The sequence below is a fragment of the Coloeus monedula genome (assembly GCF_965178545.1).
Source record: "Coloeus monedula genome assembly, chromosome: 2".
In the NCBI taxonomy this organism is placed as follows: domain Eukaryota; kingdom Metazoa; phylum Chordata; class Aves; order Passeriformes; family Corvidae; genus Coloeus; species Coloeus monedula.
This window is the reverse complement of record NC_138782.1, coordinates 30435816-30507904: the sequence shown is the minus strand read 5'-3', so window position 1 is coordinate 30507904 and position 72089 is coordinate 30435816. Positions and strand designations below refer to the sequence as shown.

The following is a 72089-nucleotide window of genomic DNA, read 5'->3' as shown; positions in this document are numbered from 1 at the left end:
TTGGGCATCAAAACAAGCAGAAATATTTTGGAAAGACCTTGCCTCCAAACTAGCTATGCTTACCACAGTGCAGAGGTGAGAACAACTGGGTGGGGACCAGGCTCTGCTTAAAATTCAGGGGTTTGGTTAGTTGATAAAAGAGGAATGGAACAGATGCAAAACCAGGATCTTTAGTGAGTGTTGGCAGTATAGTCTGCAGTGTCTGCAGCGACGACTGGGGTTTGTCCACTTTTATCTAGGGCAATAAGAAGTCATTCTATGCCCTACTGCTTGCGAAACATGAAAAAAGGTGTGGATTTAGCCACCAGAAACAAACTGCTGCTGCAGCATTTCATTGCAAGCACTTTTCTTTCTTTTTAATCAGCCATTTGGATAATAAAAGGATTAAAAATGAAAGCATTACTGTCCAGCACATTGTAAGATACCAGAAACATTACCAATCAGTCTCACCCAGCCTGCCATATGCTTTGTCTCATCAGCTGGAGCTGTGGGCTACAGCAGGAAGAGGAGATGCTTGTGCTATGAACAACAAAGGTCTTTGCAGCCTGTGCACTGCCTGCAGGGACTACAGCTTGTCTGCTTCAACTTTGGCACAGAGCTGCCTTTAATGTCAAGGCAAAACACAGATAGTTGGCATGGTATCGTCTTCCCCATTCTCCTCACTGAACAGTTAGGATTTGGGACCTCCTGCAGTCAAAAACCCAGAGTCTAAGAGCCATTTGGCCTTGCATTGTATTGATAGTAAGGCAAAGAGAGGAAGCACCATCCTCTGCACTCATGCAGAGTGTCTGTCCTTTGAAGGACTTCTCAGCATGCTTTCATAACCATTAGAGTAGTAATAAAATACTGAAGCAAAACGCAATCTGAACCAATCACCACCAAACAGGATTTCCATATACTTCCACAAGGACTTCCATAAACTTCCTACTTCTCCACTCTTCTACTTTTTTATGTTTTAAAGGGAGAAGAAAAAAAAGCTAAGTTAAGGGTTATTGTCTTGGATATGCCAGTGGACAAACTGCCTAGTAAGGCTGAAATTCAATGACCTGTTCATTCACCACACAACCACCCAGGGACTGCTCCAGATCCACCCACCACAACTCTTCAGGGTGCCCCTCTCTAAGCGCTGTACAGGGAGCGCTGCAGAGAGACCACTGCAGGTAACCACCTGTCAGAAAATGCAGGAGCATTAAAAAAACAAACAACTCCCAAGAAACCAACCTTATACTTTCTGCTCTCATCACAAGCCACCACAGATGCTTAACAAATCCCTGGGGAAAACGCCTTTATGACCCTCAGAACCTTGTGCTCCTCCAGGGTGCTGAGGACACAAAAAACCCACCTGCTACCCTGAGGTAAGAAGTAAATTCCATCCTGATCCAACTAGCAATGTCACTGGGAGGACGGCAATCTGACAGGCTGTCAAAACACCTCCCTTGCCTTCCCCGTGCAGTCTCATCCCCAGGCTTGCCCTGGAGGAGAGAGCAGTATTGCCCCTTGCCTCACCTGATGTAGCACAAGCTTCGGCCCTGGACTCCCCTGGGGCTGTTCAGCAGGGCCCTGGCTCTGGCCTCTTGGAGGGCTGCAATGCAAACCTGCACTTCAGCTGCTGATTTAATATTCCACTCCTCTGCTCCCTCTCCTTTTTCTGCACATCAGCTCCACTCCTCCCATGCATTTCTCACTTTCCAGCTCTGTCCTTCCTTTATCTCCTTCCCATACCTCATCTTGCTATTCACCCTTTTTACCAAGGCAGATCACAGTTACGTAGTCATGGGAGTCACCTTCACTGCCAGATCCTCTCTATGGAAGTGCAACACGGAGTGTCACCCACATTTCAGCGACACGTTTTACTGCAGCTGCAAACTGCAGTCTCAAGATCAAGGGCTGGGGTCCTAACTGCTTCCTCCAACACCCATCCAACCTGAAGTTGTTTTAAAAATGTATTTCACTGGCAAGAGCTATAATACAAGGTAGCAAAATACCACTTCCTCCATTAATGCCTGTGGAGCTGTAACATTCTTGCCATAATCTGCCAGCAGATGTACCATAGGTATTGAGAAAGAGCTCAGAGACTCAAAAGCATCAGGAAACGACCACTTTCTGGGGTACAGAGTCAGCTTGTTTTGTACAAACCGTCTGGCTTACTAAGACAGTCTTGTCTTAGACTTGCCAGCCAAGCGATATGAGCTACTGATGTACGTCTGGAAAATATTTATGATAAAAATTATGGTAGCAAAAAGAATAGCAAGTAAGTAGCTGATCCAGCTGGCATGCAAATTGCACATAATGTTTATCAGCACAAATATGTTCATCAGCACTACCACCTAGTCCTTCTGGAGAACAGTAGGTACTCAGAGATTTTCGTGACCATTAAGCAGTTGGGTTTCCTGTAGCCCTGATAATAAATTTATTCCTGCCTTCAGTAAAACAGGAGAGGGTGTTTAACCATCTATCATACTGTCTGTCAGAGCAGCATCAGAATTTTTTCCATCTCAGAGTGCATCAGGGCAAGTGAGGCACTTGAGGCCTTGGACTTCAACTGGTATTTCATCAAGATAGTGCAACATCTTGGGAGTTCATCAAGCCCCTGGCACTGGGTAGAAGAGTGCTCAGTAAAGTCAACACTGTCAGAAAACAGAGCAACTGGGCATCACTTTAAAGTACGTCCCTCCCCTGACATCCCTCCTCTGCCTAAGCAAGCTCTACACACTGCAGCAGCCAAGTTGCACTGCAGAAGGGACTTTCCCAGAGCAAAGGCAATGCCAGCCTGTGTCAAGTGAGCACTGTGCAGGTGCAAAAGGCTGGAGGGAATTGGAAGGCAGACTGATGCAGCACCATCAGGTAAACTTATGTTTCTGTAGGAAACCAGGCTAGTAACAGCCCCAGTCTTCCACGTCTTTTGAACAAAATAATTAATCTAGGAACTGCTATATTAGGGCATACCTTAATGTTGCTGAGGGAGGAGAAGCCAGCTCCCAGTCACCTTCCACAGTACTGTGGAAAGGTTTGAAGGCAACATTTAGTGAGATCTAAATCAATCAGGATCTGCTTTAGCATCTGCCCCTTCTGAAATATCCTGACACCCACTCTGTCAGCAAAGACCAGCAGAGCATTCGTTCTCCCTCACCAGCACAGCAGACCCCAGCCACACTGGTTTTTCACTGTAGGCCTTTCCAATCCTCTGACAGTCCTAGTGTCTCAAAAGACTGTTTTAAAAGGGCCAGATAAGTATGAGTCATGTCACCAAAAAGTATGATTTGGTTTTAAGTCCATGAATTCTGTGCTCAGTTCCTTGACGGACAAGGTCTGCTAGTGTGACCCAGTTCCTTGTATTCCCCTCTCTTCCCATAATAAAACAGGAATAAAACCTCCCTTTCCACCTCATTTCATATAAATGTTACATCTTTGTCTCAGAACAACTTGGTCAGCTTTAGGATCCAAGACCAGTTTTGTGCCCACCCTGCTCAGGCTTTCTAGAAATGACTTTGTTCCAGTGTGGGTCACCCAGACTGTGGGATAACTGGAAACTTCAGTGTTTATTAGTTTTCATTTTCAGTGCTGAGTGATTTTTAAAGGAATAATTGTTTCCAGATGTCATGCATATTTTGCTCTGAAGGAATACTACAATCTCTGTTAAGGTAGCAAAGCTGAAAAGGTTGTTTTTCCCCATCCAAGTGGCTCTCTCAAGAGGATTTGGGAACACCGTGTCTCCCATGTGGACCCTGCAAATGCAGGTAAGAATGAGACACAAGATCTCTGAAAAACACTCTTGGTCATATGACACACTTCATAAAGCTGAAATGTTGAGTTTGCATCTGTGATACCATTTTTGGGTTGCTCTGTAGGGAGATCATTGTACTGGGGTGTTACAGCAAAGTCCAGTCAAAACCAGCCAACCTTAGAAGACTTAGATCTCCACTTTTACAGGAGCATCCTCACACTCGAAAACACACTTCTGATGATGCCAAGTCCTGTCTGACTTCAGAGTGCAAATGCTGGAAAAGGTAGAAGCACTTGAAGAAGAGGCACAAGTTAAAAATAAAACTGCCATTCATTCTCAGTCTTGACTGGTTTAAAATGCATTTCTTTAGTCAGATGATTCTGTGCTTTTACTCTTAAAAGATGTGCATGTCTATGAGTAAGTATAGAATTTATGTAGTATCAGTCAAAGATAAGGTCAGAGCCCAGAAGAAATACAATGTTATACCTTACAGGAATGAGCAGTTACATTATCCAAACTTTGAGAGGATGCTCTGAATTACTCCTGAGCAGTTGCAAAGTTACATCTGTTTGGGTGCTCTACTTTCAAGCAATCACACTAGGTATTACCTAACGAGGGCTCCTGACTCTGTTAACCTAAATTTCCAGTTCCAGACAATATTATTTCCATAAACATAATTGCTTGTTGAAAGGCAGATGTGTTCTACACATCTGACACAGCAGCAGCGTGAGCAAGATTTCACGTGAGGCCCATGGAAAGAAGGATGGGAAGAGAGCACTTTCTCCAGGATACAACAAAGGAACATATTTTGGACACAGGTAGACCAGCTAAAACACTCATACCAATATGGAAATGACTGATGAAGACAGAATAATTCCATTTAATTGTCTATGAAGTGCTGCAGGTTTGCTTATGGGCAAGGAAACCTTGTATGACACCCAACTAGACTCGTAAATTTCTGAAAAATGCTGGGCAGCTGAGAGTGAAATGTGGCAGCTTTGGGAAAAAAATCAGTATATAAGTTGGTAACAGAAAGCTTTAGTAAGACTTAAATGCACCATTTGAACCTTTCTGCAATCGACTGATTCATTTTCTATTTTTCAAAACATTTTTTCAATCCTGTGGAATGCAATAAATGCATCATTTGATTAGCAAAATCTATGATTTTTTCTCAGTTTCTTTTACATCTTGTATCAAGAAAAAATTCAAAATTGCAAATGAAGTCCCCACAAAATGAAAAATTAAGTTATCTCTCTGCTTTACAACTGAGAGTAGGCGGTGTTGAAAACTATCCTAATAACACAGGACAAGACTGACAGCACTAAAAAAGGGGCTAGAAAAAAAATAGAGCTAGAAATAAACTGGCCTCTGCATCACAGCATTCCATAAGAGGTATGAAAATATGTTCCTTTTTCTACAGAAATAGATTATACAGAACACCATAATTTTGAGTACAACACCTACTTCAAAACAGCCCAAAAAGCTGTAATACCTAAAATAAGAAAATGACCAAACTTATGTCCACGTTCAGCAAAACTCCAAATTTTATTCCAGTGCTATAACACATGAATAGTTAGTAAGTACAAGCTAAAATATATTGATGATGGTAAAGAAACATGGGTCTAACTTAAAGGCTTGCCTGGGTAAGTCAGAAGGACATCCAGGAAAGTTTAAGTCTGTATTTAAGAGATTCTACGAATAGGAATAATTGACTTTAGTTGAGGGCATGCAAATCTGAAGCATCACAAAATTTGTAGTACTGCTGGGAACAGGCTGTAGCCTCCAAATCTGCACCCCTAAATGCACTCTAAACAGTAAACAACTAAAATATTAATAGAGTTTGAGAGATGATATGCTAAGTGTTCAACCAACTGATTGTATCAAAGAATTATTGCAGATGGTGGTAGGGCCACCTGTTAGCACAAGCTGTCCCTTCACATTCTCCTCTTTTCAGCTGTTTATAACTTTGTAAAGATAAAGATATAGACTATTTTTTGCTAAATGTCTGATGAAATTAGATGTTTCTTTGCAATCAAAGAAGACCTCTCTATATTACCAAGACAAGCTTCTGAAATGTACTGTTTTGCCCAGGTTGAAGTTGTGCACAATTCCACCAATTTTGTTGAAAAGTCCTATTGATTCCAAAATATTAAAGCCTGGGAGCGGGATTTGGCACAGACTACCATAGCAAAGCATGCCCTTTTTGCCATCTCCACACACACTGTCCCAAACCTGACCATGCCGTGGTGAAAGTGATCACAGTTCGTGCAGGGCCAAGAGACCCTTGTCTCAAGGTGCAGGGATAATCTTCTGATATCCAGCTGCACCAGAATGATGCACAGCTCTTCTCCATGTAAAGGGATTGAATTTACTTTTATTAATTTAATCTGATTATTTTCATTCTGATATTCCAAAGTGCTCATGTGCTTCAAGCTCTTTAAATTATGTTATGACATGATATAAAGGTCATCGAACCACCCACAAAACCTTCACACACAAGCACTTAATAATAAATACATAAAAAATCACTGTGCCACCTAAATATTCCTCTAAATACTTCCATTTTAACTAAAAGCAATGTAAGTGTAAGAAATAGCCTGCAAAGAGAAAAAAAAAAGAATTTTCTTTTCCTTAGAGCCAAAAGGTCCCACATTAGGACAGTCCATGGTGACCACAACTCACGCTTGTGTAACAGGCACTTGCTCTGCATTAGATTTGCTTCCACAGGTCCCATAAGCACAAGCAGTGCCAGGAGAAACTATGCTGTGGCTCAGTACCAGGGATACACATTGCTTTTGCACATTTTAAACAATACTCAGCACTTTTTTATCTGTAGCTGCACTAACAGGTGTTATTGCAGCATCTGGAAAATGTACTATGTAAAGATCCGATTCAAATTCATGGTTAGGCTAATTTTAAAAGTAAGTCTCCACTTTAAAACAGAACTAAGTCTTGTCAGTGCCCAAATCCTGCAACATGGCTAATTTTAAGAGGCAGAAATCCTATGAGATCTGATATTTTGCAAGATTTCCCATCCACATGCCTTTCAGCTTGAGAAGCGATTCACTACCACAGCTATGGGCACAAATCCAAGCTTCAAAGATACAACGTGGACTAATCTCTATTTTAATCCCTGCTCCTCTTCTGCTGGGTATTACAAAACACAAGTTTCTGGTTTTGAAGCTTCTGACATTATCACTCTAAGTTTGGAGTTGATACCAGCTCAGCTGGGAATGAAATACTGAACAACCTTACCTGGCAATTAGCTTTCCTTGCTTTTCTGATTTCCATGAAGAAGGCAGCATTGCTCTGCCCAGCCCACATGGATCAGCAATGCTGGCAGCTGGTGAAAAGAAGAGATCACTGTCCTTCAGGGGTGATGTCCCTCTGGGATCTCCCTCTCTCCAGCTGTGACTTCCAGGGTTCTCTTATCACTGCAGTAGAACATCTCAGAAATGCTCTAAACCTGCATTTGCTAAGGCAGAAGCAGTGACTTGAGCACTGCAAGACTGCCAGGTAAAATGGCTGACATCATCAATATCCAGACACCTGTTAAAACAAACAGTGATGAGTTCTGTATGCTGGCACTCCATAGGCCAGATGGAGACTGATAGAACATCTCTAAGTATCCTTTGATACAGTATAATAGCAGCTTGTTCAGATTGAGTTCCTTTGCAATGGACATGAGACCTTTTTTTATAAGATGCGGGGCACAATGGGACCTCAAAAATCTCTTGTAGCTTCTAAGTTTTTCTGCAACACAGTAGATGAAGTTGTGGAGGAGCAGAATAGTTCCAAGAATTCGTCAGTGATTCAGTGCCCCATGCTCTGAGCAAACAGGCCCCTGGAGATGAGGCATGCTAGTGGTCTGACAACATCTCCAGCCACACAGGAGTGACACAATGCTCATTTCCCTGAGGACCTGGCAAATGACATTTCCTGCAAGGCTCTTTGGATTCCCCTCTGGGCAGGGACAGGTTCTCCTAGCACAGAGGTTTCTGAGCCCAAAAAGGAGCCCTGCTTTGGCTTCCCTGACTTATTCAGCAGCCCTCTGGAAATATGTGGCAGGGAGGGAAGCTGCTTTTCCTGACACCATTCAGCTGCCAAAAGCAGTAACCCCTCCACAGTGCTCCTGCAGCCTTGCCTGGCCCTGGGGCCATAGAGCAGGAGCCTTGTGGGCATGAACATGGCCCTGATTCATCCCCTGAGCAAAACCCGCTAGTGAAAGGTGGTGAGAGCAACCAGGGCAGGGGTGGTAAGCAAATCTATGACCCCTTAGGAGAGGCCTGTGCCATCAAAAATGTAGAATGGTGTCTTTCAGTTAAAAGGGACATACAGTGTTCATCTAATCCAGTTGCTTCACCAAACACACTATCTGACATACAAAATAATAAGCAGAAACCTTATTTCTGATATTTCCTCACTTCTAAGTCTCAGAACTTGCAACTAAACCTACTCAATCTGTAAATTTGCGTATGTCATTTATTAGATTATTTGTAATCTTTCTCGCTGCTGAAGGGTTAACATGGTGTCCTTATATCCTGATGCTTATAAATAATTAAGGACACAGCAGAATTCTTCACTAAAATCTACTGTAGTCTTTTCCAGAACTGATTTCTAATCTTTTCCAAGACAGCTGCACAATTTAGTATTTTTTTAAAAAGTGCTGAACCATATTTCACAACTTGCCAGCTGCCTGCCAAGGCAGAGGGGTGCACGGTTCTGGCAGGGAGGGCACAGCCTCAGCACCAGCCTGCTTGGAGAACCTAGCTCTGCTCAGTGCCAGTGCCTCAAGCAGCAGTGCCTCAGGAAGGACCATTTCCCAGCCCATCCAAAAGGACATAGGGATTTACTGGTCTGGCCACAGGGAGGGGGTGAGTGCTGCAATGGGGAGGCTCCTGCACAAGTTTGGAGTGGGCAAAGAAGGCACAACTGAGAAGGAATGGCCACCTCAGCCCCTCTCCTTCATTACAGCTCTGCACCTTCCCCTACCTGTAGGTCATAGGGAGAGGTGACAATGGGCACTGAGGGAATTAGTTGGCTGAGCAAGCTGGCGGGCAGAAGGTCCAAAAAGTTGACTTGTAAAAAAAAAAACCAACCTAGAAAGGTTAATCATGAGACCCACATATCAGAAATGCCTTCCTCTCGAATGGTAAAGCCACTGACACACTTTTTCTTCTCCTGCTTTTCATTTACCTCGCAAATCAATCCATCTGCTTTCAAACCAAATGTGCCAAGTAAATATGAAGATTATTAGGAAGCCTTTTTATTTCCCTAGAGCAAATTAAACAGCTGGAGGTTACATTTTTTTTAATATTGCCAAGCCATTACCAGGCGTAACAAAAGGCAGTTGGCTGCACACACAGCCCCGCAATGTTTCACTGGGCTGATGCAGCAAAATCAAGGAACTTGTGCCTTGCACCCAGCTGCAAATGCCGGAGACGCACTGCTGATTTTATGGCAACTGTCACACCAGAAGAGCTGATCCTCCCAGACAGTGGAAGTACACAATTAGGTCACATTAAACATCGAGAAAATGCCACAGCAGTTCCACATGCCAACTACAAGTGAGTAACACTGGAAAACAATTCCTAGCTGGCAAGCGCCATCCCAGCATCAGCGCATAATTTCTGCTAAAAGTTTATAGATGAAGTCTGAGGGTGCAGAAACGTGAGCAATCACCCAAACTGAGGGATTCATAACATTTTCCCACAAGGCAGAGAAGTGAGACAGGCAAGCACCAAAGACAGGTTTATTCCCCCTGGGAAGCCACTACGACCTCCTGTTCACAGAAACAGAGGGGCTGGATACCACATTCCTTCAGGAGGGTTTTCTTTAGGGCCAGAATAACAAGATGAAGCAGTGATGCTCACAGCAGAAGCTTCAGACTTGTGTAGGCTTTTTTTCCATGTACAACACCAAGCTCCTTGCCCTACCACAGGAGCAAAAGTGTTTGCAGTGTCCTTACCATTGCACCCACACACTACAAAGTACGTCCTTGGCCAGAGGTGGACTAGAGAGAAAAGCACAGCCCACTCTGCTAATAGAAAGCCTTTTGCATCCTGTCAGCACCACCTATGTTCAGCTTAGTCCAGTCTTGCAAACCTGAAATCAAAGGTAGTTATCAGTTGAAAGGTAGCTGTTATCACAGATAACAGATATTCTGTTGCACAATATTTGGTGCTCGCCACAAATTGCACTGAAAAGACTTCTATGCCATTGCCACAACAGTGGTAATTACTTAAAACATGAATAAAAGGGCTCTGTACAGGAGGACAATGCTGCATGGGGAGAGAATACACCACATCATGTAAACTTCAACACTGTGAGAAGTGTCAGTCTATGTCTTTTTACTCCCATATACTCCCATGTATCTTGAAACTACTTGTGGAGTCTACTGATTACAAAAGCATGCTTAATTTTGCCTGTGATCAAAGACATAGCCATGATGCAGCAGCAAGCAGTGCACCTCAGGGAAATGTCACACAGTTTTTGGGATGGTAAGTGGGCAGCACAGCTTTCTCAGCACCTGAATTAACACCTCAATTCTTTAAAAGTTTCCATTTTACCAGTTTCTTCACCAGGCTTTTTCAGTAGAAACACTAGTTGTCATGATCAGCAGTCCTGTTGCAATATCTCCTCTGCATGCATCCTCACAGAGCATCCCCATGGTTCTCTCCCAAACACAAGAGCAAGGCTATTCTTTACACTTTTAGGTCAGCCCTTTAGCACAGGCCAAGAGCAGCAGCTCATCCCAAAAGCAGCTGTCAGAAAGGCACAGGCAGATATGGATGCAGGAAGTAACCTCCTGAGGTACTGCTGCTGCACTGCCCATGACCAGGTCTGAGAGCAAAGCCATGCACCAGCACATGCTAAGAACAAAGCTGAGGGCTTAGAGGAAACAACCAACCTCCAAGATATTTTGAATTGTGAAATTTAATTTGAGTTACAGCCCAGAACAAAGACGTAAAAGTTATGACACCCTCATAAATCAGATTTAGTCTGGTCTGTCATGGCACAAGATTACAATGTCACACTTTCACAGAATGGTTAAAGATTGGAAAGGGACCACTGGAGGTCACCTAGTTCCCAGACACGCAAGGGTTATTGAGGATTGTGTCCAGATACCTTCTGAATACCTCCAAAGAGGGAGACTCCACAACTTCTCTAGGCAATCTGTTCCAGTGCTTGGTCATCCACACAGTAAAGTTCTTGCTCACGTACATCAGTTTCTGTCCGCTGCCTTTTGTACTGTTGTTGGGCAAAACCCAACCAGAGCCTGGCTCCATCCTCTTGGCACTCTCCCTTGAGATTCTGATAGACTTCGATGAGGTTCCCTCTCTGTCGTCTCTTCTCGAGGCTGACCAGGGCCAGCACCCTCAGCCTTTCCTCACACATGAGATTCTCCTTAATCATCTTTGTCACTCTAAGCCGGACCCTCTCCAGAGGCTCCATGTCTCTCCTGTCCTGAGGAGCCCAGAACTGCACACAGCACTCCAGATGCGGCCTCAGCAGGGCCGAGCGAAGGCGCGGGGTCCGTCCCTCCCGGGGAGGCTCCGGCGGCCTGTGTGAGGGCCGGGCAGGAGCGGGGCGCGCCGGCCGCTCCCTCTCGCGGCCGCGGGGCCGCGCTGGGCTCGCAGCGCTGCGGCTGCCGGGCCCTCGCTGCCGGCAGGGCCCGGCCTGGGCCCCACCGCCCGTGCGGGAGCACCGGCCGCCGGACCCGCCTCCCGGGACACAGCCCCGCTCCCGGGACACAGCCCCGCTCCCGCCCGACCCCGGCCCCGCTTACAGCACCTCGAGCCCTAAGTGACAGCTGGGCTTCGCAGGACCGAGCGCGATGGAAAAAGGGAATCCAGCCGAAATACACGTGCCTCAGACTCCCAAGCTGTAGGGTGGTCTGATGAGAGCATGAGCTCATCAAGACAGGCCCAGCCTAACCTGGGGGAGACCTGGGACAGAGGAGCTTGAATGTCCCATACCTGGGAAAGCAACAAAAAGCCTTAACCAAAAAATATTTAATTAGTTTATATTCAGCATAAGTTTTCCTCCCTAACTCCCCATGCCCTCCCCACGACCCCAGCCAGCCTGGGTTTTGTAGAGTAATTTTAGGGCTCCGTGTTTCTGACCAGATCTCATCTACTGTGACATGTGACAGAGCCCAGTGAGTGGAAGGCTCCAGCCCACAGATACCCAAGAAAATCTAAGATTTCCTTGCTGCTCATGCAGTTTTCTCAGACTGTTTGTCAAAAGTTATTGGTGGCTATTTTTTAAATCAAAGGAGTAGAGAGAAAATAGCTTTGCGGCATATTGGGCTAGCAGATTGTTCAGACTCTGTACAGGGACAATAAAGCTTTTAGGATCCTTTGATTGACATATATAATGAATGTAGCTGTCAAACTTTTGTGCAGCAATTTTATTTTGTATTGACAAGCTATTTCACTGGCCAGGGTTTTGCATGAAAGGAATAATTCACATTGTTGTGGTGCTGCTATTTACAGAGCCTAGAGGACAGTGGCATCACTACAATATAAATATTAATATTCAAATTTCTTTTGAAATACATAATTCTGTATGCAACCTATCCTACGTGCACATCTTCATACAGAAGGGAGAAGGTATTGTTCTGCAGAGAGAAGGGGGCCTGGAGCTGCTGGGGGTTGTTGTTCATTCACTGATTCATTATGTAGCCTTTGAAAAGCCACTTAGTCACTCTGCAGTTTAATGTTTCTCTCTGTGGAGCAGAGAACAAAGCCTCAACACAAACTGCCATCACTGTTATCAGTCAGAGTGGCAGAGGTCACAGAGCCAGCATGGGGTCAAGGGGCTGCTCTGAGCAGCCCTTGTGTGCACAAAGCCCAGGACAGCTGTGCTCTTCTCAAACAGCTTCTTTCTCCTGCCAAAGCAGTGGCAGGGTCAGCTTGGGCTACCTAAGACAGCAGTTGCTGCTTGCCCACTACCTTTCTTTGATTATGAACAATAACTTGCCAAGAAATCACTAGCCTCAGAGAAAACAGGCAGAAAGCAAATGAGAGGGCAAAGCAAACCATAAAGGAGAGGGGGAAAAAGAAACCCACATAAGCAAGGATGACTCTCACACTGTATTTGCTATGCAGTCAAGCCCACAAGTGGGTTGTGTATCTGACGGTGGAAATACAAAGACATGTCCTGTTCCCTGGGGAAAGGTAAGCAACTTCTCAAATTATCTTTAGAGGCTATTATTAGCCTCGCACTAGCACTGACATACCCTGTGCCCAAAGTAACAGCATGCACACACTGTATCCATAAAAAGAGATATTCACAGCCCTGCAGCTCATAGAAGTGCTGTGCCCGTGCTCTGGTACCAGTATCATTTAAAACAAAACAAAACAAAAAAAAGTTTGAGTAGCAAGTGAGGGCATGGAAAGGACTTGCACGGCAAGAATTTGGAAGGAGCGTGGTAATCCAGCTTGGGGTGCTGAGGTCAATGGGAACACAATTTTTTAAGAGTGTACCAGGTTTGTTTGTTCAGTCATTCCTATATTCATTTTCAATTCCAGAGGCAGGAGCTTCATGTCTAGCCCCAAAATAACAGCATTGTCTGAGACAAAGCCAGCTTGGTAAGGGGTACCAGAGCTTTCCCCAGCCCATTTATGTAATAAAGCGTTATATACAACTGTTGGAAAACATACCAGTTTAAAAATTTTTTATATATGACTTTAGCCAGGTTTGCTCATCTTTGCCCCAGGGGAAGGGAACTGAAGCTTCTTTCCAGGGCATTGTTTCTCTAGGTGAGGCCTGATGGGTTTAGCATTTCAACAGTCTGGGAGTAGCCCCAACAAGATAATGCCATGATGGAACATCAACAGAACGTCAGCGGCCATCTACGAACATCTACCCCAGACTCTGCCTCCGGCAGAGTTGGGTACATCTCCTCCGGAAAAGACTGATAAGAAAATCAAGCAATGAATGAAGATCTAATTAACGTCAGAAGCGAAGAAATCCGGATCTAATAGGAGACCAGATACTAGGAACTACACAACTTGAGACCAATGAACACTGACCCAATTCGTTTCTATGAGTTTTGACTGTAAAAAAGATCTGAAAATTCTAGTAAAGGTCATGTGTCATGGAATGATTCTCTCTGCACACCCGGGCTATGTGTGAATGAGATGATTTCTGTGGTACATCCTGGCCAGAACAACATCCTGGCCAGAGAATAAAGTAGTGCCTTGACTCTCTAACATTAAAAATGTTGTTGGAGGGTTTTTTGGTTTTCCTGCAGTTTCGGTGACACAACCAGGAAGCAGAACAGGAGCTTTATGTCCCTGTTACTTGGGTCCTAAAATACAGAGAAAGAAGACAGGGCAGAGAGCAAAGAAGAAGAACAGAGCCTTGTCCTCATTCACATCATAGCCCTGTAAGGCTTTAACCCAAAAGATATAACTGTATAGTGAAACATCTATGGGGGACTCTCTTGCCTGGCACAGAGGAGTTCTGCAGGTGGACTTCCAGGGTGGGGAAAGAGTACCAAGTCGGCAACACAAACTACTTCAGGCCAAACTCCAATACATAACTATAGATTCCATAGATACATCCAGCCTTAAGCCCAGGAGCAATGCAGGTGGGGAGAAAGGAGCCTGGGTGATTTAAACTACATATTTAAGCAGTTCAAGGTAGCTGGAAGTAGCACTGGTGCCTCTGGGTTTCTCTGTTCATTATTTAAGGTGAACATAAAAGCACAGAGTGCAGGAGCCCAAGGATGTTCCTCACTGGCTTCAAGCTGGCAGTTTGCTAAAAGCAGCGCTGGTTGGTTTCCTTGGTTTGCCGACCAGCAGTGCCACCTCCCCTCCCTGCTGCCATGGTGCTCAGCCTTCCCCAGTGTTAACAAAATGGCACGTTACTCTACTTCACCAGATTTTAGCTCTGAGAATTTCATTCTGAACAGTTCAGCATCTGCTTTAGCCAAAACAGTTCAGCTATTTCCAGGAATATTATTAAAGGAAAAATATACTGCTTGGCACATGTTACATAAATTCAGGCAACCTTTTATATGAGGATCTCTAGCTTCAGAAGGGAAATTTTGAAATCTGGCAGAGAGGTGACTTTTGTGGTAGAAATGTGTCTATACCTATTAAAAGCTACCTAACTTTGGCCAGATTACAGAGCAGGGAAATACTGCAGTTAAGGGCGCAGTAACGAGTTCTGAGAATTGCAGTTACTTGCTGTTTCTGCTGTGGGCAAGAGGTCCCTTATCTCCTGCAGAGCTGCAGCTTGTGCTCACCCATTACCTTGGCCAGTTATGGCTGCACAGGTCCTCCATGGCTGGATGACGAAATTACAGAGCCAAGGGTGAGCGGAGAGACCAGAATTCCATCTGACGCCTACATACATTCCCGTAACTTTCGGATACGGGACAGCCCCATCTGCCACACAGCCCAGGGTCAACGTCAGCATCACGGGTGCTGCGCAGGCACGAGGGCACTGCAGAAAACAAACTGTGACCAAAAAAAATCAGGGAAATTACAATACATAGATGCACAGCTGGAAGAATTAATGTCAAGCAGACAATGGCATTGCAGACGTCCCCTAATAATGAGGGCTTGAATCTGCTGTCTCAGTAAAACTCTCTAAATGAGGTTTGTGTGCAGCATATGGAGAGTTTCTGAAAGAAATATAAATATAGGCCATCATTCTGCAAAGCTTCACAAACCCAAACCCTTGCATTCAGGTGCCATCTCACTGACTTTGCTGCAAAATCAAGGCCATTCACGTTAAAAGCACAGACAAGAACATCTGCTCAAACTGATGTGTTTTAACTGTATTAGTTAATTATCCAGACAACTCTTCTTATGTCATGGAAATGCAGTTTGAACACTGGCAGATAAATGCTCTTGCATTAAAAAGGGAGACATCAGTATTTGCTGTTGTATCTCTGGCATGAATGGGAGTGACATGAGAAGGTGGGCTGCAGGCTCCCATTCATCTCTTACAAATAGGGGTTAAGAGGATTTACAGATTTACAATGAAAGCATTCACCCGATTGATAGCTGCAGCATTTCAGTAATTCTTCAGTCTTGGCTCATGGAGAAGGGACAAAGCCAACCAACCTCCACCTAGACCATGCTATTCCTTCAGGGATTTACAGCCCAGGACACCAAGAAAACAGTTTCTAGACAAGGAAAGAGATCTATGGAGGAAATACTCGAAGCAGCCATTAGAAGAAACAGTCCCACCTTTCACCCAAGCATACCTTCTCCCCGATCTTCAGCACATTATGCAGTCCTTTTGTGTATCCATGTGTGGGATCTCAGGACTCATACCCATATACCGAGAACTGGCATGTCATCATCATCCTAGAGAATGATTTTAGTTCATGAAGTGCTGCTAGGAAAAAGATTATAATTCCTCTCACCAAAAGCCTCAACAGGCTACAAAGGAAGAGTACAAGGAAAAGTTAACTTCTTTCTTCATGATATGTATGCCATCCCCTTTCCTCATCCATAAAGCAGGAGCAACACAGAACTTCTATACATATAAAGAAGTTCTATAGATAGATAGATAGATAGATTATATACTTCAGTACATATATATATGTAGATAGATATAGATCTATGTATTATTATATACGTACTTCAGGTCTGGTTAAAAGCACAGTGGCGAGCAGAGGGGGTCTGTGGTGCTTTCATTCTGTGAGAGAAGGAAACCATACCTCCTGCAGAAGGCAAACTGTCCATGCAGAATGCAGAAGGCACTCAACAAACAATTTTGGTTTGTCACTCAAGTGCTTGGTTAATGATTCACCCTGAACAACCAGGCAAGGAAGAAGTGAGCTTGTCCTCCTTCAGTGCACTGGCTGCATTAAGAAGAAAGAGCTCAATGTGGAGCCAGTGCAAGAGAGAAACTTCCCACCTGCACTGCTGCAGGAAACTCTTCCCAGGAGTATGAACTGGGATTATGTATCACAACAGCAGGTATGGCTGGAACTATGGAACCAACCCAGCCACACATGGACCTTGTGATATATTTTTCATTAGCAGAACCCAGATCCTTTACACAGTAGTTGCCTCCCAAATGAGGAAACTGCAAGATAAAAAGCACATTTGGGTGACTTCTTGATGGGTGACTGCAGAGCCACAGGCTCATCTCAGCTCTTCCACAGACCCAGCCTTGGAGTGCCTGCAAAATCCTTTTTTCCTCTTATGCTTCTGAATAGTTAAGGCAGCATGGCTAGCCATTTTACAGGGGATTTCAAGAAAATGACACGTTTGATGTTTACATGTTTTTGCCCATGAGACAACTTTGATATGCCTTGTGAAACACATGCTTTCACAGAAATCTGAGGAGGAAAACCACATAACCAAGAACAGTAAAATATTGTTCTGTTTGGAACAGACAATTTTAACAAGACTGTTTTAACGGGAATAGGATTTGGTAGATATTTTTAAATGTTGGCAGCAGTTTTTGCTAGACAAAATTTTATGATATCATTCATTGGATAGATTGCTAATCTGCAAAAACCCATAATTTGAGACCCATTCTAATATTACAGAAGTCCCTTGATTTCCATGTACAGCTTTGGAAACCATGACACAAGGTCAGGCCATTTATGAGTGTAAAGTGTCCCCAGTACTTAATTTTTCCAGGTGACACTCGGTGCCACTTGGCTGTTTGAGCTAAGCTATTACACTTCCACAAAGGACTGCACAGAATGGCCATGTTCTTCTTCCCTTCTAAGAGTTGCATAAGCAGATATAAATGTTTCTGTGTTCAATAACTAAAATTTAGATTCCCTTTGCTTGTAGCCTCCTTCAAGAATGTCGCTATTCTGTTTGAGAAACCACATCCTGCTCTGCATCCTATGTGGATTCATTCTGTCAGTCCAGGGAGATCAAGTTCAGCAGCCTTCCAGGACTGCTGATAATCTCTTGAAAGTCCACAGTAAACATTTCTTTACAGACTGGATCAGATCTGATGAACTATACAACTTCACACCAGCCAGGAAAGTGTGTGGGACTGACTTTTTAACCAATGCAGACGTGGGGGTACACTTACAGGCCAACTATAATTTTTCCTAGAGAATGCTGAGTATATATTTTTTCCACTCAGAGCTATTGTTCCATGTTTTCCCAGGACTTCAGAGTGTGTCCAGCAGTGACTGGAACCCGCATGCAGTAAACCCACTCAGGCTTACCAGGAAACTGGGAATCCAGAGTACATATATGCTACAGTATATGTACCCTGTTACTGCTAAGGGTATTACAAACATTTTGGAAAGTCTTACTCCACATATTGCTCAGGGCTGCACAGTGGATTTGCCCAAGTCGGATCCTGCCGGAAAACTATTAATTTTCTTCTTTTTTGTATTCTGAGTTATTTTACTCAGAGTTTGAATTAAAATGCAGGAGATGGAGAATTCTTGTTTGGACTTAGTTGTTTATTTTATCTTATGAGTAATACAGCTGCACGGTATGTGCCTCTTAGTTGGCAGGGTGGGAAATGGCCGTGAGCTCTCATTTCCAAGGTTTTTTAAAGTCTAAACTAACCAATTATGAAATGCTAAGTAATATGTTTTTACTTACAACCCAGTTACTGACTTTTCACGTCCTGCAGTGCGGAACTTTTAACCCAGTGACAGGGTACTCAGATTTGTGAAGGGGAAAGAAGAAGACATAAATCCACACCCCAAATCCTGCATATTGTAACCTATTATTACCTATACCTCCTAAACCTAATTTTCTACATTTCTACATATTTCACCCAGTGACATAACTTTTAATTACACAGTGATAACCTCAGTGTTATCACACAGTTTAGGAAGCTTTCCCCAGGGTTTTGGATCGAATAGAGTGCACTTCTGAGGATCACTGCCTCTCAGCACTGACAAGCTGAAATTCTCAGAACCAGGGTTCCAACAGAAAACCATCCTACTCAGTTGGTACAATTCACACACATACTGTCAAGGACCTCCCAAAGCATCAGATAACCCGCACAGCACCTCGGCCATGCTCCCAGCTTAGGCAAGGGAGATTTGACATTTCTTGGACAAAGTCCTGTATTTGCAAGCTCAAATACATGCTACAGGCAGTAGTAGCACTATGGAGTGTATTTGCAGACCCAGCTCCTTAAGATAGCTTCAAACAGCTCTCTCCCCACCTCCTGCATGCCCAGCACATAAGGAAATCAAACCCAAGTGCCCGATTTCTCAGTATGGCCACTTGGTTTGCACACATCTAGTGCTTTGACACCAAGCACCTCCCAGAGCAGAGCACGAGCAGTTGGCCTCCAGCAAAGCTGACACAGACAGATCCCCTGGCCCTCACCACGCTTTGCTTAGAGGATGTCTCACAGCTGCTTTTACTTGAAGGCAATCTTCACCCCACCTGATGAGACCAGCAATAGGCTGAGGGCCAGGCTGAGGGCCAAAGCCTGTGCAAACATCTGCTGGGAATCAGTCAAATGGCCTTTTGCTATGGAGAAGAAGTCTGATTTTGAAGTCTACCTTACAGATCAGTAGCAGAGGGTGCCTTCGATGCACAGGCTGAGGCATCATGTCACGAGCAGTCTCAGCTGAACATGCCTATTTATGGTGGCAAGCTAAAGGTGCTATGAGTCAGGTGCCTGAACAGGGATCTCTAATTATACCTTCCAGCTACGTGTAATATGTAAATATGCTATGTGGGCAGGAAACATATGAAATAGGAAGCCACTTATTATAATTATTTTAAAGGAATTTTAAAAATATTTAAATATTTGAACTTTATTTACAGCATGTCAAAAGCTGCAGGGACAAGAGCTGGAAGTGAACAAACTCATTACCCACAGCTTTCGTACTGGCCACTTGGCAAGATGAAGTGAATGTCACTTTTCTGCCTCAGTTTCTTTACTTTTTACAGCCACAACAGGCAATACTGGGCTATTTAATAAACTGATCTGAGTTTTGCAGATGGAAAGGAATTTATAGAGCCTGGTATGATTTATAACAATGTAATACAAGAACATTTACACTGTGGCTTCTTCTGACAAACTGGACAAATTTCTGGATTTCTTGGTTTATGTTTATAGCAAATTAACATACTAGGAAAAATGCTGAAGTGACAGCAACAGGAAGCAGAACAAAGAGTCACAAGGGGGCGAGCAGATGCCCTCAGGAGAGGATCCAGGATGACACTGGTGACTCACTCAGTGGCCCACACATTTTATCTGCTATGCTCTGGGATGAGATCACCACATGTGCCCATCCCTGGCCAGGCTACTGCTCCTTGGGGACAGCCTGCTCCTCTGCTCCCAGCTCTGACTTGGGAGCCTACAGTGTAGGATATGCCTATGCAAACTCCAGGAAAACCATCTAAAATGGACACAACATAGCTGCTTGTCCAGAAGGGGCCTTCCCAATAACGGAGCGGAAGATACTCAGTATTTCAGAATCATCACTGTAACAGCGGTTTGAACCTAAGGGATGGGTTTGGATGTGACTCATGGTGCCCGGTGCACAGCTGGTGCAGGACTGCATATACAATTACAGTTATTAAAGTCAGCCAGCTACAAAAACCCGCTGCTTCAAAGTGGGGTCTGAGAAACCACAATTATTTCCCGTTCAAACTGTAGAAGAAAAATGTGGTATTTTTTGGTACCAGCATGCAGCAGTGTTTGCAACAGCTGTACACGTTCAACTGAAAGGGAAATGATGGGTTTTGAGAAATTTAGGTTCCAATATTAAAAATCTGTACTATAAGATTCATCAGCCATGAATCATATGTGTTACAAATGCAACTTTAAGTCTTTCACTGTCAGGGCAGGCTTTGGACCTGTGATGTGGTCTATGCTAAATGTCCATTTAGCAAGCCCTGATGTCATCTGTCTCCTCCTTTCTAATTTAAAGGGGGAACAAAACTCACTGTTAGAATTACAATTTTCTAAAGAACAAAATAAATGCACAAAAGTTGGGAAGCAGCAAAAAATTTGAGGAAAACAACTGTTGAAATAAACTCCTAAATCAAGCTGAGAGAACCTTTAACAGCAACTGTGGCACAAGGCTCCCACGACACTGAGAGCACTGAAGCAAAGTGTTGTGCTTGACTTGCTTCCCGACATGCATCTGGGAACTCCTTGGATGGGGCTGGCATGAGACCTTCATGGCACGATGATCATGCAGAGGCTTACAGCAGGCACACCACAGAGAAGAAAGCTGTCCTGTACCTTTTCTATGGATCAGCTGGAACTGTCATTTCAGAGGAGGTATCAAGGGAGAGGATTAAGAGTGAGGAACAATTGCATCTGATGTCCTTGGGCCAGCTAAGCTGCAGTGCTCCTTGTCTAGTGGGTAACTGCCCCAACATTTTGGGGTTTAGCAGTTTTAAACAGTCAGTTAAACTGAGGTGGGGCAGGGAGGAATAGCCTGAAATAACAATTGTGTGTATATGGTGATTTCCAGTTTCCTCTCATAGCAATGTGATCTCTTTGGAGGGCTTGCTACATTTTCTACCAGCCCAAAAAGCTGGCTTAGGTACAGGCTTGTTATAAATGAAACTGGTAATTCGTGCTTGTGTACATAAATGTAGATATTCATTATACAAATAAAAATGCCTAAGCCCAAACCCCAGGCCGGGGATGGAGAAAATTTCACAAGCCTTGGCAGCAGCAGAGAAGACAATACGGCCAGGAACTAATCAGCGTACAAAAAGTCTATCTCCAGGTGGAGATAGACCTTATCTGGAGCCATTAACACCACACCTGGGCGACAATCTGGATGATGAGGAAACTGATTAACATCTCAGAGTCATTAAAGGAGTATCCCATTCCGGGCAGTAAGAATAACTGTTCCAGGAATCAGGGATGGACCATTCATCATCCAAGATGGACAATTCATCAGACCCAGGAAATGCTTTGTGCAGTCCAACTTCGGGACAAGAAAACATCATGAATATGCTAAATTGTGAGAAGAATAGAATTAATTCGGACTCTGCCCAAGAACTGTATAAGAAGGAAGCAGCCGAAGCAGCATTTGTGAACTTGGGAGGTCTGATGCGATAGAGGTCAGATCTGTGTTCACCCAGCACCGATCCCGGGCTCGGGGCTGACCTTTTTCCGATCGTGGCTTTCTGTGTGACCGATCCTTCGGCCGCCGAATAAAATCTATTCCTTTATTAAATTTAATTTGGCTGAATTTCTTTACCTCAGGCTGGGTCTATTTCCCCCATCAAATTTGTCCAGATTTTACCTTGCTAGAATCACACAGCCAACAGTCAAAGGAAACTTGAAGCTTTGAGAAAGGCTGTTCCAAGGCACCAAGGGGAGGCAAGTTCCCCAGAGCCTCTGAATGTCGTGGTAACAGATTGACTTTGCTGGAGCAATAAAATCTGCACCCATTCAGCAGTCCCCAGCACCTGTTAAAGTTTCTCAAAGAAGCTTGGGTGTTTGTGGATTTGAGTTATCTCTGAATTCAGAAAAACAGAAGAAAGCTGTTGACAGCATTTAGCTCATGTAGCCACCATAAGAGGGCCAGTGGCAATCCTACACCAGCACTACATCTCTGCTTATCTCACACTTAACAGAATTTTTTCTCCTCTACATCAAAGCATTTAGCCAGTCTGTAAGGGTATCTTTTAGTTTCATCAGCCAGATTCTGCTCTTTAAAGTATCAAGCCTGGAGATGAATATAATTTTTATGTGATGAAATCAGTGTTTTCATGCCTCTCTGGCTTCAGGAGAGACTTCAAAAGTCTACAAATCATGCAGATTGGTTTAATTTTTAATTTTTTTTTTAAAACCTCTCAAATTTGAAAAACACACTCTTGGGGCTTTTTGTACTCAGAAGTAACAAATGTTAGATCAGTCTGACTTCCTTCATTATCACAAACAAAACTTAATGTAAATATGATGCATATTATCTCTAGCTCTGACAACAGAAGAATTGTTTGGTTAATAGGCTTTTCTTTATGTTCTATAGCTCAGGGCACTGCAGTACTCACACTAATTTTAATGTGTCTCTTCACACATGATAGACCCTTCAGGTGTTGCCATTAAGGGACATTACTGTTTCACATAATAAATTGGATTTATGAATAGGAGAGTCCATCCCAGAATGAGTAATCCCATTACGAATGGGAGCGTGGGTATGTCCCAGTTTGCAGTGCAAAATGCTAATGCCATAATGTATACTAATTTATAATATTAAAAGAACAGTTTCTGCAGGTTTTCTATGTATCCATTTAACAGTTTCAGGCAAAGTAAATTCTACATAAATCTAAACTAAATAGATTTAAAAACAAACAAACAAAAAACCAAAACAAACCCCAAAACCACCCAGAAATCCCAATGACCAAGCATCATCACCAGAACAGCAGGTCTGGTCTGTTTAAATTTCAACAATCACAATAGGAAAGAAAAGGCAGAGAATTACTTACAGTTTGTCTCCATGCCAGCTTCAAACAACAAAAAAAATTCAAGTTAGTTTTTAAAAACATCTACATTTTTAGCCACAATTATACACACGAGGCACAGAGACACACAGGGCCTGGATCGAGTGACAACACGTGTAAGTGAATTACCATGCTCCGTGTTTGCACAGCCCATCTTAATCATCTCTGAGATGCTGAAGAGCCTTTCTGTTGCACAAGCAATTGCTGGGATCATGATCAAAACTCTCTGGGGTGTGTGCTGAGGGGAACACTTGTACAATGGACAGTTACCTGTGACATCCCTGCAGCTGGTTTCCCACGCTGGAAGTCAGCAGGCTGAACCTTTGGCCATCTCGACATGGCCACAGCACGAGCTGAGCGTGAGGCCTTTGCCATGGCCACGCAGGACTGCTTTTGGCAAACACGCTCCAGGATGACCACGTGTCTCATCCTAAAAACGTTTGACTGTAAATGCACATGGAAGACCTGGGAACAACAGGGAACGCTGGCGCGCTATCATAGCAGCTGGCTGCTGAGGGCAAAGAGCGAGCTGAGTCAGCCCACACACAACGAGATAATGTGACAGAGGGTGACTACACAGGCGGCGTAACAGGCCACCAAACAGTACTGGATCCCAAGGCAGTTGAGGTAAGCAAGGAATAAAGGAGACTCAAACTTTCTTTCCACAAATACACAACAAGAAATCTCTTATTTGGAGCAGCGACCTAATGCCAACAGGGAACAAAGTACAGCTGTGTTCCTGGAAGACCATGGCCTTACAGAGAGGGTCCAGTGGAGCAGCTGTGGCAAAATGTGCTGTGGAACATTTTGAGGAAAGAGGTGAGCCTGCACTATCTGTGGCCACCTTCCCCATGTTGCAGCTTCCGTGCAAACAACATTCAAACACACAGCTCAAAAGCTGCAATAATTTGACAGGCTGGCTGAGTGGGGAGCTAGGGCTGGGGGGTGCATTCCACAAGGTATTCCATGAACGCTTCCCAGCCCCCCCACACCCAGGCAGTGCTGCCTGACCCAGTCCACTGTTTCTGAGTCTACCTACTGAAGTTCTCACAATGAATCAAAGCAGGCCTCCACAGCTTTCCCTTAAGTCCCCATTGTAAACCCACACTAATTTCTCATCTCAAACTACAGCATTTAATCACTGTAGAATAAACCAATTAAATCAAGACAATACACATAAATGATTAAACCCTGCAGCTTCAAATTCTGTATTTCTAGATCTACAAGCTAACCTACAGAAAATCACAGGTCACATGCTGATCCAGGTCTGGATCTCACACAACTCAGGAGGAATCCCAGCCCTGTCATTTTTAACACAGGTTCCACTACCTGTTGACCTGATCAGGAGTTGGGACATGATAATCCTGACGGGTCACTTCCAACACAGCATATTCCATGATTCTATAACCCATCACACACATGCCAAGCACACCTTCTAACTTTCACCTAAAGTCTATGCTGACCAACAAAAACTGCACAGTAAATTCTGGGGGGGGCACATGACAGATATCTATGCACAAGGTAGGTAAGCTGTAGAATGAAAATAGAGCTTTGAAAGGTCATTCTGTACATAAACACGTAAGAAAGTTTTAAACTTCTTTTGCATATTTACTGATTAGCTTAAAAACCTTTATGTGAAGGCATTTGCCTAAAGTTTTTCAGCCTTTTCCTCATCCATGCAAAGAGATTGGCTTGGCACAGAGAAACATCCTCTCAAAATACAACTTCAATAAGATTGAAATTCTTCAGATAATTAACTAAAAAAATATTTCTCTGTTAAGGTACATATTCACTACACAGGAGGTCACAACATCATTTTTACAGGAACAACATCCATTTCCACAGACTCTTCACCTGGTAGACAACCCTGCTATCCCTGTAATCTGAATAAATGGCGAGGTGCAGCATTTTGCAGTCCCCAGGAGAGAGGGGAGCAGGGCACTGTTCTGCTGAAAGCTCACCATTCCTGCAAGCCCTCACATCAGCACACTCCTTGGTAAAGATGAAACTGATGCCTTTTCCTGGTCTTAAAATCAAGAGTCAAACACAGTTAGAAGGGGAAAAGGGATTTTACCTTGGTATTTATTTTAAGGATCCTTAGGTGCACATGTCCAGGTCATATGCATCAAAATGCACCCCGCAAAAAAAAAAAAAAAGCTCTCCCCAAAAGATCTGGTATAACATTATAGGTTTTACTAATTAGCATATCTATCAAAGATTCCCCAATGAGAGGCTCAAGTGAGCCCCCCTCCCCAAGGAGCCTTCCCCTGGATGGTTCTATCTTGGTTTACAGAATGTGTTCTGGAGAGGACCTTGGGCTCTGGGGCACACTGATCCCTAGCTACGAAGTTTCTAAAATGTTTCGTCTCTTAGCTGAACAAACAAGTTCAAGAATTTAGGCAAAAAGCACTAGGAATACAGAGGTTGTAAAAAGGTATAACAGGGGTATAAAAGAAAAGGCAAAAAATCTTCATGGCATCACAACCACACTTCAGGTAGCTGCTTTCATCACCCGGTTCCCCAGAGTGGTCCAAGCTTTGCTGGGTGGCATTTTAACCACATTTAATATTTTCATCCTCTCACTTTCATTATAGGTGGTGTCACAACCAGCTCTTTTGTTCCACAACTTTTAAATGAAATAGCTGAGACCTGGACTTACATTGTGGGAGGTGGTCCCAAAAAATTTCATGCTGTTCAAATAGAAAACCAAAAGGTTCCTCAATCTCCAAGATAAAATTAGATGATTCAGACATGTACATCTGCAGTTTTGGGAAAAACTGTAATTAGCACAAACAAAACTCAGATCAAACAGTAAAGCAAATTGCAAAAGGCAATTTTGTCAAGAGAGAGACAGTGCAGGGAGGGCCAGCTGTAAGGGCATGCATTGTTCACCCTTGTCATCAATTTGACAGCCAGCAGAATGGTTGCTATGGGCTCAGCGATCTGATCTTCATAGATGTCAAATCCAGTTTAAATATCTGATAAGGAAAGAGGTTTTAAAATAACATATGGAGACGAAAATTAAAAGAGAATGAAAGGAAATATTTCTAAATCCATAACGTTTCTAACCACTGCAGGATGGAGGAGAAAAACAGTGTTTGAGTAGCAAAGATGGCCACAAACAAACTTCACTAAGAAGCTCAGACATCAAGCAGGGTGCCAGAATGAAAGGGAAGAACATGTCCCTACAGAGAAGTGATGACTAAACTTGAAGGAGAGAATCTGATTACTTGGCTTAAGCATTCATTGCTGCTGTTAATTAGGGTATCTCCCAACAGGAAAGCTAAGTCATGATTTAACACTGAGGACCATATGACTAAGGGCTACGAATAGAGCTTTGAGTGGAGATGCTGATTTAAAAGACTGTGAGCAAGTCTGAAGCATAGTGTTGATCAGTGTCTAATTGATTGTTAATTGCTTCGTTATTTTTGGCAAAACTCGCTGTACCACAACAAATTATAAGCTGTTACCAACTCAAGTTAAAGTGGACATGGTAAGACTAGACAGTGTCTTGAGAAAACCAAGAGGAGCCCTTTGAAACAACCTGAAGGGGGCAATTATACTGCAGAAATTCTCCTTACACCAAAACTGAAGGCAGCTCACTGCTCAGAATGCAAATTGCTCATGATATGGGTGCAGACATTATCTCTGTACTCCAGGAAAAGGCAGCCTGAGGAGAGCCCTGTTCCATTAACCAAGGCAGATGAGCACAATCTCTTACCTTGTACATGACAAGTGGGACGCCAGAACTGGCCCTGTTAGGATGGAGGGATTTGGTTTGTAGGCTTACCCAGGCAGGAGCCAAGCCAGATTCTCTCCTGTGAACCCAACACTTCTGGCTAAAGGAGGATAGTAAAAGCTCTCCAACCACAGGGCATGGAAAGCAGGGTTGGCCACTAGATCCATTCTCTGCCCGGTCTGAAATGGGGATCAACTCTTGTGCCTAACCCCCTCTCTTTCCACCTACAATAGGTAGCCCCAAAGAAGCAAAGGAAGATTGAGCCACATTCAGAGCCTCAGACCATCTCAAGCTGCTTCACGAGGTGTCACTGGTCCTGGGAGGAGCACAAGGATCAGAAATGGAACCTTTGTGCAAAAGTCTAAACTGCCAGAAAGCAGGACTCGGGGCAAGCTCTGGAGGGCACCAGTGCCTTCGAAGCACATAGTGCAGCAAGTGATGACCTGCTGGAAAGTGACTTCTGAGGCATCTACCAAGGGCTGCAGCCAAGTAGTGCTCAACTTCTCTGGGCAACTGTATCTCGGGAGCTGGTGCCAGTCTTAATGTTCCAGCCAGACATACCAGACACCTGAGAATTTAAGGAGGTCCTAAAGTGACGCAGATACCAGTCTTGGAAATAGCTCTTTTGAAGTTTGTGCTGAAACTATTTACAAGCACTTTTGCCTTTCTTTTCCTTTACCCTCTGATGTAACAAAACAAACACGCAAACAAAAATCTAGTTGACGTGACCCAGCACATAGATTAAGACTTCTTGAAGTATGGAGTCAAGATGAAACAAAAATCATCATAAAAAAAAAAAAAAAAAAAAAAAAAAAAAAAAAAAAGCTGAAGCTGTTGCTGTTTCTTGCAAACACTTGAGTTAAAACCCTCCTCGCAGAATGTTTCCCACTGGCTTTTTCCTGAACAGCATAAACAGTGGCAGCACTCATCGGATGGTCAGCATTGGCTCCACCACATCTGGAACAGTTTAAAGCCACAGCCTTTATGCAAAGCCATACCCACAAAGTCAGGAAAGCAAATCTGCAGTTTAAAAGAAAAGCTGGATAGCTCTGGCTCAACTGGACATTTTTAGAAGAACAAGGATGAAAGTGTCCTTCAACCATGAGTGCACAACACGTGGGCCAGGCTGGGGGTGGAGGGAAGGAGAGCACCCTCATGAGCACTGCTAGGGCAGAAAAGTATTTGGCTGGAGTACCAAGGCGTCCGCACGCCCATAGTATGAATGGTTATACAAGCAACCACTTGAAGGGAAAGTCTGCCTTTTTTCTTCCTCTTGGCACATAATGAAACTGAAGACAAACGGTGTATAAATAAAACAGGGCACTCCTGTAGTACAGAATGGTAACAATCTCAGCAATTCCTCAGCTCACGCCAGGAAATGCTCCTCGCGCACTGCTTGCGGGTTTATCAGCCTTATCAGACGGGACACAAAACGTAGAATGACAAAAGCGAGGAGGCAAAAGCCAGCGTCTCCACAACGGCACTTCTAAGGAGCAAACACCACTTTATGTGGGAAAACCCAAACTATCCTTGGCAAAGGCTGCGTTAGGCCATACAGGACACTCAGTGCTGTGCCACTGCGTACCTCTGTATCCTGTACATCATGTTGGTCATCCCTGAGCAAAAACAACGAAGTGCAAATGCTGAGGGTGGACACACACCTACCTCAGGTCTACCGCTCGCTGAAGGGAGAGTGTCACACACCTGCTGCTCCTCACCAGAGCACTAAGTGTTTCACAGATGAATCAAGTATCATCATTCTTCCCCAAAAGGGAAACCCGAGCAGCAACACATCCCACTTACCCCATGGCCAGCAAGCCTGATTCCAAGCAGCTCGTTGTGACCTTGTGAAGTCTTTGTCCCACTCGAAATTAAGATGAATTTATGTATTCTTACTAAGGTAACAGGTGAGATACAAAACTAATGCTCTTCTGAAGATTAGAAACCATATAAATGGCAATTCTTATTAATTTGCTAACTTTTTAGGAGAGGCTGTGGAACCCCTACTGAAGGTTTACAACCTTGACTTCCCAGATACCCCAGGACACCTGATAGGAGAGTAAAAACAGTCTCACAAGCAAGTCATGCCAACATAATTTCATCCACACCCAAGCTATTGGTTGTTGGGAAGCTCAGATGTGAGACCACACTAACACTCCTCACACCACCAGATGCTTCAGAGGTGAAGTGACAACACAAACCTTTCTTATGGATTCGTTTGTCCAGGTCCTCTGTGTTCGGCAGCAGCAACGTCACTTCAGCAATCTGTGCTGTGCTTGGAGCTCTTGCATTCGACCTAGGTAACCAAGTAAATGCTTACCAGACACTTAGAAGCCCAAGAGAAAGCCTGCAGGTACGTGTTCTCCTCTGCACAACTTGTGCTAGTGTAACAGATACGTTCTTTCCAGAGCCTCTCCTACACTTAATTCTATATACTGACACGTTCTATTCTAGATACCTGCCAAGTCACAACACAACAGCTTTCTAAGAGACTCCTAACATTTCCTTCCCTAGGAAAGTGATGCAGAAGATACTGATTCTAATTTAGGAATTTTATCTTCAGATCACCTGGTGTTTTGAAACCCTTTTTAAGTATTGTTGTGCCTGCATTTTCCTTAGCTAAACACATAAAATACTTAATATACTATTAGGATATCTGCCGTAAGTTTTACAGAATTAGAGCCTAATATTTCAAACCCACCACTACAACAGGCAAATCAATTTCCATAACTTTCATTTCTTAATCAATTATGGATTTATTTCAGGTGAGTTTAAGACACGTAGGCTTCCGAATGTTCCAACGAAGCTAAAAACTGCAAGGGCAATCTCTATATAAAACAGCCAAAACCACATGGTTTGTTTTCAGGGTTTCAGTTTTCTATTAGTTCACCAATGATGAGATATAAATACTCCAATGGAGCCTAGACTAAATGTATTTTTAGGAGCAGTGGTCTAGAAAATATATAATTAACAAATTAAGAAGCCCAAAATAGTTCTACAGAGCAGCCCACGACACTTCTTCAGCTTGTCACACGGCTGTTGCTGTGCCCAGCTCCAACTCCTCACCAGCAGCATTTTGCTCACTTTTCATAATTAGCTTTAGGGTTTGCACTAATTTGCTTTCGGAGCAGCTCCCATCAGGCACAGAGGAGAAACCCTTCCAAGCTCACAGGATGACATTGACATCTGTTCCTTAGTTTGTGCCCATGGGGGCTGTGTTCTAGAAGACATGTTTATGTCACAAAAATATGTCCTTAGCCCACAGCTAGAGAGAAAAACACTTGAGATTTAAGTGAAAACTCGCTAAACTAATTGATGAATTTCAGAGCGATAAAACTTCTGAAGACAGTAACTATCAGTCTGTGGATCTCTTCACTCAAGCATTTTAGATGAAACAGAAATAGACTCTAACAAACATGAGTTACTGATTACTTTGATTTAACTACTTCTCATTTTGACACGTGCAACTAAATATTTGTAAAACTATGCATTTACAGCAGGGACTTAAAATAAACTCATTGAACCCACAACTTTTTGCTCCCAAAACAAATATAAAAAGAAAACAATATGGCAGTTTACACCCCGTTTATTAAGACAGAGCCATCTATTACTTCATACACTGGTTGGGTAGCCATAAATCACATGATTTTCTTACTCTATTAAGATGCAAGACAGTTTGGCAACCAAATAACAAAGACGAATTAGGCAGGGTGGAGAAACACTTAAGCTGCAGCGAGTTAAAAACCACCTAAGCTGGGGAGACCTAAAGCAGCACAGTTACACAGGGTGCTGGCATCGGGTGACGCTCGGCATGGCGTGCTTGCCAGCCAACTCCTCGAGTGCCCAGCGGGCCTGCCAGGCCCCGTCAGCTGGAATGTCAGAAAAGGTCCAGGGACCGTCCGGATGCTGCTGTTTTGGACATCTACCAAAGAGCGCACCACCAAAGCTACAGTTTCTGTGCAGGGATCGCATAGTTCTTTGTAAGAATGAAGGCTTCTGGTAAGAAAGTTTATAGTGCAATCTGAATTAATTTGTGCCCACAGTGTCATTATTCATTTCCCCAAAACAGTAGAAACATAATTGTGTAGGAATTTGCTGTCTCTGTAAAGATGTTACAAAGCAGTGCTTCTACAGTTGGTGACTACATAGGTTCAATTTTAGTAAATATACCTCTTCAAGCTTTTGCAAAACTACAAGTACGAAAAGCAAGAAGTGACAAAGCAGCCAAGTGCTTCTGCATCTTCCAAACACCATTAAAATTCTCAGGGCTCTAAGGAGTTCAGATACCTTATCGCACAGGAAGCACACCCCGTGTTCAGTTTAACAGCAGCTCAGGGAAGAGCAAAACCTACTTCTGCTTCCTCTTTGCCAACGTGCCACCAAGTTACAGCTCCTGCTGAGAAGTCAGAGAGGTTGCTTTACTCCAGACAAGCAAGTTCAGATATGTTTCTGCTTGTCAGCGTAGCGGTGTGCTTAACATGGAAATTTGTAACACGAGCTGTATCGCACAGAGCTACACACATTTTTTTCCTACTGAAGACAAAACAGGGTCAAGCACCAGGAGCTTCAGCTCATAAATTCATTGTGTTGGCCCTAGGGAACCTCGCTGGTAACAGCTGTAGCATTAATGCAAATTTACAAAGTGAACACTTACTCAGCTCGAAAAGCATACACACAATAGTTACCTTGATAACAATAAATACAGTATCAGGTTAACATCCTGTTGGTAGACAGTTTTTGTAAATGGAATATTTTATAAAATAATAAATGGCAATGCTTCATTGAAATAACAGATTTAATTTGCTTCTTGAAGCAACTATTCTTAAATCAGTCTGGCAACATGCAAGCAAATTAAGTAAAAGCACTAGATTTCTTTTCAGTTTTTAAATGATTGTAAGGTTTTAGTCATCAAGAGATTGTTTGGGTTTTGTTTTTTTTTTTTTTAAAGAGTCTTGATTTAAGACACAGTGACAGGGGAAAGCTTCTAAAAAGCATCTTCAAGAGATCCTTATCTCATTGCAAAACATTCACTTTAGGTATCTTCACATAAAAACATCAAGCCTTTTTCTTTTCAAAGCCCTCATCATGAGCACTTTCAATAAAAAAAAGTGCTTAAAATTCAGACATTTTAAGTCAACTACATTCAGCAGATACAACTCATGGTGAAGCTAAATGATTCTCTGTACATTAATACTGCAAAAAGGGAGAGCAATTAACAGTGTTAGATGACGCTCCATAGGAATTAATACTTTTAAAGCCAACTGATTTGATTTCTATTTAAAAATAAACAGGTATGAAAAATCTCTTTTGGTCACAGTCCGAAGGCAACTGTTTAGGCAAGTGTGACAATAGCAGGAAAAAACATACCCATCAACTGGTCATAATATATAAGTGCAGGTGAAGACACAAATAAAATAGTCTTTTTAATTGCAAAGCATGCCATGCACAGACAGAAAACTGAGAGAGAATTTTTAGAATTCCAATACATTAATGCTCACCATATTGGTGTACTTCAGTAGCTTCAAAAAAGACCATGAATGTAAACATGCTTGGAGGCATCTTATTAACATATAAATATACATGTGCCAGATACTTGCAGACTAAGGTTAGGCACATCCATGCTCACTTCACAACAACAGTTTAGGAAAATGAGGCTCAAAAAGCGCTTTCAATAACTTCAAATGTGAATTCTAAAAGTCTTAAATGGAGAAATGCTATTTTAGAAAGAATCAACTAAGATTCAGTTCATATTTTTCCATTAAATACTGTGTTTCAAGATAGCTTTGAAAAAAAGAACCATAATCCCTGCAGAGACATCTCTCTGGTATTCAACAACTTCTGACAATGACAACTTCTGTCTTACATGCAGCTCTGCAGCAGAGACAAGCTTTAAAGCATTCTGCAAATATTTTGGCTTGCACACGGACACTGAAGCAATCAGGTTTTTTATCACAGACATTCAGAATCTTTGCTTGTTTCTAAGTAGTGCAGAACCTTAAAGTTAAATACGGACCTAAGGATCTGAATGACTTCTGTAAGGCTTGACTTCATACTGTCAAACACCACAGATACACAGACACATCCTTTCACAATTCTGTGCTTCTGAGTTAAGGACTATCATTTTGTAAGCAGCAAGTCTTCAAATGCACAATAAAAGTACATAAATCCAAAACATGAATTGGTAACTTATTTTCTTCAGAAGTTCCATTCTGACAAGTAAATTACAGACAAGTGTCTATTTGCCTTATGAGTATTTTCAAGAGTTACGCCTTTATCAGGTCTATGGTGTTTAAAAATTTTAAAGTTGATAAAAGATCCTACACTCAGAGACCCTCCTGTATACTAAAATATAGTATATTTTCCTTTCTCCAATTCCAGGAGATATACAATATCTTGGGATTCCTCACAGAACCCTCCTATGGAGTAAGCCCTTTCTATAGCTCTTTCTGCAGAAACGAGAATCACCTCAAAAGAACACTTGACAAGACCGAGGCTCAAAAACTCATCTGTCACATAACCAAATTAGACTGGAATAATACAAGTGTACCTTTTTACATTGAATCCTACTGTTAAATTCAAAAAACCAAATCTGTGGTTTGTGCACCTCTTTAAGACATGTGTAAGATTTTCTAAACAAAACCAGAATGTGGAACACAAACGAGAAATCAACTATTTGTGTTCTCCACATACTAGCATTTTAATGCCTTTAGAACTGAAAATATATTCATTAAGAAATACACCGCAACTGGAGTAGTCAGCACTCAAGTCCACCATAATTTAAAAAGTGATTCATTTTAGCATAACCACACTAGCAAATTATTCTGTATATTTCAGTGAAGCAGAGCTTTAAAAAAAGTTGTAGAGAAATAGATCATTCCTTTTTTGTGTGTTTTAAGGGAGGAAATCTCTCCATAAAGATTATGTACACAAATGCAAGAGCAAACTTTCTGAGATAAGGGTTTGGGGTTTTTATTTTTTTTTTCCCAAAGATTCCACCACATGATAAAAAATTAGATGAATGTGTATTCCTGACCACATTGACAATGTCACAGCTAGTTCATGACAAGCAACTGCAACGGGTGTAAACGAAAAACAGGTCCCTACACTGGGACAAAGCTTGGTTGCAGGCTGACTGTATGACACTAATATTGAAAGCAAGAATTTAGTAAACTCATCTGGCATTCAGATCTGACTGAGGGAACAGCGAGAACAACACAGTGAAGGTACACTTAGGTGCAATTTCATGCTGGTGACTTTTTCCTCTTTTTATGCTTAGAGCAGATTTTAAACCAAGAGTTGCATACCCAATGACACACACACAATTCAAAACTTAAAGGGACCATTAGCACAGTTGTACACATAATTACATAAACTTAGTATTTACATATTCTAAACAAAGTTCCATTTTAACAGTTGAAGTCTTTTAACACATGAAAGAAGATAATCTACTACAAAGAATGCATAACGGGATCACAAACTTTCCACAAGCATATAAACACATGTTTTAAAGTGCTTTCTGGGTGCTTCAGATTAACCCCTCGCAGTACGAGCTTTTATGTAGTGCTGTTCCAGTCATTACAAAATTACTTAAATCATTCCTCTTCAGGTGCATTGTGAGTTCAGGAATAATGACGACACCATTGATGTAAAAAGCTTTAGGCTCTACCAACATAACTGTACATTACTTAGGTTCAGATGAAGTTGTCAAATACTTTGGTTTATCACAGCTTGGGATAAATATTTGATAGAACAAAAATTGCACCTCTCCACTCTTGAGTTTGTTTTTTTTTTAACTAAAAAAATACCCCAACATAAATTGACAGTATTCTTTGGTAAAAACAGGACATTTGGCCAGCTTGTGTGTACGTCTATTTATTAAAATAGCCTAAAAGTGAACAAATGCCGCTGCTGTACTGTCAATTTACAGGAATAAGCATTCCTTGCTCAGTGGGGAGTATCAAAATATTAACCTTAGCAGTTACCTATATAACAAGCTGAAACACCTTCAGCAACCATTACAGGGGATAAATAATACTTTAGAACACTTTTTGCTTAACGTTTATCCTTTGCATTACAAAAACCTGTAAAATGCTCTATGCCTGCAGACAAGTCCATTACTTTGCAGTGACTACAGAAACATTATTCAATGGTGTACACTGTCAAGTTGCTGTAACAAAAACCAGGAATATGGTGTGCTGACCAACTAATACTCAACTGCACAGTACTTGTGCATTACCTATCCTAAATACTAAGAAAAGCCTATTAAAAATTCAATTAACTGCTACAAGTTATGTAAATATATAAAAACAGAGCAGATATACAAGTATAACACTGAACATACTGTACTTTATTAGCACAAAAAGCCAGAACAAGGCACAGCAAGCAGAAAAATACATCAATAGAAGGGTTAGTGTAGCATACAAGAATAACGTTTATTGTACTTGCAGCCAAAATGTTTCCTACCTCGCACAGGTCACTGCCTTCGAGAAGTAAGAAATAACACACTGTAGCAGCTGGTAAAGAAACTAGGGAGCACTCAGAATCGGTACAAAACATTAAACAGGGGTCAGGGCATTCCAACAAAATTTTAGTGCAAAATATCTAAGACAGAACTACTTTAAGTTCCATCTCCAATTAAATAAGCAAACAGAAGTTAGAATCTTGTTTCTAAATAATCTGTTGAAACTATCATCAGTGCATATTACTTAAAAACATTTTTAAAAGCGCAGATGGCAAGGTATTTACAAATAAAGTGTAACAGTACCTTTGAAACCTGACATTTGCTTTGGATATGTCAGATTTTGTACTCTGATTATAATAATTCAACCACTTGTCATGTTCCCCATAAAAATATCAGACAACTTTTAAATAATTAAACATTTTTTTCTTGCTACTATTACCTTCCATTGTAAGTTACTAGCAGTCAGGCCACCAAAATCTGTTTTGGAAAAACCCACAACCTTATGTTTCATGGCAATAATCTAATTCTGTGTCCTGCCACAGAAGCAGCAATTCACACTGGAAGGTATTTTTAATTGTCTCAGACAGTATTACTTTTGCTAACAATGCCACTTAAATCTCCAAGTGTTTGTAACAGAATTACAGTACTGAGCAGGCATATTCAAGTCTTAATGGTTAGGAAACCTTATACACTGTGAAAAGCATGATTCATCTGTTAGCATCAAAGCACCATTAACTCTTAATGGACTGCTTCTAATGAATTGCTCTTCGTTAAAAGAAAATATTCCCTAGTATTTGGAAACTTGTTTGTGAGCTAAATTATTACTTTGAGTAAAGTTTTCAAGAAGAGAATTTTAAAAAAATACTTCAAATATTAGCAAAAATGCTCTTCTGATAAAGCCTTTCTTTATTAGCATTACATGAATGCCCCATGGGAAATGCCTCATAGTTTCTTCATCCAATTACTACAGCTATAAAAGGGAAACAAAGTATTTAGAAATTAGCAAAAATATTTTCATTAGGCCTTAATGAAAAACGTGCAGAATTGTGTCTGCTTATTGTTTCCAAGAGGCATCACAACTTAGTTTGATTAACAGCAGGCAGCATCTGACAGGATACTAACACTCAGCTTAAATAGGATATTGCAGAAAAGCCAGACGTCGTCGGTGCGCTTGCTGCAGTTAAACTGTAATACACAAAAAAAATCATGTTCCAGAAGCTTATTTTGATTTCCATTTACTTTGTTTTAATAGGTTCCCGCTCCAGCCATCGCACCCTGACTTTTTGTTTATAGTGATACTCCTTTAGAAAGTCTTGCAACATGGAGGGTAGAGGAAGGTCATCAATTCCATCATACGTAGTGCACCTGCAGATTACTGCCCGGCAGATATACTGCAGACTAAAGGGGAAGGTCCTGTTCAGAGATACAGTAAGCAATGGTTCAAAGAACATGCAAGAGCTGGGGTCTTTGTAGTGTTCCAGGAGCCCTGTAACGGTGGAGGAGTGAAACACACAGGGGTCATGGGCATCAAAGCTGAAGTTGTGGTTCCACTGCTCAATGCGTGCGTGCAGCGAGCGGTTGTAGCGGCGGAAGCTCACCGAGAAGAGGTAGTCCTCCTGCGCAGAATCCCTGAGCAAAAAAGTGCCTTCGGGCTTACCCTCCAGAAGTGCTTCTGCTTCGTAGCGGTCCATGACACCCCAGTAACACGGGTTCCCTGTGATCTGGAGCAAGTCTGGCACGAGGCAGTGGATGTAATCGATCTGAGTATGCACTTTCCAAGCCCCCTGCCTGCTGATATGGCCGTGGCTCTCTCCCGACATCTGACGCTGCTTCTGCCGGCGCGACTGCAGGCAAAGCGTTGTTGTGTCCTCTTCGGAGTCGCAGCTCCCTGGAGGTGTTACGGTTTTGTCCCCAGTCAGCTCAGTCATACCAGGGGCTAACTTTGGTCCCAGTTTATACAATGGATTTACCTGTGCTGTAGCTTCAAAAGTGTGTATTTGGGCATTGGGAGGGGGGTCAACCCCTTCTTCAATACTAAGCCTACGTCTCTCTCTCAGCCTGTCTTCTTCATCTTCTGTGGAAACCAAGGAAGGATCAAACGTGTCAAAGAAAGTTGAATGAGGGCTCACAGGCGCCGTGTGTTGTTTAATCAGATGCCACTTCTGAGCCAGATCTGAGCCTGCAGGGAAAGGGCATTTCTCAAGCATTAGTTCAGAGAGATGGATCTTTCTTTTGTTAGAAAATAGAGGTTTGGACTGTTTGCTGTAAGTTCTCATGGGAAAGCACAGCCCAACAGTATCTTGGAGACGCTGTCGCAGAGAACGGCTGCCTACTGTCCTGCTGGATACCGCATCCATGTCATGGACTGAGCTCACCCCATACCTTCTCTCCCTCCTCTGCAAACCACTTCGTGTTCTACCAAATCTTTTTTCAGTATCCAAGGAGCTCTGTGTTTTGGTAGAGCAGGAATGCTTCTTCTTCCCACCCCAAGGAGCATGCCGAGAATAAGAGTCCCTTCGAGCAAGCCTGGCTCCCGTGGTGACACACGAATCATTCTCTTTCTCAATGCTTATTTCAACAATCTGAGGAATTTCTGAGACACAGTTTTGGTTCCGCCTTGCCGAATTCTTTGAAGGACTTAAGCCTAATTGCAAAGCAATGTTTTCTCTCAAAGGGCTGCTGGGTTGTTGCTGAGCCAAGTCAGTTATCTGGATAGCTTTCTCTTTACCAGACGAGCAATTACTGGAGTTCACAACTATATTCTCATTTTGGCTTCCACCCTCATGACTAAAGAGATTCTGGCACCTGTATTTGAAATTGTTCCACATCTTTCCCACTTTATCCATGGATTATGTTATCTAAATTCAAGAGGAGAAGAAATATTAAAATAAAAATATAGTTTAAAAACATGAGGATACATCTTCAGTTATCAATTAAGTTACAGACCCAAGACGACTATTAACTGAATGCAATACATTTTAACAAGTGCCCTAGTCTTTGTAGGGTTATGTGGAAGCAAGATGCATCACACCTTTTTTATATTTAGAAAAATCACCATGAAGAAAGTGTTGAGGGAATTATAAATATTTCATTTACAAACAGGCCCACCCATTTTTCTTTAGGCACGTAGGTAGGTCTGCATAGTTATATTTGATGGAAACACACAGTCTAAAATTCTTCATTTTAGGAAGAATTTGTAAGTCATATGTAAGGTATGACTCCTTGATAAGCTTCCAATAAGCAGCAGTAAAACAAATCCTGAATAAGAACTGTTCAAGTCACTCTAAACTACAAGAGCAGTTAGTAAAATCCAGCAAGTACACTGCAAATGTCCAGATACACCATGTAAAAGCAAAAGTTCCAGCTGCAGGCCAGATAAATTCCAAGATATAACTTTTCAAGATTAAAAGAATTAGCACAAGAATAGAAATTTAGGGGGGAAAAAGGCATTCATCACTATTAGATGAGACAATCATCAAAAGACAATTTTAGAATTATAAAGTCTCTGATACATTAATATAAGCCATATGAAACAGCTGAAAAAACCCCACCAACCAACGGTCTGGCTTTATTACTTAAGATATAAAAGAATGAAAGAGCCCAAGGAGCTTTTCTATCTTTAGTAAGAACACTTAAAAAGAAAGCAGCTCCACAGCAGAAACACGATGACAGTGAATCATGAAGATACAGTAAAAAGATAAAAACATTAGCAGTGTGTATTCTGAAACTGCATCTTTAGAAACTGAGTTTGATAATTGGAACAAGACTGCCAAAATTACAGGACTGCCCTAGGACAGAGAGAAACAGGCTAATTCTGTACTAAAAAAAGTCAGGCAATGCCAAGCTAAATTAGATCTAATTAAGTTCTGAGAGAAGTGCTAAACTTAAAATACTAAAATACGTCATCTTATCTAATTTAACTCTTTATGGAAACTGCTCTGTTCTTTGGAAACATATTTTGAAGCAACATTCCTCTGTTGCTGCATTTCTTTTCCGTTCATAACTGGAGAAGAAGCTGAAGCACTGAATGCACTGGGGCTCATGACAAAGTGGACAATAAACAAGTAAGCAATACTCTGGTGATCCGGCCTACAAGTCCTTAAGACAGGAGCACACCTGTAAGCCCACGACCTTATAGCAGAATCCTCAGAGTGGGCAAGAGTCAGAGGCATAGCTTACATGAGAAACATGCAAGAGAATGAATGAATGTGTAACACCTGACCGATAGGAACAGAAAACAAAAGCTTTCTTTCTCACTCTGTCATCAGATGATCCAGCAAACCCAACGAGCCAAGTATCTACATCCAACTGCACTAAATAAGACCTTAAGAACTGGGTGTGGATGAGGGAGGTGGGGAGAAGGGGGAAATCAGGCCTTCACAGTCTCTGGAGGTTACTGGTACAAGTTACCTACAATACAGACAATCTGCACAGCACCCAAGTAGTTACTAAGGAGGGAGACACTTGCAGAGCAATGTTACACACAGAAGATGCTACAGAGTTCCATGTATATGTAACGACCGTAAACAAATGAGCAAGGAATGTCTTCCTGATTAAAATAAAAAAATCTTAAAATTGTTTTTCTTTCTGGAGTTGTCTGGATCAAGCTAGAAAAATTCTAGTAGCACCAGAACTACTAAAGTAGGCCACATACAGATCTGCAGGAAGCACCCAACACGTATCATGTCATTGCAATGATCATAGCTGTTTGTGGTGTCTCAGAATATCCATGCTGACCATGAGGGAGCACATGTTTGCTAGCTGCCAGCCTGTCAACACAATATATATAAGGTGGACTTCTACACCTTTGTCTCAAGTTATAAGTTTTTTATTCTCTTCCTAGTCAGAGAGATGTTTAAAATTCTTGGGAATGAGAGATTATATAAACTCCAGTCCTTTGGCAAGTCAGGTTAGAAAAGGTACACATTTTTGTTTCAATGAACTGGAATTACATTTCTAACCAAACAATCCTATGCTGTTCAGCAGTGTCTCTTATTCTGAAATTGCTCTTTATTGCTCTTCCTTTGCACTACTAGTCTAAAATGTCTTAAGACTGTTAGATGAGTGGAAAGTTCTCTACACGTGCCCAGAAAGCTTCAAGAACAAATAAAAATAAAAACCAACAAAACACTCCACCCACAAACCCCCCACCACACTGGCTTGACAGACTGTACTTTTCAAAAGTTAAATTTAAAAGGTTAAGTACTTTTTGTCACACTCAAGAGAATAAAGATACCTTTCTTACCCAGAAAAGCAAATGAGTCACTGTGTCTTGTCTTGGGAATATACCTCAACATGAACTTGCTAGATTCCTTCTTTGAGTTGTGGACATGATTACTACAAAGGGAAAAGCAGAAATTTTGTTAATAGTTAGAATATTTTTTCATTTAGACATTTACCGTTAGTCACTGACATCAAAGGGATACTTTACTATTTATTTCTGAAATGTATGCATGGAACTGCCTGCTCATTATATGTTTTTAATACATATTAACATAAACAAAAAGCTTCACAGAATGTTTTTTTTATACATTAACAGCATTTGTCAAGTACAGTCATGGGGAGGACTCTGAAATAAAACTCTTGACAACCAAAAGCAAAGCCACAGTATCTGGATCATTGAAGTGCCAGGCACAATGGGCATAATCAGACCTACAAAACGGTTTCTCCACATTTTGGTCTCAAGTCCAAAACAGTGGTTCCCAAGTTGTGGTTGGCAGTGCTGTCAGATCACCACATACTGTCTCTCCTCCTTGTTTCCAGCTGCTACATCAAATCAAAAGGCAGCTAAAAATACACACTTTTCTAATATTACTTTTCCAGGTAAGCAACTGCTGTACTCTCCACAAGGATGTTAAATGATTGTGAAGCAAGAGCAATATGAACCACGGTTCTAAAAATGGGAAAGTGGAATACAAGACAAGCTCTTTATTAAAACAGTAGGTCAGCACTTCCCTAAAATAATCATCATTGTTTTTCAGAAATCCAAGAAGAGTCGAGGGATTTAACATGCTCACACCACTGTCAGAAATCTAACAGTAGCAGAACAAAGGAGAATAATTTGCTTCTCCATGCTAGAACCAAGCCCAGGAAAGCAATAAGAGTTAACAGAAAACATTGGGAACTTACATTAAAGCTTTACATACAGAACAGAAAGAAAAATACTGTAATGTGATGCACATGTACTTCAATGAAAAGCTACAGGGTTGGGCAATCACTAGGTGAATATTAAAAGTTAATATACCTAGGTAGGAACTCCAGAGCAACGACAGAAAAGCACAAGTATTACCAGTTTTCATTCACCTCTGGAAGCACTAGAATTGCTGGAACATTTTTAAAGTTAGGCCTCACTACTGCTATTGAGATTCCATAAAAGTAACCTTTTCAGAGAGCAACAGAGTGACAAGTACAAAGTATTTATACCAAACGAAGATCAAAGCACAAGCATAGTTCTTCTGCAACTGTAACATTTACTCTCATTTCTTTTGTTCTGCATCATGTTCCTAGCAAGCCTACAAACACAAGACAGTCAAACCTACTAGAACTGGTTCAGTGCAAGGCCTTAACAGCACAAACACAAGGTAAAGTTGCTAGAATAAGGGCTATCCAACTTTAAACTAAACCTTACTTGAAACATTATCTCCTTCAGCCCTCTGAAGTCTGTCTTCATTCCAAACAAAACCAGTGATGCTGTTTTACTGGGCACAGGTGGCAAAGGGGCTGCATGCTAACCATTTTATCTCATTAAAAATACAAAAGTCTCACATGGGTGCTTATCCTGAAGTGTCATGCTTAATGGTATTAGCTTTATATATCACTATTCTTCTCAGTTCTGCTCAGAAACACAGGCAGTCAATGCACCACCTATCACATCACCGTTGCCAGCCAGCTGACATGGCTTGTTGGACAAACTGCCAGGTGGCTCCAGGAGGGAGTCTCTTTGGGAACCAGCTTTCCCTAATGGAAAACAGTTTCTTGAATTCGGGCAAATTGTCTCAGTTAAACATCTCAGATTTGTGTTAGAATAAAACTTGAGTCACTGGTAAAGTATTTAAAATTCAACCTAGTGATTTTAAATTAGTTTAATTCAATGTGCAACAGATGTGTGGTTTCACAGATTTCTTGTGGCAGCACTAAGCTTGACAAAATAAAAATTGTTTCTGAACTGGTTCTAAAGCCATCCCAGTTTCACAAAGGAGCACCGCCAATGGTTATTCTAGCCTAAACAGGAAATCAATTTCATTCCATCAAAATCCACAAAATGAATTCAACCATTTGTAGATTTTCTAAGAAAAAAACCCCAATTATTTTTCTACGAAAAATAGAAGTTCTACTGATGTTTGCAACAAAATCTCTTTTCAACTAAAAATTATTTCTATCTACTTTGAACTGGCACAAATGATCTTAAAAATAACAGATAATAAGCACTCTACAGGGATTACAGAAGCAATGAGCAGTAGTACCTTAGTGCTATACTCCCATTTGCAGTAAATTTAGACATTCAAAGGCTTGAAGTTTGCAGGAGTGTAGTCTTCAAGTATTCTGAGTGCACAAATGATGAGACAACAAAAATTTTGAGCAACACAATAAAGCTACAGTTACAACCTGTTTGTAGTTTTAAAGTACCACACATTAACAGATTACTGTGAAAACTCAGATCACTCTTTCCAGAAATGTTACAAGTTCTAGCTAGAGTCTTCTGCCTGTGACTTCGTAGGATGACTATTCAAAGTCAAGGCTGTGCTCTGTCTGAAAGAGCACAATCCACTCTCACAATTCACCCAATTTAAAAATTACTCAGTATGGTTTATTATATTCAAAGTATTAACTCCTAACAATGCACCATCTTCACAAAGATGATACACTGCACAAAGTATGATACCTTACAGAACGGGTTCAAAAACAAAAACCTACAAGATGATTTGTTTTGATTTTTTTGTAAGATGATAGCTTCAAAACATTGAAAGATAACAAGGTCAAAACATTGAAGGAATACAAAACCAGACAATTCTTACAAGTCAAAACCCAGTAACTTGACAGGAGAAGGAAAAGAGGAGAGGGAGAGAAATCGGAGTCTCCCTGCTCCTTGCACACTGTTTAGTTCAATGCTAGCAGGAGCTGGCACAGCTAAACCAGCTGCCACCTTCCATGACACTGGCGCATGCCCCCACGGACCATAGAGGGACAAGACTGGAGGGAAACTCTGCTTCTATTTGTATCAGTCCTTAAAATGATTTGCTTAGCAGTGACAAAAGACTTATTAAAGATATTCGCTTCCATTAAGGGATGCTTGCTGGAGAGGTCACTGCCCTATCTGCACACTGCCAGTGCTCACTACAGGCTCCTGCTGTAGGGATGCACTGAGGGAGCTGGTCCCCTCAACACTCCTCAACCTTATCCAAAGTGAGGAAGGCTGGCAAAGCCCGACATCAGAAGTAACGCACTTGAGGAAGGAAGGGCAGTACCAAGGATTACAAAGCAATTTCCTCCCTGCCATTGCACATTCCAGAAATAATGAACTACTACTATAATACTAGAGATAACGTTTCTTGAAAAACAAGGAATGTCTTGGATCGAGTGGAACCATGCATTTTTCTACACACACAAAAATATGCTCACTGCAGACAGCTCAGAGAGCTGATTTAGAGGCTTGGAAGGAAAAGGTACCTGCTATTTTTTTAACTAAACAAGGTAAAGGGGCCAAGTGTCTCAAGTGCTCATGAAAGCCTTATTAGGATAAAGTACTACTGTTTTTTTCCTATAAGGCTTTGATAAACTGGAAGTGCAGTTGTGTAGGAAGATGAATATGAAGGTTTTAATCCCCAAACCAAAACTCAAACCTGCCAGAAAAGAAGTAAAGGATACTGAGCTGCAATTCCAACAACACACAGAATTGGCCTAAGTCAGCACTCACTGCAACCAAAAGAAATGGCGTCAGCCTCTTCCTGGCCACCTGTGCTGGTGCAGGAGGTGGTCTGTACACCATATGGCTGCTCAGTCAACCAGCTCAAGGAACTGATCCAGACTAAAATGAATTCTCAGAAAAAGTCTCAATCATTTACTCCATCTGGTTTATGACTTCTCTATAAACATTCAAGTTAACACATGGGAGGAGCAGATGAGGAGGGAGGAAGCAGCAGCCAGGGCAAGACTGCTTCCTTCCACAGCAGCACGGGTTAGTTCTGCTGAAGTTATTAAGTCCTTGGATGGCTACTTTGAAGAGAAATCTCCATTTGAAGCCTATATATATTAACCAGCTGTGGGGCTCTGGCTGCAAAGAGAGAGATTAGGACTCTACTCAAGATGCTGCTTTGAACATTTGCATTGAAAGTTCAGCAACTGAAAGAAAACCTTTACTTCGAAAATAAAATTCTGAGTTGGCTTGATGCATTCTGCTAAAACACAAGGAAAGCTGTGAGTTTCAAGGACTTAAGCTGGCAAACTGTCAAGTCAAAGTAAAATAATGATATTTTGCCATTGTTCCAACCTGGAGTAAGAAGTAAACGCCTCCCCCTCCTTCGTGCAAATTCACAATGACCAAAGAGCAGTCTTAGCCTGGACAGCTGATGTTCTGCCAGTTTCTTTCCAAGCAGCTACACATTGGTAACTTCAGTTCAAAAGTACTGCTCCAAGATTTTGAACAGTGGCAACATTCTTGCAAGCCCCTTACTAGGCTTTGGGTTTCCAGAAGGACAATTTTGGGACTGTATGTGCTCACCCCGGATTGAAAAGTACTGTACAGTTCTATCCATTTCTCTTCTGTTCAGAAAATCTAAAATCCCTGAAGCAGAGAAGCCATCAATGGACAAACAAAGTAATGGCACTGAACCAAAACTAAAGACAACTGTTTTTTAAATACTCCTTTCCCTCTACTTACACAAGTCTAGTAGATAATAACACAACCATCATGAACAAAGCTAGTATTTCTAATTGTGCAACAATCAGAGCAAACATGAGTTTCAGATATTAAAACAGAAATAACACTCTACAGATTTACCAAGAACTCCACATAGTGGTAGATCTCTATGCTAGAAACTGCAAATTCAAGACAATGGTGCACATTAATTCCAAGCCAAAAAACCTACAAATCATTTAGGCAATATCCTGATGGTGGCCACTCATTGTAACATGCAAATCCACACAAATGGAAGCGGTTTCCTTTAAATTACCTCCATACACCCTAAGCAGGCAAGTCAATTTCACCTTAACATTTGAAAAAACAAAAGAACAAGCATTAAGTTAGCAAGGTAAAGTACCTGCTATGCAAGAGAACTTCGGGTGACCTAGTGTAATGTTTTGCATATTGCTATGTTTAACTCTTCTCACACAGAAGCTGCCACTACACCTTTTTAAAATTCATGTGGACAGAATAAATGGTTCCAGTCAGTGTTCAAGTTAAGTACAGCAGCCCTCTTGATGACCTCTGCAAAAGCCGTAAGTACCCTGAGAAAAGTTATGGAGCTCTCCCTTAGCAGAGAAGAATTTGTTTCCACTTCTAAGAACACTAATGAAGCATATCTTCCTGTATAAAGTTCTAAAATATAAATAGGTCTCAAATTGATACAAAGAGTGATACAATAGTTATTTGTATGTAATTCTTGGGAGCTCTGAGTTAAGAAAAAGCATACCTTAATAGCTGTGCCTCACTAAAAGCAAAGGAAATTGGAAGCAAAGTTGAAAAGATGAGTCAAATCACAACCCACATCCTTGACTAGCTCAGTAAAAACATCCAATTTAATATATTTTGTAAACAGAGCATTTCATTCAATTGCAAATGGCCTGTTTTCCAAACACATTTCTTCTGTTCTGGGATCAATTTATACTGGTTTAGCAGCTTTATTTCTTCTCACTACATTTTTCAAAACCTTAACAGCCTAATACCTCTCCCTCACCACTGTACCTGTGCCCCCCATCAGCTTACAGGCACTTCCTGTACACAGAGCTTTTCTCATGCACTCAGCCACTTCCCATGTGTCCTTTTAACCTGACCAAGCAAAATATCATATTCTCCAACACAAACTAGCTACCTGCCACCCCCTACCAACTGATAAAACCGAAGCTGTACTGGTCTTTCTCTAGTGATGTATCTACAATGGTAACCACATAGAAAAAAGCATTATTGCTATTCATGCAATTAGCAAGAAAAATAAAATAAAGCACCCCTTCTCTAAAAGTGAAATGGACCCAAAAGTTCAAGTTTCTAGAACCATAACAGTTGAGAAGAGTAACAGCCTAGGCTGTCAGCCAGCTACAGATATGCTGCACAGCAAGTAGAAGGTGGCCTGAGATGGACTGTTCTAATAACATCCATAAACTTAAAAAGTGACCTTCATAACGACTTAACTCCCAACTCACCTTCTTTCATGCCAGAAGTTTGGCAAGTAAACTCTATCACTACAGCATCATTGGAAATCTTAGATCAGCTTCTGTATAGAATATACTTTCATAAAATAGAAACCTATTTGAATAACTGCAGAATGAGACCAGGGGATTTAACCTGTGAAGCATTTGGCAAGCAAGGAGTTAAAATCCTGCCTAAGACTACCCCACAGCTGCTGTCAGCAGTCAGGCTTGTCAAGAGAAGCTCTGGGCTGTCTTGACAAGACTAATTGGCAGCAAGCACCTGGTTCCCCAGGCTGGGCCTAGGGAAGGTAAAAGAACATAAACCCTGCAAAGAAGGAGGAGAAGCAGCTGGAAGGCTGCCAGTAGGTCTAGCCTGTTTCATGTTTTCACTTCAATCCACAAGCAACTTTATCCTACACTATACCCAGTTAGAGCTATTACAAACATTTCTCTGCAACTTCCCAGCCGAAGGAAACCTGTGCTTTGTGGTTCTGTACTTGCAAGTTCCTCCACTGAGCACCCACCAAGCCTTTGCTGTGCAGGGTCACACTGCAGCACAGCCAACTGCAACATCACCACCATCACTAAATTGCAGTAGAATTGAAATTTTGGTTTTCTAATGCCACCAAAAATTCACTTAAAGGTGTTACTGTAACTTTAAAATTATGGACTAATATGCCAGAAAATCAAAATGAAGACTGTTCTGGATATTTTGTACATTGCACACATAAAGCATGTGCAATGAAAACTTATGAACATAGCAAATTATAGTGCATCTTTAAAGAAAGTAATAATAAAAAAAAAGGTTTAAAAATCCCCAACATTCTGGAAACTAGCTAGAAGTAGGATGCATGTGGAATTTTAAGTGGGATTTCCAGAAAAATTTAAAAAATTTAAACATATTTTGACCTCTGCTAAGAGTCATGACCAGTGAACGTGAAGCTTTCTGAAATTCTGCCCTCATTTTTTTCACACTATTAAAACTCAAGTGAAAAAAACTTAAAGCATTAGCCTTGCAGGTTCAGCCCCTGAGGTAGGGAGATCTTTCTTAGGAGTAAGGGACAAAAAAAAATTCCTTTAGTATGTTTAGCTGAATTTGTATTATTGAACCAACAAGTGTCTAATTATATATAAACATACACAAAAATTGATATATATAAAATATATAACATCAACATACACCAGAATTTTTTTTGGTGCAAGATAGTGTAAGTATAAACATTAAAAAGTCAGAAGTAAATTTCTTCAAAGCAAGTTGCTCAGCAAATACATTGACTATGCCTCTGCCAAGTTTCACATTTTGGGCGTTTTAGCTTGCTAGTCAAGAATTCTAACAATGTAGAGCAGCACAAACGTTTCCATATCTTAAAACTCTGGAAATTTGGAAGTGTACTTGTACATAGTCTCAGGATGAAAGACACTTCCATCAATAAGCAATAATGCCAAATTATGGTGCTTGGGGGAACAAAAAATTGCAATGGAACTGCTTGCTAGTTAAACCACTGGTATCTGTAGAACAAACTCACCCCGAGAGCCACAGAGTGTGCCACTCTGCTCCTGGCTGGACACACCACAGAAATGACTGCAACATTCCTTTAACTGCTAATGATATTAATACAATATCATTGTACCAATACAATGATCCATCAGCAATATTTAAAAAGGAAAATCCTCAGCGTAGCAAGATTATAAGCTACTGTGTTTAGAGTTACTGCTCTAGCAATAGCAAAGGAATGTTTCTCTGCCTGACAGCAAAGGATCCAGCCCTTTACAATACCTGCTCTCCATTTATATTCAAAGACTACTAATGAGTAAATCTAGAGGCTCTCTTGGTCTCTACTCATGAGCTTCATGACTCAGTGTTTTTTTAAAAAACCCAACAAAACCAAACAGAAACACCCAATCAAAAAACCCCACCCCAAAACCAAACCAAGACAAACAAACAAACAAAAAAAACCCACCTACACCACACTTCCCCTTGTGCCATGCAAAACATGAATGCCCATGATTCAAAACACAGGATCAAGGTGTACCATAAAGTCAAGTAGAACAATCTAACCTTTCCCGTGGTCAGAAATGTAAGACTATGACTATATGCACAGGACATGCATTACAGAGACTGACCAATCACTGATAAGAAAATCAGGTCTTGCCTCTTAAGAGCATGAATTGCCTCAGTCCATTACAACTGAGGTGCTAACTAGATTATTACACTACTGCCTTATCTTAAAGGAGCTAGACTCTACTGCATAGTAGGATGAAATAGGACAGCACGATTGTCAAGATGTGGCTACATCTTTCTTCTTGGTTTTACATAAAGCAACCAGTTAAATAAAAACTATTTGAATGAAATGCTTATTCTAGCAAAGAAGCACCTGTGCACGTTAAATAAGTAAGCCCCCACAGGATGAGAATTCTCTAAGAAAAATATATGTATTGGGTTAGCTCCTAAATTCTTCTGAAAATAAAATATATAAATGCTTTGTCTTTTGAAGTCATCTATCCAATCCAAAAGCTGACTCCAGTTATCACTAAGGATTGTTGCAGCAAGACCTAGTCACGAATCACTAATCCACTGCTTAGCTAATGGGCATTCCTATTAATCAATAGGAAAACGGCCTATCTAAAAAGACAACTCACTAACCTATGATACCACTTGAACACCTACACACCAGCTCATTCCGTACTGGCAAGCTGCTTAGTATCCAAGGGCTCCTATCTGATATGGATGAATGTAAGTTACAGGCTGCAGGAGCTCCAAGAAGATGCAGCAAAGGAACAGACTGGCAAAATGAATCTTTACAATGGCATTACCAGCTGCATGAGACTAATAAAAGCAGTAATGCTCTTTTGCCCTATGAAAGCAGAGATTCATTTGTATGTATGGTTTACCCTGCTTGAGCAGGGAGGTTGGACCAGATCACCCACTGCAGACCCTTCCTTCCAACCTTACCTATTCTGGGATTCTGTAATGGCTTAAGAGGCTGCATTTCATGCAGGAAGAGTCTGCAGCACCACATAAAATTGAGCAAACCTACATCAATGATAACTGAGTGATAAACTTGTCAGAGGGCAGCTATTGAAGAGTACAGTTCTTTCCAGGTTTTCTCATTAACAGAATTTAGCCACAGAAAGGGCACCCCAAGGATAATAGATAGTCCATGATAACTAATCTACCACTATTTTGCTCCTATTAAAAGGGATATTTTTGCTTCCCTCCCATCCCTTTGCATCAGTTCCAACACTCATCTGACCTCCATTCTCACCATAAGCTAATTGGTGGAAGCACCAGACAGACAAACAGCACTTCAACTAGGAAAAAGAAGCCAGAAGAGACCAGTGATAGCACGAGGGTAGGAGAATCTCCAGAGTTTTATGCAAACAGAGAAAGGGAAAAGAACCATGTCTACCAGTAGCAGTGAGGTGTTAATACAGGTTTAGCCATTTCTGTGAAACCCACTCCTTAATGTTAATCCACACTGCCCTTATAACCAGAAGCATGTTTTATTATATGAAAGATTAAATCAAAGTCATAATTGTAAAGCAAAAATAAAAAATTTAGCTTCAAGACTAAGACCCACCTAGAAAAACACTGTACTCTTCAGATCAGGAACTGTAACACTGTTAACAGGAAAAACTTTAAACATAAAAATACAAGAAATATTAATATTTATTTTTTGAAAAAGATGGTTCAACTGCTACTTGAAAGACCAGACATTTTCTGGTATTTTCATAAACATCCTCAAGACACAGGAACAACCTGTTCAATAAATGATTTCAGGAAGTTGTGATCCTTAATTGTCCTCCATGACGAAAAAGAATTTGATTCTTGATGTTAAAAATAAAAAACCCGTCATTATGAGACATGGCAGTTTCCACATCTAGCTACTGTCACACAGTGGCCAGGAACTCCTGAAGAAAAACATGCATGGTGATCACAAGAATGAGAATTCCAAATTCTAGATTCAAAAATAGATGAAAACTAAGAAATTTTCTTAAGATACTCATGATTAGTCACAGCTTGAGCACACTTTGAACCATTATATAAAGTTGAAGGGTCCAAATAACTAAAACCAGTTGTGCAAGTTCAGAGATTTCAAACTCTTCTGCTACAGATTGGCAGGAGTCTGCCACTTAGGTAAGGGGAGGGAGGGAAAACCCCAGAACACTGCCTCATGTTTGACTGTACACAAGGCTACAAATTTCTGGTTGTACTGGTGCCAGTGGCACACAGACATACAAAATTAACCTGTACATAATTTAAAATCTGTCATGACTTGAGGAAAAATTATTTATCTTCGTAAGAGTTCTGATAAGCAGCCAGACTGGAACATTCTTTCTGCAAAATCTGTCTGTTTGCTCCTCTACTGAATGAGCATGGAAAAGAAACACCTGATCCACCAGGTACCAATTTCCCGAGAAGTTCACCCTACCACAGTGGGCTCTGCTGCTGGTTCAGAGAAAGCACAGCAGTGAAACTCAGGGAAAGTTCTCTCACACAGCTGCAAATGGCTACATAATTGACATGGATTTTGCTACAGGGGAAATGCATTTTAAAAAGGAAACTTTCAGCTGTACTGTGTCAACAGGCAAGGCCATCCTTCTTGAAGTTTAAACTAGCCACCTCAAAAACAGCAAAGAAAGTCAGTGTACTTGCTGGCCCCTAAGTCTTTTCCTAGTAAGAGGGACATGCTTCTGAAAATATTTTTTTTTCTTTTTCCTTTTTAAAAAATAATTTATTTACTACTATCACCTAATGCTTCCCATTATCAGACACATTCAGTTGCTTTCTGATTTGGTCAGAATTTCATAGGCTGGGTAGTGACCTAAAATAGTTCTTCAAAGTCTAAGTCGTTCTAGGAAAAATGTCAAAAAAAGTTACATTTTGGCCATCTTTAAAAAGCTACCTCCTCATTTTATAAATTCAGGAAGCGCAGCCTTTGTGCGGAGTATCTTCTGCTATCCTTAAAAAAGTTCAGCCGAACTTGGTCCAGTTTGGAACTCCTAAATAAAAATACCTTTAGGTTCATCAGCCCAGTAGTCTTTTGAGATTTTATCTGTGAAGATCTGTGAAGAACCACATTGAGCTTTTTTTGGCTGTCACAGCAACCGGTCCTGACCAAATGCACACACTCTGCTTGTGTGAAGTGACTGAGCACCCTCCCTACAACCACAGTTACACATGAGTGTGAGGAGTGACATCCTTGTTATGCCCAGAAGTAACAAATGTGTTCAGATACAGAAGAGGCCAAGCTTTAGCCCAGTATGGATACCTCAACTTCTCTGAAAAAAAATTCTTAACACAGTCAAAGTCACAGTCAAAATACCAGCGTTGCTAGGAGTCTGGAGATACTGTAGAGCTGATGGGACAGGAAAGGAGGAGGAACCAGTGCATGATTCTGGAGCTGACACATGTCAGGGCTGTCTCAGAGATTTCCCAGTTGGCTTTGTACCATAGGACCCCCACTCAATCCCCCCAATTCACTTGGGACAATTCTGGTTCCCATGCTCTGCACAGCTTATTGCAGTCCAGAAATGTACTTGAAAGAAAAATCCTGCTGAGCATACAGAATGCACACAGTCTCCAGGGTACCCCACAAAAAACAAAACAAAACAAAAAACTGCCATGTCCAGATCAGAAATTTTCAAGAAGAGAATTGGCTTAATTTTGACAGATTTTCATGTAAAATTAAAACAATACTGCTCAGCCAGAGGCTGCCCACTGACAAATTTCAAGTGGATGTTCCAGTTCAGAGGTGCAATACATTATTTCAAAGTAGAGACTGACATCAAAAATTAAACCCAAGGCAAAGGAAAGGCATAAAGTATTTTGGTCCAGAAGATTAGAGATCAGGAAAGTTATAAATCATCTTTTAACATTTTTCCAACATTTCCTATTATCTGTGGAAGAAACAGATGAAGGAAGAACATCAGTGGGAACAAAGACTTGTGTGAACTCCCATTTTCACTTAAGTAGCAATGCTCTTTGTTACAGAAGTTTACAGCTGCATAACAAAATAGGATGCTTTGTCAATGATACAAAATCAAACCATTCAAATTGTCCATTCTGATTATGCAAACTGCTGGGTGAACAGCTAGACACTCTCAGAGTTATCTGTGTGATGACCAGTGTCAGGTTCAGTGAATGACAGCACAGGATGGAGCCAGCAAACACAAATAAAACATAATACTATTTTCCTTCCTAAAAATTCCAATTACTTGTTTACTCATTGACATCAGGTAACATTAACACTCTATGCCATCTTGTTTTCTCCAGAAAAAATCTGAAGGTAAATCAGAGTGACCTTTGCAAGCCTCAGAGACAGACTCAACTGGAAGACTTCACAGCCTTGATCTCATAAAATGGCATACTCTATCCTAAGGGAGCAAACAGGAAAGTGAAGCAACATGGGCATATACAAGGACAAGATTCTCTTAATACTGAAAATAGAGGACTTTTAGGCCTAAAGTAAGCACAATCTAAAGTCCATAAGGACCAGACAAGACCCCTCAAAGAGTCTGAAGAGGGTAAAAACCCCACCTCAACTGTAAGAAAATACAACAACCAGGAGAGGTTTTTTTCACTCTTCTGATTCTCCTACAAGCAGTCCTGGACATTCTCTTTAAATTCAAATCATATATAAATAAAACCAGAAACACCCATGGCCACTAACTCTTTACAACCAGTTACCACTGTTCAACTCCCACTACGGGCAATTGTAAGCTATTTGAAGTATCATGTCATGAGCAATACATGCACCAGCCTAAAACTGAAACACCTTTGAACACAGCTACACTTGGTACAAAGTCATCTTTGTCTAAATACTGGTTGGCTGTTGTTGGGGTTATTTTTAGCTTGTTTCTTCTATAGAATAGAGTATTTCAGTTGAGAGGGACCTACAGTGATCACCTGGTCCAACTGCCTGACCAATTTCGAGCTGGCCAAGTTAAAGCACATTTTAAGGGCATTGTCCAAATGGCTCTGAAATGTTGACAGGCTTGGGGCATTGACCACCTCTCGAGGGTGCCCTGTTCCAGTGTTTGAAGAAATGCTTCCTAATTTTCATTCTGAACCTGTCCTGAAGCAGCTTTGAACCATTCCCACACATCCTATCTGGATCCCAGGGAGAAAAGCTCAGCACCTCCCTCACCACTTCCCCTCCTCAGGGAGCTGTAAAGAGCAATGAGGTCACCCTCAGCCTCCTTTTCTCCAAACCAGACAAGACCAAAGCCCTTGGCTGCTCCTCACAGGACACTGCTTCCAGGCCTTGCACCAGCTTTGTTGGCCTCCTCTGGATTCAAGGACTTAACATATTCCCACGGCAGACTTCCACAGTCATATGTCCTTTCTACCTGATGAGAAGGGAGAAAGATGCAAAAGCAGAAATAATTCTTTTACCAGGCTGGCACTATGTTACAGAGTAGGGATCACACACAAGTTTGGCACCACAGCACCTGTGGCTGTGCTACTGCCAACACACTGCCAACTTCAGCTCAGCAAGGATGACACAGAACTCTGCTTCCCTCACTCCATGATACACTCCTTTGCTGCTGCTCCTCACCAAGGAGGCCCAAGTCTGTCTTCCTTCTGTGTACTCCCACACAACAAGCAGAGTGCACGAATACACATAGGACTCTTGCACACATAGGACAGGTATGCTTGTGCAAAGCCTTTTGAGTAGCAATTTTCTACATGTACTTGTTTGAGCCCCAGGCTCAGCTCCTGCAAAGAGGTATCACTTCCCATTAGAGCTAAATACATGGTTCAACTCTAAAATTAGTAAAAAGACAAAAAACACATGCAAAGCTAAATAAGCAGGAACCAAAAATTAGGAGCACTGGATTCAGCAACACTTAAGGGATTTGCAAATATCTGGTAGGCCCACCTAGTGAGATTTTGTAACAGTTACCTTCGTACATTGACATTCTTTTCCAGATTTGGCTTTCATCCCTGTCTCAAATCAAAAACCAGAATATTTTCATATGTAGCTGTATCTGTAACACCACCATAATTTCTGCTATACACAAATCCCAAGGGTTTCCAACAGCAAAGACCAAGACTATTTTTCCATGCTAACAACAAACTCTGCTATGTTTGCAAAATGTTTCCTTTGGATCGTTCCTTATAGCAATACTATGATGTTTCTAGAAAAGAGAAGAGCATCCTGAGCATTAGGAAAACTTACAGTGATTAATGAAACCACAGAACTAAACATCCTTCAGAAGAGAGGCATCAGCTGAGTACTCTCACACGCTACTGAATGACTAAAATACGTCATCCTGCTGCTCAGAGCGCCACTGTTGCCTCTTCAGCCCCTCCAGACACTAAAGGAAGGCACATAAACAAGCAAGGCAGAAGAGAAGAAGGTATGTCATCCATGATGTCAGCATACTCTTAAATCAACAACTGCTAACTTACTGTCCTCTCTGAATCCAGAATAACTTGAAAAAAGACAGGGTACAGTGCTTTAGCAATGACAACCTTACTGTTGACAGGAAGCTCAGAGGCAGTCGGTTTTAAAAGTATCTCAACATCAATTTGCACATAAGAGTGAAAACTAAAAAACTTCAGAGAATTGCTATCTGTTTTACAGGTAAGCTGTACTCCAGTAACTTTCTCACTAAATTAAATCAGTTTTATACTTCTTCGGGCAACAGCTCACACTACATCTACAGATTACCTAGGTAACAGAGTTTTGAAAACCTTACTAGCACCTACTCCTATATTTGCCTTTGGCAGGAAAAAGTTTTTGACTCATTTTTACATTCAATTAATCCACAGTCACATTCTTCATAGAAAGACTTCTGGAAAAACTCAACTTGCTGGAAACAGTAACTATAATTACTGACCCTCTTCAAGTCAGCCAAAATTAAATTGCAAAGTAGATTTTCTGGCATTCGAGCTATAACTTAATAGTACAAAGAAAAGCAAGTAAAAGTGTAAGTAAAAGAAGAAACCAGGCCCAGGATTTGAGAGAACCCAGAAAATGAGATACGAGTAGTGAGTTATAGGGAAAAATTGAGAATGGACCCTGAACATTCTCCTTCTAGATTTGTACTGCAAAAGAAAAAGGGCAAAACTTCTGCTTTGCTCATCTTTTCAGTATCAAATTTCTGTCAAACAAAGCATTAAGACTAAAAAGGAGAAATATGACTTCATGAAATTTCATAGTAAAGAACAAATCATAAACTGTAACTGTATGGTATTTTATCTCCTTATATAACATTATTCTCTTTTTGCCACGGTTTTCAGGTTTGTTTTACTTACTGCTCTCTGCAATTACGAAGAAAGTAAAACCAAAAATCGTAGTGTCTCTGTATTTCTCAGGAAAACAGAAAACACCATTGCAGGTGTCCCATTAGGAAACTTGTGTGCAATTACACATGCCACTGTCAAATCAAGATTCTTTTCACTTATTGGGGCTTTAAAGCAAGTACAAGGATCACATATTCATGGATATACTATTAGTATACCATGTTAACTCTACTAGCATTGAGACAATTAGCTTATCTTGGTGCAAAATTGATAAATATTTCATATTTGACTAAAGTTTAAAAAATACAGAATTCATGGGCTATGTAGACATTCTGCAGGTTTTGCTTCTACCGAATTATTTGCACAACTGAAAAAAAAAAAGTGGTTTCATAATGTGATAATTTTTGAGCCTGTAAGCAAGAACTTCCAGGACTAAAACCAAAATAAGTTCTATCTTAAAAACCATTTACAAAATAAGCTGAAGATTTAAAGTTACTACTATCTATTGTCATCTGTGATACTCCAGGAAAGTATTTTCTACCCAAATAAACCCTGTTGCTGAAAACAGGGCTATAAAGTTCTTAGAGAGCTCACTATCAACAAGGATTCCCATATATACTTAAATATGGGTACCATCAAAGAGATGACCAATGGTACATTGCTATTTTTTTCCATTCTCAAAATTCTGATCAAAACCAGTTGTGAAAAAAGCTAAACACCAGTCACCAAAAAATACAGCAGGGGTCACCAAATGTGGGGAAGGGACAAACCAAACAACACTCAAAGCAAGGATATTTCAAACTTTCAGGCCACTTAAGCGTTAGCCCCTAGAAACCAGCCCCTGACCTGAAAACAAGTGTAAGTCCAATCAACAAAAAGTCAGTTAATCCTGAATTATACGGAACTACAGAACAAAATTTTTTCCAAAACAAGTGCCATACTGAATCTAAGTCCAAACCTTGATCTAAGATACAAGATGCCTACTATTATTTCAGACACCAATTGCTCTACTGGTCTGGACCTTAACGCACCAAACCTCTTTTATTCTGTCCACAACTGTTAGACAAATATCAAAATAGAAAATTTGTTCAATGCAGTGGTCATCACTCACCCACATAAGCAACTCTGAGCTATAGATGAGTGCAATTACTTGATAGTTTTGAATATTAGTAACAATCATTCTGACAAAACCGCTGAAAATCCTTTAACAGATGCTTCACTCCTTTAGGAGTTTGAGAGAACAAAACCACGTCGTATGCACATGGGGACTAACAGTTCTACTGACAAAAATGCTAAATCCTCTAACAAATGCTTCAGACCCCCAAGGAATTTGAGACAACAAAACCGTATCATCCTCACATGAGAATTGATACTGGGCAGCACAGACTCTTGAGGCAAAACAGCCTTCTCACTTCTCACAGCACAACTATTTCAGTATTATAAAAATTAAAACTTCTGACTCATTCCCAGATTTTATCTTTTTAGTTCCAGTAATGAGAAACAGGAGATCATCAGGTCAATCTGAAAGAGTCTGTGTATTTATTAAAATAAACTTTTCTAGAATACAATTCAATAAAAATACCTCTATAATATAGACTACTGGATTAACTGAACTTGGAAATAATTTAACCGAGACATGAAAGCACCACAGAAGAGAATTTATTTTGGGATTGTCATACTGGAAGACTAATTGCTAAGTTATCTTTTTCATAAAGAATAAAAAATGAATTTTCCTTTTCAAACAGATTAGGTGAATAGGGGTTAAAAAAAAAAAAAATCAGTATTTCTACTTTACCAGTGCACATTACGCTAAGTGTCAAGTATAAAGACAGATTTTCTGAAAAAGACCATTTCAAACATTCTCAACTAAAGACAACTAAGTTATGGAAAGAAACCAACAAAATTTGTTAATTGCCAAACCAGGCTATATGCTAATTATGTCAGCAAATACTAACAGGCAGACGACACACTCCTGAAATACAGTAATGGGATGTAACATAAGAATAGCCCTGACCATCACAGGGTACACCTAATAAAAAACCTGTCTGGCCAATACATGCTGCTCAGCAGAGAATACAAGAACGGGTGAACTATTTATTAACACATTTCTGATATCCTCTCCCAGAGTCAGTACTCTGCAGTTCAGGGTTTTAAACCCAGAAGTAGTACTTTTGCATTCTCCAAGATATACTATACTATCAGTAATTTCAATCTCATACTTTAAATCTAAATTATGACACATAATCTGTTTTACATCTGTAAGAACCAGAGCTCCTGCTGTCAGAGTTCTTGCTTCCATAAATAAGTTGTCCAGATCTTAAGAACAGTAAATACGAGGAATTTCTTCAGTGGATAAATCACACATATTTTTGAAGATAAAAGCTGGTTTGATATGGAAACTTTGAATCTGATTTATATTCCAATCTACCATCACTGTGACAATCTGCATTAAGGCCTCATTGTTCTATTAACAAATAAAATTAAAGCAAAAATCAAAGCAGATCAGGTTTGTTGCCAAAGTTTTAAATAATGTCATATGTCCAAATGAGTTAAACTGCTGGCAAGAATCTGCAGAACTACCCAGTGAGATCTTGGCAGCAGAAACTTTGCTCACTGGATTCAAGACTTTTCTGACTTTAAGAGTGTGGCTTGATGAGACAGACTTAAGAGAGAACAAGTCACTGCAGTCTGAAGGGACAACATAATGCCATCACCCCTCTGTACCCCCACGCCCCATCACACACCCCAGAGTCAGTCTCCCTTAACAACCTACTACCAACTAACCCAGAGGAAAAAAGAAATTAGAACAGTGTGGATTGAATGAACCAGTTGAATAAAAATTGAGAAACTGTGTCAGAGATTCTGAGGACTCCAAGTGTGTAATAACACAGGCACAATTTAAGACAGGTCAAACAGAAGCTTTATTAACTATGATCACAGTGAGAGAACATTGAGAGCATCTTTCCTGATTGTCTGCCAGGCGATTGAAGAGACCCAACCCATATCCTGTTTCAGAAAAAAGGCAAGGAAAAGCAATCATATGAATGTTAATAAAGCCAGGTACCCTTCCCCTGGAGGGATGGACTCCTTAAATCTGTTGCTAAACAGCCACAGTTCTAATGAAGACTCAGGCAGTAAAGAACGTAACAATAAGAAGATGGCTCTTGGTGGAGCCCAAAGGGATGGCCTGGCATTATCCTGTCTGAGGTGCAAAGTTGGAAGCAATCAGACTACTGGCTTCTGGTTGAATGTTCTTGAGTATAGATAACCTCTTAGCCAGACCTCTCAATTTTAACTTTTAATAATTTTACCACCACAACTGTTTGACAGCTTAAAAATACATTGTTATTTTCTTTTTCCCGGCCACAAGTAAGACCAATGAATGAGAAATCATATCTATCAAGTCCAAAACACTGCAAGATACAACTGAATACAAATTTTAACTTACTGAGCAAATTTTAAATTTAAAAAAAAAATAGTTTTGATAAAACTGATGTGTTAACTACTCATCCTGCACATCTAAACTGATAAACTACAAACCAGTTTTAAAATGCTTTTTGTACATTTGACTTCCATTTCCTATCCAAGTGCGATTCAACACATTTTTAAAAAATACTTAATTCACTATTCCCCAACAGAAATGTGAAAATTAAAGACTTAAGAAAGCAAAGCATCAACTAAGCAGTGTGTTTAACTGAATTTATCACACAAAGACACAAGCCAACTGAAGATTAAAGATAATTTGCAATCTAAGATTAAATCACTTTATCCATGTGCTACTTCAAAAGAATAGCTCTCAGTGCACTAGTGGAATGATTAAAATACCTCCTTCTTCACAGATGCCAAATGTAAAAGCTCCCCAAAACCAAAGTTTAGTAATAGGTACTTTTTCCACAAGCAAATCAGTCAGTAAATCAAACAGTGCTGCACATGTCTTACTGCAAAACCAAAAACCCAAGGTACAGAGTATGTAGTTTGATATAAAACCAGATGTACCTAACCAGATGAAATTCTAAGTATCAGAAGTTAGAGACACCTTAGAGATGGAAGTCTCCTGTCCCCAGTTCTTTTCAAGAAACAGGGTACTTGCAGGTCTACCCCATTAAACGCGTTCACCCTTAGCTAGGCAAGTTCCATTAAGAAAATTAAGTCAAACTGGCATAAGCAATCACTACAAGGTAAATTTTTGTCATTAGAGGCCAAAAAGTCCAAGAGATTATCTCTATCAGTTTTTATCACGGTCTTGGTCAAGCCTAATTCATTCAGCAGGAGTCCTTGAGTCTCTACAAGCCTAATGGGAATATTAGGTAGTAAGTGCCAGACATTTTTTATCCCAGATTTACAATTCTTAATCCTATGATTGACATTTGAGTCTTGAGCAATGAGGCCCAAGTTACTTCATCTGGGAGCCAAGCTGACTGTTGAATTACTATCAGAATTCATTCTGCTGAGGAGGAACAAAAATGTCATCAGTTTTAGTACTGGAGAAAAACTATTGCTCCAACTCAAATTTTTAAGCAATACTTCAAATTTCACCTCTGTAAATGTGCTCCAGTCAGAAATCACTGAAGCACTTATAAACACTGTAAAAGTTTCTGCCTCTAAGAAACTGGTGCTCACCATAAGTATTGCAGTATGTACTGCAATACAACAGTATCTTAAGGAATGCTCCATGCACCTTCAACAGCAGTGAAAATATTTGTTATAAAAACCTTGAGTTTACACAAAGTAGTTATGTACTGCACTGAAATTGCTCTTATTCTGCTGCAGAAAAAGAAAACCAAATTCCTGACCTCTTTGATTCTTCAACTACTGTAAAGACTCAAACTTCCACAAGAAAGGAGTACTGGTTTAAATACTTCAGTTGACCATGCAGTACATAATCAAGTAGTCTCCAGCTAGCCCTGAACACACCGTACACAGCTACATAAAGAAAATACTTCAGAGTCCTCAAGAAGTATTACTTATCTGGGCCAGCCTCCATCTCCCCCTCCTTCTTATCCCAATCTTTCAAAGATAGGCTTTAAATGTTTTGCAGCTGTCCAACATTAAGGCTGAAGAATTCAACAACCACTGCACTGTAAAAGCACAGGGTGAAAAGCAACTACATTCAGGACCTGTTACAGAGCCAGAAGAGCTTCCTGACTGCAAACTTCTTCAGCAAAATCTGGATAAGGTCCCGAGAGCAGATAAACCTGTAAAATTATTCTTTCTTCCTTCCAGATAATTCTCCAAGTGAGTTCCTACCATATAAACTAGTGCAGACTATGCATAACTGCACTGAGTTTTAGCCAACCTCTCTCACAGCCAAAAATATCAACCACCACCACTGCACACATTTTCTTACTGAGATTTTCAGAAGGTCTGCATAATCTTGTAACTATGAAGTTAGTGAGCCATTTCATATTTCCTGAAACTAAACTGCACATTAGATGATTCACCAATTAGTGTATTCATGAAGCTTTAAGAACCAATCAAAATTTCATTTTTGTTGAAAAATTTAACAGAAATGTCCAGCTGTATGCATGGAGAGAGCATGTGGGCTCTTCTCCTTTATTTAACTTAACTAACAGCTACGTTAGCTGGTGAAAAATATTCAGTGTGTCAAAGTTAATTTATCAAGCTGACAAAGTATAAGGGCTCCAGAAGGTATAGCATACATTTACTAAATTTTAAATACAACATTTTAACTAGATATAGCTCAAAGATTAAAATAAGCTGTCCAACAACCAAACCACACAAATACATATCACTCCAGGGCACTTCTTATTTAATGGAGCAATTGCATGCTCATTTCAAACTAATGCATAGGTCAACATACCAGAAAAGCTGATCATCCTTCAGACCCCAAACCCCACAAATCAAAACGTGTTTTTTTAAACTAGGCAGATATCTCTGGAAGACAGAGGGCTTGTCAGTACAGTGCGGGCCACGATCAGATGGAGGGGAGGGACTGCACGTTGCTCAACACAACCAAACCTTGTGCCTCCCCGAAGCCTCTAGGCACAAATACCACACCGTAAAACTAAGTGCTAATTTCCCCCTACGGTTGAAACTACGAAGTACAGCTCTTGGGGAAACAAGAGGCAAGGAAATCAGCCTAAAGTAGATGGTTATTCAAGAATTACTTAACTAGCCAACCTATTCCAGTACTTTGGAATAAAAATCAATATTTTAGGAGTTTATGATGGAGCCTTTACATCAAAAGTTCTTTCATTCTACAAAGTCAGGAATGTACAATTCAGTAAACAAAAAGGTATCCTGTCTAGATTTTACATTTAACTATTTGCAGCAGTAAATAAAATATCACCACTTGAACTAAGTTTTAAGAATAGATAAAATTGCTGTACGGAAGTCACATGGAATGATCTGAATCCACGCAGTATCTATCAAAAATTGAGCTATTAGGCAAGAGGCTATCACAGGACAAGGTGGTTTACAACTATTAACAATCATCACTACCGTTTGATTAAACTAAAATACATCTCTAAACATAATGAATGAGCCCAAAAAATGAATGTTATACCATCTCGGGTTCTAAGTCCATCACGGAAACACGTAAATTGCCACATCTAATTTGATGAACAGTCACTCATCTCTCTAGAACCTTGCTGCAGTGACAGGTTTCGCATGTTTCAAAGAAGATTAAAAAAAACCCCTTTCTGCTAGAACACAGTTCATTTCTAATCCCTTCCATCTGCTCCCTCTTTCTTAGATGTACCTGCCATCATTAAAAGAGCAATAGAAGAGAAATTCCACATATTCTTCCAGGGACGAACCCAGGCATTTTCCCAATGCTCTCACACATATGAAGTCATGTCAACCTACTGCTACCCAGCTGTCTGAATTCACTGCCTGGCTTGTATTGTTAATGCAATCCTGAAAACCAGAGTAGAAACAGGACATTTAGACCAACTGGAAAATCAGAACTGATTTCATCAGCTCAGTCCACCAGGTCACAAAATCGGTTCGTTTTCTCTCCTTCTATAGTTTGCTTTGGACTGACAAATAATTTGCCCTAGTAGTATAGCTAACTCACTCTGCCATACTTAGCCATGTGCAAAAATGTACAGAATTGAATCTGTTCTGACAGAGACTCTACTGCTAAGGCTATCGCTTTGATACGAGGTCCATTTGAGTATCTTCGTTTACAGACTGACAAGTGAATGAAGTAGGAGGTTGCTAACTTGGAAACCTGCCTCCTTTCAAATGCCTCACTGCAGCAAACTCATCAGCTGGGGATATTCAAGGTAACAGGGGTTATGCTCAGGCTGAAAGCTGCACAACATCTTCAACAGGAAGACTTTAATGGCACAAACCTGCATGACATGAGGTCTTGAGGTGCATGGATCGCACCTCAAGATTCCTATGGATGTAACATTCCCAAACCATACTGAAATTAGCTTGAGTGAAAATGCATCTTTGGTATGGCCAGGGATCACACCCCACGTAATGGGCCCCATATGATGAATAGTATAAAATTTATAGCTTACAATCAGAAACAGTGTGGAAAACTTCAACAAGCTTTACAGGAGAGGGGAAAAAAAAATAAAAGAGGAGAGCATTCTGTAAGTATTCAGGGAATGGAAACCTGACTATTGTACATGCTGGGTAAGACTACATGATACACAACCCTGATGAAATAAACATTCAGAGACAGAAATGTATTCCATGCGATTAAGCTACTGTGATTCAGTGCAAGTACTGGAGTACAAAGTTAATAACAACAGCAAAAATAACTACAATTCTAAGAAACTATTCATAACTCCGAGTCAGATGCTTATAAAGACCACTTGTAAACTTTTATGAGCGCTCACGAGGGAAGACGGCCTGATGTTTAGCGCTCCCCCCCCAGTCCCCGCAGAAGGGGTTAACAGGAGGCTGTGCGCCCTGAGGGCTCTTTAGTGGCAATTCTGCCAGGATAATTTCCATACGGACAAACCGTGCGTGCAAACTCGTACACAGGACACCGCCGACCACCGCGCTGCTCCTGCACCAGCCCCACAACCACCCCGGGTACCAACACCGGGCACCCCCGCCCGGCCGGGGCAGGTTCGACCCTCTGCAGCCGGGGCGCCGCTGCGAACCGTCAGCGGGACGGCCGGGACCGAACGGAACCGCCCCCGACACACCGCTCCCCGCCTCGCCCGCCCCAGGCGCCCTTCTCCCGGCCGCGGGCACAGCCGAGCCCTCGCCGTCCCTTCCCCCGGCTCCCTCGGGCCGGGACAGGGCGGCAGCTCCCGCCTCCCTCCCGCACGGAGCCGCGGCCTCGGCGGGCGGCAGCGGGGCTGCGGCCGCCTGTGGCCGCCGGGGGGCGAGCGGCGCAGGCGGGTCCCGCCCGCCCGCCCGCCGCGCCCGCGCCCCGACCGGAGGCAGCACCTACCGCTGCGCCGTCCCGGCGGGGGCAGCGGCGCCTCAGCGCCGTCCCGGCGGGGGCAGCGCCCGCAGCATCCCCGGCCCGGGCCCGCCGCCGGTGCCGCTCCCGGAGCGACCGGACCGAGCCCCCTCCCTCCCTCCGCCCAATGGAAAATAGTTCCCCGGGCCCCGGAGCGGAGACACCGGGAGCGACACCTCGCCGGCCAATGAGAGCCGGCCTGGCCCCCCGCGGCGCCAATGGGAGCGGCGGGCTGGCGGGGGCGGGGCGTCGCCCAGCCAACCGGGGCGCGGCGCTCGCACTGACCCGCTAGGCTGTCTCCGGTGGCCTCCATTGACCACCATCTTGGAGTCGGGCGCGATGCCCGCTCCGGGAATGGGCTCGCTGGCCGGCGGCCATCTTGGATCCGGGCGGAGTCACGTGCGGGGGCGGGCGGCAGGAGGCGGCGGGGCCGCGGCGGCCGAGCGGAGCCCCCGCCCCGTCCCGTCCCGCCCCGCCGGGAGCCGGAATTCCCCGCCACACTCGGCGTCACAGGCCGAACGGCGGTGCGCGGCTGGTGCCTCCAAGCGCGGCTCCCGGGGCGGCCGGATGCTGCGCAGGCAGGGACCGCCCCGGCACTGCGCCTGCAGGAGTCAGGCGGCTCCTTCTACGCTGAAGGTAGCAGCAAAAACTTGGAGACCCTTGGAGACACGTCGGTATTGTCGGGAGTAATACCCCATTCGAAGCAGTTTCCTCTCCCTTCCTCCCCATAACGGGGAGCGAATCCATGGCTTGGCCTAAGTGCAGGTGAAGTAACATCCGATCACGTCGGGCAAAGGAATCGGTCGCTGCAGCGCAAAAAGACAGCTGGTATTCCAAGTACCAGAACGCATCGCATCTTCCTGTAGCTGGCAGACACACTGGGACGCTACAGTGCGGACGGTGGACACTCAGATGGGAAGAGATGCATCGATGTCAGGCTCGGAGGGAAGGGTCCATGGGTTTACTCTACTGGAAGGCAGCAGCAAGCAGAGAATGGCAGGGGTCGGTTCTCTTTGACATCTTTCTCAGAGACTTTTGAGGAGGAGATGGAGTGTGTGCTCAACAAATTTGCAGGTGGTGCTGAAGCTGGAACAGTGGGAGTGCTGAAGGACAGAGCTGCCATTTAAATGGATCTAGACCAGTTGGGGGAATGACCTGACAGGAAGTCTGTAAAATTCAGCAGGGACACATAGAAGGAAATTTGACAAGTCTAGCGCTTGGGAAGGAGCAGGCCTCTGCAACAGTACAGGGTGGGGACTGATGGGCTGTGGAGCAGCTTTGCAGGAAAGGATGTGGGGTCTCGTTGGACAGCATGTTGGCCATGAGCCAGCAGTGTGTCCTGGCAGCAAGGAGGCCAAAAGCATCCCAGGTTATACAATTGGAAGCTTAGCCAGTAGGCCAAAGAAAGTGATTATTTATTTCTGCTCAGCTACATGAGGAATACTGTGTCCAGTTTTGGCTCCCAAAATGCAAGGAAAATCTCAACAAACTGAAACAAGTTCAATGGAAGCCACCAAGTGGTCCAGGGGGAGGTGCAGCACTTGCCCTGTGAGGGAGAGTCTGAGGTAACCACCCTGGATTAGCTTGAAGAAGAGACAATTTAAAATACTTCAGCATACAGAACACAGCCTAGCATATACGTTACCAGCAAAAAAAACCCCAAAGATTAAATAATACACTGTATAAGCAATTCTGCACCTTGGAAGAGGATGAAAAATATAATGAAACATACATAATTTATGTTAGTTGCATTCAAAATGATACTGATGAGGCCAATGTGTGAATTTACATTTCTAGAGCAGGGTAGCAGTCACGAAGGATTCATGTGCACCCTGCACAAATGCAGCTAAATTGCCACTTGGCAGTCCTACGTAAACAGTGCAATAAAGAATGTGCTAGCACGTAGCAACAACAGGGAAAATAAATATAGAGCCAGCATAGCCAGGATTTAGTTACCAGTTCAACATGGGGAAACACGAAGTCCTGCATCTGGGGAGCACCAGCCCCAGGTGCCTGTACATGCAGGGGGCTGCCCCAGCAGCTTTGTGAGAAGAACCTGAGGATCCTGGTGGGCACCAAGTTGAACATGAGCCAGCAACATGCCCTTGATGCAGAGAAGGATAACGGTATCCTGGGCTGCATGTTGCCAGCAGGTTGAGGGAGTTGATTCTGCTCCTCTCCTCAGCACTGGTGAGGCTGAACCTGCTGAGCTCCCCACTACAAGGGAGATACAAAGCTGCTGGAGAGTTCAACAGAGGGTTGCTAAGATATTAGGGGATTGGAGTACCTCTCCTGGAAGAGGGGCTGGAGGAGATGCGGCTGTTCTGGCTGGAGAAGAGAAGTCTTAGAAGAGGATCTCATCGATGTGTATAAAAACCCGAAGGGAGGATCCAGAGGATGAAGTCAGGATGACAACAGTCTCTTCTGCAGTCATCCAACACTGACTCCACTTGTATAAAAGTTCCATAAGTCAGTTTTAGCCTCAATTTATAAGCTTTTTCACTTTTTAATTAATTATGTAGCAAACTGTAGCATTTTCATTTCCAGTATGCAGTAAATATTTTTATGCTAGATATCTAAAACTTATCAGAAGTATAAAGTTTTAGTAACATAAACCCTCAGATTTGCTATATCTCTTCATAATTGTAGAGCAGGTCCTCTTGATGTTACCATTTTTGCCAGGATTAAGGTTCAGCAAGTTTCCATCTAATGAAAACACCTGCCATTCTGGCCTGCTTCTAGGGCAAAGAACTTGTAACTGGGTGGAGGGAAATAATCAACTGCTTTGTTTCATTTTGAAGATCTGATGATAGGATGGAGGAAAAGAAAGGAAATAGGCTGCTACTTGGTATAAACAAGAAGAAAAATTCCTCATACCAGCAGAGCTAGGCTGTGGCCAGAGCTCAGCAGGATGGAGACTGTGTAGCTGGTGGTTATCATGCCCGGGCTTCACCAACCTGACCCACACAGCTGTAGGACATACTTTGATTTTGTGAGGAAGCATTGGTGCTAGGGACCAGCTCTGAGCCCTCAAAGCATGATGGAACTTGCTGTGGTTTTTCTGTAGCAATATGTTGGACATCTGAAGAGCTCTGTCAGTAAGACTGAGAAGGATATGAGAAAGCCATGGACTGGTGTGGGTGCTCCAGACCACGAGGCTGCAGTGAGCCTATTGGTTCCTTTTTCAGGGTGTGCACACACTCTTGAATGAAAAGCAATTCCCTGGGGAAATTTCTGGGCAATCCCTTCTTTCCTAAGGCAATCAGTTTTCCGGATGGAGGGCAATGATCCGTGTATTGTAGGAGAACAAGGGGATACTGAGAGGAAACACCACTTGGAAGAAGGTGATCAGAGGCTGGAAACTGAGCCGGCTGCTACCTCCCGCATTGGCTTGCTTTCATCTTTCAGTGTTTATTTCCCAGGCATGCCGCCAGCCTGGGGTGTGTGCTGCCAGCAATGCAGCGCTGCAGGGCATGCTGTGCACCGTCCCCTCAGTCTGCCACTCCTGGGTGACACTGCCCACTTTCTGTGCTATGGGCCACCGTGGTTGCTTCACCAGCCCCGAGCTGCCACATTAACCATGCTGCCTTAGCCCACATCTGCGGGATCATTGTTTTTCCGTGTGTCCCTGGCTGATCCTACTTCTGTGTTGCAAATTGTCTGACCCAGGCAGCCTCTGCAGCTCTGGCCCCGAGCACTCTCTTCCACTCCCTTCTCCAGAGTTTATTCCTCTCTGCAGCCTAGAGCAATTCTGAGAAAGCAAATGCAGGCATAGACTTTAAATAAAACTTTTTAATTCCAGATGGAACTTAGTAAGGTTTGATGAAGTTAGTCAACTCCCCTCACTCCTACCACCATCAGCCACATACCAAACCTCAGTGTCAGGGGTTGTAAAACTGAATTGGAGTTCAGCAAGGCAAAAGGGCACCTTTCAGTTCTGGCTGATGTGGCAAGCAGTCTTCTCTGCAGACCCAGCATCTGTGCCCAGAAATCTGTGTGTCTGTGGAACTGAGTTATAGCTACAGTGGTAGGAATTTCCTCTGCTAGGGTGCTTTTTCTAGGCCATGGTGACACACAGCCAGAGGATTGCCTATGGGAGTCAGAGCAGTCATCAGAAGTGTGAGCATTTGATGCTGCTTCCTTACTTCCAGGCTTTTTCCATTCTGAGTGAGATGAACACTACTCTCTACTTCAGCTAGGCAGAGAAGAATAATAATTTAGATGGAAAATCTAAGGTAATAGCAAGGAAAGAGAGCAGGAGTAAAACAATAAGCACTTTCATTATCCTGCTGAGGAAATCTTGGTGTCTGTGGATAAATCCGTCAGCAAAGGATACCTTGAAGCAAAAGGCTGATGAGCATGTACTAGATAAACCACAAGATTTGGCAAGAGGGACTTGCAGTAGGGACAGAGACCTCTGCAAAGCAGAAGTGGACAATCCTGGGAATGGTAGAACAAATGCAGGGTCTTGCCTGGTGTCTAATCTAACAAAATAATCCCAACATGGCACATCTCAGGATTAAGGATGAAGGAACCCTCATCAGCAGGCCAGCCAGCTCCTGCTGGGCACCTTCACTTACCAAGTGCTGCCCTGCTTTGCCTTCACTGAACTCTGGCAGTTTTGCTTGCACATGTAATCAGTTGCAGCATGGTGATCTGGTTGTTCACAAGCAGACTCACATTAATTTTACAGGGCCAAAAATTCTATCTTGCCTAAATAAATAGAAGGCAAGTTTGGTCTTAAAAATGCAAGAACCTCAGGTATCAGAAGCGAAATACACTTTTGAAATGTTCACCTGAACATCCAGCACACCTGCCCTGGCCACAGACCGCCCTTCAAAGAAAAGGCAAGGCTGGTAAAGTGACTGGACCAAACTGGAAGATACAGGTCCAAGTATTTTTAATCTGGGCTAACTGAACATGACAGAAATAGAGGGGCATGAAATAAGGATACCACAGTGTTATCACTGTGGTGGAGGAAGAGCTCTGAAGGGGTTGGTTATTTGCTTTCTCCTTCAGTCCTTTGCTTTCCTCTGCCTGCTCCACTGCAGCTGAGCTGGGAAAAAGACCTAGAAGCCTTTCTGATTTTTTTGGAAGCTGAGTCATTTGGGTGGATGAAATAAGAACATCTATGATGCTTCTTTCTCCATTGTTCTGTACCTTGAATAAGCATCGACATCAAGGCTGAAAACATCAACTTTCTGATTTGGTTGAAGGTTCCCCACTTTGCATAGGTGTTAATAGTCATTCCTCCTGCCAGAAAAAGGACAGCCAGGCTCCAGGACAGCTTCAGGCAGGCACAACACATGCAGTGACTTTTAAAAGTACTCTGACATGTCCAAGCACCACCCAAGACTGTAGTATGCATTCTTGATCTTTCCTTTACTGAGTAATACAAAGCAACTGCTAGAACCGGTCCCTAGCCTACCCTCTTTTGCTTGTTTGTTTGTTCATTAAGTAACTTCCAATCATCCCAAGAGTCGAGAAGTCTGTTCTTGCAAGGAAGGTATAATTTTAAAATATTTTCCTTTGAAATGGATTTATTTGTGATCTAATCTGGTGCTCTGTTACTAATTTATGAATTGGCATACTTTTTGTCACCAGTATACAGTATCTACCATGGTCTTAAAATGACAGGGTCTGAAGGTTTTGAGAGGAAGCTGGACCATTTGTAGAAAATCAGTGTTTAGCATTTTCTGAAAACCAGGTCCCTCTTCAAGGTATTTCAAACTGAATACATAAAAGCAAAGAAACCCCAAATCATGAGTTACTTTTGAAAATTTTAGCCAGGGAACATTTTTTTTTAGTGCTGGTTGTGGAATCATTAATTATCATTGCACAGAATGTAATAACAAAGCAGAGCTCCCCAATGGATGAAAGCAAACCACTTCTCTTGTAGCTTTTTCTTTTTTTTTTTTTTTTACAGCAATAATAAAACATATTATTATGCACTTCCAACCATGAATGTTCTCCAAAGCAATTTGATATTAAACTCCAAATCATCTGACTGGATGAGTTTTTACAGATTGTTACAGCAGAGCAAGCCAGGAATGTTATTAGAGTGGCCTGAGGCACAGTGCTGTTTCACGGAAAACGAGGAACAGTTAAAAATTTAAAGCGTCCCAAAATTCCTTTTCTCAAAGGGGATTTGTGGCACTGTGGAGATTAGAGCCATTCCTATCCAAGCTATATTCCTGAGGAGACCTCCGTTTGTGCCTATTTAGTCTAGAGGATCTGGTTTATTTCACCAGGGCAGAATACTAATGTGAGCTGGTGGTTCTGTTCTCTGGACTTGTTTCGTTTTCCTTCCTTTCTTCAGCAGCAATGCATTTGCACAATTTTTCAGGCTACAGCAACAGTAGGAAGAGGTTGGGTTGAAGCCTAGTTAACACCACCCAGATGCATGCCAGGTTTGTATTTTCAGTCGGTCCCTCTGACTGTCCACTGTATTGCAGGATTGGCAGACCATGCCTTCCATGATTCAACATGCAGGACTGGCTTTCAGCACTTACAAGAGCACTTTTAATTTGTAGAAATCACCATTAGTTAGAGAGAGGTGAAGCAAAATTGTGACACCTGACAACACCAGCATCGACAGGGTTGTGTTACACCGACCAAGGTGTTTTACCAAACAACCTACAAAATGGCTCTAAAAAAATCTCTTTGTTCTACAGGTCACTTGATTGTGAGCATAATTTGAGTATAGATCGAAGCAGCTGGACAGTCCCCAAGAATATCTGTGCAAGCTGTATTCTTCTGTGGCAGTGCCTACCAGGAGGTAGTTTGGGAGACATTCTGGGTGGTGGCTTCACTCCACTTGGAGATTTCCACACTTGCAGAAAAGAAGTTTTAAACTTGTTCCGTGTTTTCAAAGCACTGAAGACCAGCAATGTAGGATTTAGGATTTAGATATTTTATTCTCTTAAAAATCTGATGATAATCAGTATTGGTTGGTGTTAGTGGCTACTAATGTGATTTCTGAAGGCTGGCAGCTAAACACTGCCAAGCACCTCAATCAGGCCAGCAGCACTATGGTGATCCCCAGGGAGCCCAGGCTGTCTGAGGAGGAGAGAAACAGGCAAGGTTGGAAAGGAAGTGGGACAAAATTCAGGACAATAGACAAATTAAAGAAGTTGGGAAAGTTTTAGACATGAATTTTAAACCTAGAAGGAATTTAGATTGTCTTTAATGTGCTATATTTTGAAAATTTTCACAATAGTTTGACTTATTTTTTAAATGAGGGGCAACTTTTATCACATGTTCAGCTAACTAAATAGTAGCTAATAACCTTCTAAATTAGTTTTCTAAGCTTTGTCTCCTAGGTTAGAACAGAATATATTTATTAGCCTACCTACCTTGCCAGACACAAAGAGAGCATAGGTGTAGTTTAAGTGAATTACCTGGTAATAGAGCCAGGTAAGACAACTCCTGGATCGCCTCCTGCCTCACACACACACACACACACACACACACACAGTGGTTTGGCAATGTCATTAGCAATGCACCAAGCACATCTGTCAAGCACAGTCCTCGCCTCGTCCCAGGCCTGCACAGCTGGGCAGTGTTACACCTCCACTGGGCCTGGGCCAGGCACTGCTTCTTCAACCTCCATGTCACCCTGTTCTGTTGGGGTGACAAAGAAAACAGTGAGCTTTGGGGCACTATTGTTGCTTCCCACAGGCATACCACATTGTTGGGGATCTTTTCCAGGTGCTGTTCTGGACTTCAAATGCGTTGTTGGGATGGACTTCGGTTAAGTCACCCAGGTTGCCAA

The 72089-nt window shown here is 42.0% G+C and overlaps 1 protein-coding gene across 1 annotated transcript; it reads right to left on the bottom strand.

Annotated features, from left to right (window-relative positions):
- Window positions 1-32025: 32025 nt before the first annotated feature.
- On the bottom strand, window positions 32026-64429 carry SOCS5 (suppressor of cytokine signaling 5). Its single transcript, XM_082303098.1, has 3 exons — window positions 64304-64429; window positions 40567-40658; window positions 32026-38179 (listed from the first exon to the last, which is right to left on the bottom strand). Exon 3 carries the CDS (start codon window positions 38165-38167, stop codon window positions 36557-36559), a length of 1611 nt encoding a protein of 536 aa, XP_082159224.1. The 5' UTR covers window positions 38168-38179; window positions 40567-40658; window positions 64304-64429; the 3' UTR covers window positions 32026-36556.
- Between the last annotated feature and the right edge of the window lie 7660 nt (window positions 64430-72089).

Excerpts from the sequence above, each read along its gene's own strand:
- SOCS5 (XM_082303098.1), bottom strand. The coding sequence starts at position 38,167 with ATGGATAAAGTGGGAAAGATGTGGAACAATTTCAAATACAGGTGCCAG.